This window comes from Oncorhynchus keta, chromosome 18 (genome assembly GCF_023373465.1).
Source record: "Oncorhynchus keta strain PuntledgeMale-10-30-2019 chromosome 18, Oket_V2, whole genome shotgun sequence".
NCBI lineage: Eukaryota > Metazoa > Chordata > Actinopteri > Salmoniformes > Salmonidae > Oncorhynchus > Oncorhynchus keta.
Window position 1 is genome coordinate 48,878,725 of NC_068438.1, and position 72,089 is coordinate 48,950,813.

At 43.6% G+C, this 72,089-nt stretch overlaps 2 protein-coding genes and 2 long non-coding RNA genes across 6 annotated transcripts in view; 3 read left to right on the forward strand and 1 right to left on the reverse strand.

The window, feature by feature from the left end:
* Positions 1–5,906: 5,906 nt before the first annotated feature.
* Positions 5,907–54,086, forward strand: LOC118375164 (SR-related and CTD-associated factor 4-like). The gene is made up of 14 exons (XM_052468680.1): positions 5,907–6,088; positions 7,257–7,340; positions 7,480–7,524; positions 7,699–7,860; positions 8,613–8,936; positions 9,363–9,536; positions 14,784–15,097; positions 16,681–16,874; positions 16,986–17,086; positions 17,302–17,415; positions 25,036–25,192; positions 25,630–25,733; positions 52,215–52,338; positions 52,564–54,086. Exons 1-14 carry the CDS (start codon positions 6,059–6,061, stop codon positions 53,211–53,213), a joined length of 2,577 nt encoding a protein of 858 aa, XP_052324640.1. The 5' UTR covers positions 5,907–6,058; the 3' UTR covers positions 53,214–54,086.
* LOC127908874 (uncharacterized) lies at positions 26,040–30,015 on the reverse strand. Of its 3 annotated transcripts, XR_008068863.1 has the most exons (7): positions 28,833–28,923; positions 28,600–28,659; positions 28,243–28,540; positions 27,654–28,066; positions 27,258–27,476; positions 26,811–27,031; positions 26,040–26,756 (listed from the first exon to the last, which is right to left on the reverse strand). It is a non-coding gene; the product is annotated as an uncharacterized LOC127908874 (long non-coding RNA). The 3 variants fall into 3 exon arrangements; XR_008068862.1 differs by lacking the exon at positions 28,600–28,659 and having other exon boundaries at positions 28,892–30,015; XR_008068861.1 differs by having other exon boundaries at positions 28,243–28,659; positions 28,892–29,008.
* Positions 29,651–30,734, forward strand: LOC127908878 (uncharacterized). Its single transcript, XR_008068870.1, has 3 exons — positions 29,651–29,780; positions 30,160–30,269; positions 30,327–30,734. It is a non-coding gene; the product is annotated as an uncharacterized LOC127908878 (long non-coding RNA).
* Positions 54,087–65,078: 10,992 nt separating the features above from the next.
* The window catches only part of LOC118381030 (rho guanine nucleotide exchange factor TIAM1-like), a 267,860-nt gene continuing 260,849 nt past the window's right edge, over positions 65,079–72,089 (forward strand). Inside the window, 1 exon segment of the mRNA XM_052468677.1 lies at positions 65,079–65,263. The gene's annotated coding sequence lies outside the window, so the exon portion shown is untranslated.

Genomic DNA, 72,089 nt, shown 5'->3' on the forward strand with positions numbered 1-72,089 from the left:
GCACTACTTTTGACCAGGGCCCTATGGCTCCCTATTCCCTTTATAGTGCACTACTTTCTGACCAGGGCCCTATGGCACCCTATTCCCTTTATAGTGCACTACTTTTGACCAGGGCCCTATGGCACCCTATTCCCTTTATAGTGCACTACTTTCTGACCACGGCCCTATGGCACCCTATTCCCTTTATAAGTGCACTACTTCTGACCAGGGCCCTATGGCTCCCTATTCCCTTTATAGTGCACTACTTTTTGACCAGGGCCCTATGGCACCCTAATTCCCTTTTTATAGTGCACTACTTTTTGACCAGGGCCCAATGGGAATAAGGTGCCTGTCACTGCTTTCTTCTGTTGAAGGAGAGGCAGACCAAAACGCAGCGTGGTTATTGTGATACATCTTTAATGAAGATGATAAATGAACAATATACAAAACAAGAAATGTGAACAACCTAAAACAGCCCTATCTGGTGTAACAAACACAAAGACAGGAACAATCACCCACAAAACCCAACACCAAACAGGCTACCTAAATATGGCTCCCAATCAGAGACAAGACTAACACCTGCCTCTGATTGAGAACCATATCAGGCCCAAACACAGAAACAGACAAACAAGACATCCAACATGGAATGCCCACTCAGATCACACCCTGACCAAACAAAACATAGAAACATACAAAGCAAACTATGGTCAGGGTGTGCCAGTGCCATGTGGGACACACTACTGCATCTCTACTAGTCATGTAAAAGTAAAACAATGAGTGGCTCATAATAATGACGACGGAGGAGATGGCTGCCGTTTTACGATCCCCAAACCAATTGTGCTTTCGTGTGTGTTTTTTTTCACGTTATTTGTAACTTATTTTGAGCCACCAGAGGTTCTGGCAGTAGCACTGCATCTAGTAAAAGCTGTGGAAAGTATATCTAGCAATATAGCTCATCCAGCCGCTCCTGCAGTTAGAAATGGCGCCGAAGGAAAAGGCAGTTTTTACGATCCCATAACCAATTTTATGTTTTTTCACGTTATTTGTAACTTATTTTGTACATAATGTTTCTGCCACTGTGTCTTATGACCGAAAAGAGCTTCTAGATATCAGGCCAGCGACTACTCACCCTGTACTGGAGGAATAATTTTTCATCAACAAGTCGGACGAGAAGAATTTACTTCAGATGCCCGACAAGGCCCTCATCCCCGTCATTCGCAGGAGAAAGAGACAGAGGTATCGGGGACAAAGGTGCCTTCTAAGGATCCGACGGCGAGTGGGTAATCTCCCAATACCATCGTTCCTATTAGCCAACGTACAATCAATGGATAATAAAATAGACTAACTACGATCACCTATATCCTACCAACGGGACATTAAAAACTGTAATATCTTATGTTTCACCGAGTCGTGGCTGAACGACGACATGAATAACACACAGCTGGCGGGTTTTATGCTTTTTCGGCAGGAAAGAACAGCAGCCTCTGGTAAGACAAGGAGCGACGGTCTATGTACTGTATATTTGAAAACAACAGCTGGCGCACAAAATCTAAGGACGTCTCGAGCTTTTGCTCACCTGAGATAGAGTATCTCATGATAAGCTGTAGCCCACACTATCTACCGAGAGAGTTTTAATCTATATTCTTCGTAGCTGTCTATTTACCACCACAAACTGATGCTGGCACTAAGACCGCACTCAATGAGCAAACAGAAAAACGCTCATCCAGAGGCGGCGCTCCTAGTGGCCGAGGACATTAATGCAGGGAAACTTAAATCCGTTATACCTCATTTCTACCAGCTTGTTAAATATGCAACCAGAGGTAAAAAAAAAAACACTAGACCACCTTTATTCCACACACAGAGACGAGTACAAAGCTCTCCCTCGCCCTCCATTTACATTTACATTTAAGTCATTTAGCAGACGCTCTTATCCAGAGCGACTTACAAATTGGTGCATTCACCTTATGACATCCAGTGGAACAGCCACTTTACAATAGTGCATCTAAATATTTTAAGGGGGGGTGAGAAGGATTACTTTATCCTATCCTAGGTATTCCTTAAAGAGGTGGGGTTTCAGGTGTCTCCGGAAGGTGGTGATTGACTCCGCTGTCCTGGCGTCGTGAGGGAGTTTGTTCCACCATTGGGGGCCAGAGCAGCGAACAGTTTTGACTGGGCTGAGCGGGAACTGTACTTCCTCAGTGGTAGGGAGGCGAGCAGGCCAGAGGTGGATGAACGCAGTGCCCTTGTTTGGGTGTAGGGCCTGATCAGAGCCTGGAGGTACTGAGGTGCCGTTCCCCTCACAGCTCCGTAGGCAAGCACCATGGTCTTGTAGCGGATGCGAGCTTCAACTGGAAGCCAGTGGAGAGAGCGGAGGAGCGGGGTGACGTGAGAGAACTTGGGAAGGTTGAACACCAGATGGGCTACGGCGTTCTGGATGAGTTGTAGGGGTTTAATGGCACAGGCAGGGAGCCCAGCCAACAGCGAGTTGCAGTAATCCAGACGGGAGATGACAAGTGCCTGGATTAGGACCTGCGCCGCTTCCTGTGTGAGGCAGGGTCGTACTCTGCGGATGTTGTAGAGCATGAACCTACAGGAACGGGCCACCGCCTTGATGTTAGTTGAGAACGACAGGGTGTTGTCCAGGATCACGCCAAGGTTCTTAGCGCTCTGGGAGGAGGACACAATGGAGTTGTCAACCGTGATGAGTAAGAGATCATGGAACGGGCAGTCCTTCCCCGGGAGGAAGAGCAGCTCCGTCTTGCCGAGGTTCAGCTTGAGGTGGTGATCCGTCATCCACACTGATATGTCTGCCAGACATGCAGAGATGCGATTCGCCACCTGGTCATCAGAAGGGGGAAAGGAGAAGATTAATTGTGTGTCGTCTGCATAGCAATGATAGGAGAGACCATGTGAGGTTATGACAGAGCCAAGTGACTTGGTGTATAGCGAGAATAGGAGAGGGCCTAGAACAGAGCCCTGGGGGACACCAGTGGTGAGAGCGCGTGGTGAGGAGACAGATTCTCGCCACGCCACCTGGTAGGAGCGACCTGTCAGGTAGGACGCAATCCAAGCGTGGGCCGCGCCGGAGATGCCCAACTCGGAGAGGGTGGAGAGGAGGATCTGATGGTTCACAGTATCGAAGGCAGCCGATAGGTCTAGAAGGATGAGAGCAGAGGAGAGAGAGTTAGCTTTAGCAGTGCGGAGCGCCTCCGTGATACAGAGAAGAGCAGTCTCAGTTGAGACTGAGCAAATCTGACCATAATTCTATCCTCCTGATTCCTGCTTACAAGCAAAAACTAAAGCAAGAAGCACCAGTGACACGGTCAATAAAAAAGTGGTCAGATGAAGCAGTTGCTGAGCTACAGGACTGTTTTGCTATCACAGACTGGAACATATTCCGGGATTCCTCCGATGGCATTGAGGAGTACACCACATCAGTCACTGGCTTCATCAATAAGTACATCAATGACATCATCCCCACAGTGACCATACGTACAGTATATACCCCAACCAGAAGCCATGGATTACAGACAACATCCGCACTGAGCTAAAGGGTAGAGCTGCCGCTTTCAAGGACTCTAACCCTGAAGCTTATAAGAAATCCTGCTATGCCCTCTGACAAGCGTACAGTCAATAACACAATAGAAAAGTATATATACAGTGTGTGCAAATGAAGTAAGATTAGAGAGGTAAGGCAATAAATAGGCCATAGTGGCGAAATAATTACAATTTAGCAATTAAATACTGGAGTCATAGGTGTGCTGAAGATGAATGTGCAAGTAGAGATACTGGGGTGCAAGGGAGCAAAAAAATAAAATAAAATATGGGGATGAGATAATTGGGTGGGCTATTTAAAGATGGGCTATGTACAGGTGCAATGATCTGTAAACTGCTCTGACAGCTGATGCTTAAAGTTAGTGAGGAAGATATGAGTCTCCAGCTTCAGTGACTTCATTGGCAGCAGAGAACTGGAAGGAAAGGCGGCCAAAGGAGGAATTGGCTTTGGGAGTGACCAGTGAAATATACCTTCTGGAGCGTGTGCTACGGGTGGGTGCTGCTATGGTGACCAGTGACCTGAGATAAGGCGGAGCTTTACCTAGCAAAGACTTATAGATTACTTGGAGCCAGTGGGTTTGGCAATGAATATGAAGCGAGGGCCAGCCAACGAGAGCATACAGGTCGCAGTGGTGGGTAGTATGTGGGGCTTTGGTGACAAAACGGATGGCACTGTGATAGACTGCATCCAATTTGTTGAGTAGAGTGTTGTAGGCTATTTTGTAAATGACATCGCCAAAGTCAAGGATCGGTAGGATGGTCAGTTTTACGGGGGTATGTTTTGGCAGCATGAGTGAAGGATGCTTTGTTGCGAAATAGGAAGCCAATTCTAGATTTAATTTAGGATGGGAGATGCTTAATGTGAGTCTTGAAGGAGAGTTTACAGTCCAACCAGACACCTAGGTATATGTAGTTGTCCACATATTCTAAGTTAAAACCGTCCAGAGTATTGATGCTAGATGGGCGGGCAGGTGCGGGCAGCGATTGGTTGAAGAGCATGCATTTAGTTTTACTTTAATTTAAGAGCAGTTGGAGGCCACGGAAAGAGTGTTGTATGGCATTGAAGCCCTTCTGGAGGTTAGTTAACACCGTGTCCAAAGAAGGGTCAGAAGTATACAGAATGGTGTCGTCTGCGTCGAGGTGGATCAGAGAATCACCAGCAGCAAGAGCGGTATAATTGATCTATACAGAGAAAAGAGTCGGCCCGAGAATTGAACCCGTTGGCACCCCCATAGAGACTGCCAGAGATACGGACAACAGGCCCTCCGATTTGACACACTGAACTCTGTCTGAGAAGGAGTTGGTGAACCAGGTGAGGCAGTCATTTGAGAAACCAAGGCTGTTGAGTCTGCCGATAAGAATACGATGATTGACAGAGTCGAAAGCCTTGGCCAGGTTGATGAATACGGCTGCACAGTATTGTAATTTATTGATGGCGATTATGATATCTTTTAGGATAATTTTAGAAAGAGATGGTCCAGATGATCTAACCCATCTGATTTGTAGGGGTCCAGATTTTGCAGCTTTTTCAGAACATCAGCTGAATTTGGATTTGGGTGAAGGAGAAATGGGGGAGGCTTGGGTAAGTTCCTGTGGGGGGTACAGACCTATTGACCGGGGTAGGGGTAGCCAGGTGGAAAGCATGGCCATCCGTAGAAAAATGCTTATTGAAATTCTCGATTATTGTGGATTTATCGGTGGTGACAGTGTTTCCTTGCCTCAGTGCAGTGGGCAGCTGGGAGGAGGTGTTCTTATTCTCCATGGACTTTACAGTGTCCCAGAACGTTTTTGGAGTTTGTGCTACAGGATGCAAATTTTTACGCTGCTGCTACTCTCTGTTTATTATCTATGCATAGTCACTTTAACTCTACCTACATGTACATATTACCTCAATTACCTCGACTAACCCCCGCACATTGACTCTGTATCAGTACCCCCTGTATATAGCCTTGCTATTGTTAATTTACTGCTGCTGTTTAATTATTTGTTACTTTTATTTTTTACTTATCTATTTTTTTGTTGGTTAATAACGACCTGTTGTATTCGGCGCATGTGATTTGATTTCTATGGGGTGGTTTATCTTGGGTTTGTGAAGTATCACATAATTTTCTTATTTTCTTTTTAACAGCTTTCATGTGTTGTCAGCTACCCTTGCAATCCATTTCGATCTTTATGATGAGCATAATTGAGTTTACTATAAATTATCGATTTATCATCATATCGCCATTCTAAACTTGTGTGAAACACTTGAATTGCAACCTGACTCCACTGCTCACCCCTGTGGCGTGTTGTTGCAGCAACCAGTCCTGGCCTCTTCTCGGTTTTTCTCGCGGGAATTGTGTTCTGTGTTCCCGAGACTTGTTTCCGTCGGAAACGTTTTGGCCACACCTATTATCAACCAGCGGATAGATGGGTTAGCAACGCAGGCCAATGTTTGCGACTACATAAACACAGTCAGCTAAATAAACACGTATTATTCATTTAAAACGGTATATATATTTTGTCGGCATATCAACATATAATTATGGATTCCGTCAACGCTTTCAACTTGGAGGTAAAACATGAAGCTTTCCGTTAGCTAGCTACGCGGCTTTTCTGCTAGCTAATCTAGCTAATGTTAGCTAGTTGTATTTTCGATGTATTGGCTAAATATGTCCTAATTTAGCCAACTTTGTGTCATGTTACTAGAATGATCTAGTCCACCAGAAGGACAATGTGTTTATTAAATGTATTAGCAAATCGGACGTTAGCTAGCTAAGCTACCCACTTTTCGACCTTCCAATCTACAACTCAAAAATGACTACGCAGCTAACGATAACACTCTAAAAGCTATCATGCAAGATGATGGCGAACTTTGCCCTTTTTGTTGACCTAAGACGATGGAGCATCAACCTAAAGAGTTTTCTTACTCAACTGGTCGGCTATTAATGTATAACCCATGCCATTAACCGCTGATTGTGTGAACGCTATTGCACGGCCCGTTTTCTGTTTTGTTGGGCTGATAAGGTCTGCTTGTTATTGACAAATACGCCAATGGTGGCTAATTTAGCTAACTAACCTTCGTTGGGTTTGTTGTAGGAAATGCAGAACCACATGGTTATGTCACTAAAGGTTTGGTAATGTTGGTTGCCCAGTTGTTTCTATGTACTAAGTTAGTAATGTCTTCCTGAATAAAATAACGTTACGTGAATATAACGAGTGTTATTGCGTAACCTTCGCAAGCGTTATTCTAGTTAGATAGCTGTCTTTCTCTTGCAGGTGACTAGCCTGTTTTCATGTTTTGTTGTTGTTGCCTGATCCGAAATAAGGCAGCGTCTCCTTTCTTCGCGTTCTATATGTTGTTCTGTATTAGCACCATGTGTTCCTTCTGTGGCTCAGTTGGTAGAGCATGGCGCTTGTAACGCCAGGGTAGTGGGTTCGATTCCCGGGACCACCCATACGTAGAATGTATGCACACATGACTGTAAGTCGCTTTGGATAAAAGCGTCAGCTAAATGGCATATATTATTATTATTATTATTATATATTATTATATTATTCAGTGTCGAGGCATCGGTGTTTGTTTCCCTATGTGAACATGACCTGTCTACCCTCAATCCCCCCCAATTCTGGTCTTCATGCTTATAAAAACAAATGTGTGTTTGGGATTGATGTGGAGTCTGGATTAGATGACCTCGTTTAGGTGCTAGCTAAAGGTATTCTTCGTTTCCCTCTTTGTCCAGTTATTCTCCATGATTGACATGAAGCCTCCAATATCACGAGCAAAGATGATGTCAGTCACTAAATCAGCAATAAAGGCTATCAAGGTAAGTTTGGCCAACATGTGTGTTTCTCATTGGAAAATGGAAGTATGTAAAAAAAAAATTATGCCAAAATGTGACCTTGTTTAGATTCACACCATGAAACATAATGATCCTGTTTCAACTTCTTGTCCCCTTTTCTCAGCTATACAAGCATGTCGTCCAGATTGTGGAGAAGTTCATCAAGAAGGTATGTCATGGAAACACAACCAAGGAACTATAATCAATAGTGGGGTCACTTTGCTTTGACAATGCCAGTAGCTTTTGAAAGCATATAACAAAAACAAACCCTTATTGTAATTTTGTAGACCAGTGATAATGTGGAAAGACTAGTGATAATAACATCTGTTACTTGTTACTCCAGTGTAAGCCAGAACTGAAGGTTCCTGGTCTATACGTGGTGGATTCCATAGTCCGACAGTCCCGACATCAGTTTGGAGTGGATAAGGACGTCTATGGACCCAGGTTCCAAAAGAACTTCACCCCGACATTCCAGAACCTCTACCTCTGTCCACATGATGACAAGGTGGGTTATTACCGTAGCTGTTTTTTCCAGTGTTCCACCAAGTCAGGGATGCGTAGTTTTTGATTCTAGCGATAACACACTAATCAGTAGTTAAATAGTGGATGATTGTATTCAATTTAATCAGCGGTTAAATTGTGGATGATTGTAGTCAATTTAATCAGCGGTTAAATTGTGGATGATTGTATTCAATTTAATTAGCGGTTAAATTGTGGATGATTGTATTCAATTTAATCAGTAGTTAAATAGTGGATGATTGTATTCAATTTAATCAGCGGTTAAATTGTGGATGATTGTATTCAATTTAATCAGCGGTTAAATTGTGGATGATTGTATTAAATTTAATCAGCGGTTAAATTGTGGATGATTGTATTCAATTTAATCAGCGGTTAAATTGTGGATGATTGTATTCAATTTAATCAGCGGTTAAATTGTGGATGATTGTATTCAATTTAATCAGCGGTTAAATTGTGGATGATTGTAGTCAATTAATCAGCGGTTAAATTGTGGATGATTGTAGTCAATTAATCAGCGGTTAAATTGTGGATGATTGTATTGACTTAATCAGTAGTTTGGTCGGGTGTGGCTGTATTGGGTCGGGTGTGGCTGTATTGAGCTGGTACAAAAATGAAGAGTTGAAACTCTACTCTTTCTGATATTCTTAACGGCCAGCTAAAGCAGAACTTCACTGTAAACTTTTCTCATTACGGGTTCTTATTCCTCCCCTTTGTCTCCCTTTCCCTCTCTCCCTGCAGAGTAAGATCATCCGCGTTCTCAACCTGTGGCAAAAGAATGCTGTATTTGAGATGGACGTCGTCCAGCCCCTGTTGGACATGGCTGCTGGATCCTTAGCCCCTACTCCCTCCCCCCAGGAGGACCTCCAGGCCCAGCCCCAGGTGCCCAGTGCCTCTATAGCATCAGTCCAGACCCCAGTCTCTAGTGCCTCCATAGCAGCAACCCTGCCCCAAGTCTCCAGGGCCTCCATAGCAGCAGCCCTGCCCCAGCTCCCCCCACAGCTCCAGAACCCAGAGGCCCTAGCTGCCGTGGCACAGCTTTTCCAGTCTGGACAGGGACACGAGGTGAGAGCTATATAGAATGAAAGTATGCATCACAATACCAGGTCAGCGATGATGAGTGCACCCATAGAGATCCTAGATGCTGTGTCCTACTTCTATGAGTGTACCCATGAGTTTACCTGTTAAATTGCCATGGTCCAGTGATTATATTCCAGTTATACTCATTCTAAGTATTTTGTTATAGTTACAGTATTAGGCACTACTAGCTCATATACCCCAGAACAACATGACTGTGACAGATATTCACCATTGCTCTTTCTTGACCAATCCAGTTGGCTGTTTCCTGTAAACTATTTAATTATTCTGGGGGGGAGGAGTTCTCTACCAGCTCAATAAAGGATAATTGCATAGTATCTTGCTTGTCACCTAGGTAGTAACTGATTGGGCGGATTAAGTGTAATTCCGTTGTATTCCTTCCTGTCTGTCCAGCTTCAGAAGATCCTCCAGAGGTTCCAGCCAGGGCAACAGACTCCCCCTGTGGTTCCAAACACCATGGCTGACCAGAACCACCCACATGTGGTCCAAGGCCAGCATAATACACACCACCCACCGTTGAACACACACCAGACACATCCTACAGAGCAGAAGAACTCACTAGCTAAGGTAATTTTTTATTTTTTTGTACTTTGGGCATATTTTTGACCAACAAGACAATTTTCAGAGGCCTAATCTTAACAGGACAGCTTTTGATTTCTGATTTTTTAGGATCGCAATTAGCGACAGCTAGTCTTACTGGGGTAAGACTAAAAAAATGTGTACGTCACATATTACATTTATTTCAAGCCCTTTCTTACATTTTACTGATGCCACAAAGTGCTATACAGAAACCCAGCCTAAAACCCCACACCGCAAGCAAGGAAGATGTAGAAACATGGTGGCTAGGAAAAACTCCCTATACAGGCAGGAAGCTAGGAAGAAACCTAGAGAGGAACCAGGCTGAGAAAGGTGGCCAGTCCACTTCTGGCTGTGCCGGGTAGAGAGGAACCAGGCTGAGAAAGGTGGCCAGTCCTCTTCTGGCTGTGCCGGGTAGAGAGGAACCAGGCTGAGAAAGGTGGCCAGTCCACTTCTGGCTGTGCCGGGTAGAGAGGAACCAGGCTGAGAAAGGTGGCCAGTCCTCTGTCTGTCCCGGGTAGAGAGGAACCAGGCTGAGAAAGGTGGCCAGTCCACTTCTGGCTGTGCCGGGTAGAGAGGAACCAGGCTGAGAAAGGTGGCCAGTCCACTTCTGGCTGTGCCGGGTAGAGAGGAACCAGGCTGAGAAAGGTGGCCAGTCCACTTCTGGCTGTGCCGGGTAGAGAGGAACCAGGCTGAGAAAGGTGGCCAGTCCTCTTCTGGCTGTGCCGGGTAGAGAGGAACCAGGCTGAGAAAGGTGGCCAGTCCTCTGTCTGTCCCGGGTAGAGATTATAACAGTACGTGGCCATTTAAGGCCCAATCGTTCTTCAGGATGTTCAAACGTTCATAGATGACCAGCAGGGTCAAATAATAATCACAGTGGTTGTTGAGGGTGCCACATATCAGTACCTCACAAGTAAATGTCAGTTGGCTTTTCATAGCCGAGCATGCAGTGGTCGAGACAGCAGGTGCGCTAGAGAGAGAGTTGAAAACAGCAGGTCCGGGACAAGCTAGCACGTCTGGTGAACATGTCAGGGTTCCATATCAGCAAGCAGAACAGTTGAAACAGGAGCAGCAGTACAGCCGGGTGGGACCGAGTACAGCCGGGTGGGACCGAGGCATGGTCCTAGTGCTTAGGTTCTACTGGGGGGGGGTGTATATATATATTATACCAGACAGGGTATAACCCCACCCACTTTGCTGAAGCACAGCCCCCACACCACTAGAGGGATATCAACAGACAGATATCAACTTACTACCGGAGACACGGCTGAGTATACCCCACAAAGATCTCCACCCTTACAAGCCCGTGCAGGACCAGGCAGGAGATCCTGTCAGCGATTCCACCCATTCAAGTGACGCAGGGACGGCATGGCAGAGCACCAGTAAGCCGGTGACTCAGCCCCTGTAATAGGATCAAAGGCAGAGAGTCCCAGTGGAGAGAGTGGAGCCGGCCAGGCAGAGACGGCAACGGCGGTTCTTCGCTCCAGTGCCTTGCCGTTCAACTTTCACAACCCTGGGCCAGACTACACTCAATCATTGGACCTACTGAAGAGATGAGTCTTCAGTAAAGACTTAAGGTTAAGATGGAGTCTGTGTCTCTCACAGGGATAGGCAGACCATTCCATAAAAATATAGCACTATAGGAGAATGCCCTGCTGTTTGCTTAGAAATTCCAGGGACGGTAAGGAGGCCTGCGTCTTGTGACCGTAGCGTACGTGTAGGTATGTACGGCAGGACCAAATCGGAAAGATGGGTAGTAAGCAAGCCCATGTAATGCTTTGTAGGTTAGCAGTAGAACCTTGAAATCAGCCCTTGCATTAACAGGAAGCCAGTGTAGGGAGGCTAGCACTAGTCAACATTCTAGCAGCCATGTTTAGCACTAACTAGCCGGAGAGTAGAACATTGCAGTAGTCTAATCTAGAAGTGACAAAAGCATGGATTCGTTTTTCTGCATAATTTCTTTGACAAAAAGTTTCAGATTTTTGCAGTTGTTATGAAGATGGAAAAAATTATGTCCTGGCTGTGTTTGTCAAAAGAGAGCGATCAGGGTCCAGATTAACGCGGAGGTCCTTCAGTTTTATTTGAGACGACTGTACAACCATCAAGATTCATTGTCATATCATACAGCAGATCTCTTTGTTTCTTGTTAACCTAGATCAAACTGTTTGGTCTGATTTAAAAAAAAAAATATTTATTTTTTAAGTAAAACATTTGCGTCACTTCACTTCCATATGTCTGAGAAACAGGCTTCCAGGGGTGACAATTTTGGGGCTTCACCGTGTTTCATTGAAATGTAGAGCTGTGTGTCACGTAGAGTAGGCCAGAAGGCTAAACTGGATAACCTAACCTCTATCAAAATAAAAAGATGGCGGAACCGCAAAAGTTCTTCTGTGCAAAGGTGTTTATTTACAAGTGAATTCCGGAACAAAAAACAACAGTACTGCCATCAACGTCTGTCTACCTTATGGGACAGCTTAAAAACAATGCTGCCCCATCCACAGCTCAATCCAAAATAACCTCCACCATGACTGAAAGAGAGGCTCCTTTTGTAGGGCTAGCCCCTCCCCTCAGAACAATTAACCCTAATTAATTAATCAATTAACAATACAAACCTACATTTTCCATGAACTAAACATATTAAAGGATATACATTGCAACACGGTTTTAAACAATATCACAACATAACATTTACAACATTACATCACTACTGACAATATTTTTCAATATGCCCATATGCATTAATGAGCCATTTGGGACAGGCACTATAAAGCCAACCCAATTCCCTTAGCTCGGGTCCTTTTCCAGCATACCCGGAAGCTACAGAGATGGAGAGAGAGGAACAGAACAAACAAACAATGCGCTCATCCACAACATTGATAAGTACAATAATCATTGTATCTCTCAAATATGAACATTGACAAGTGTGAAATGCATGCACCAAGACAGAAGTTAATTTGTGTGTCGACCCACATTGTTAACTTATCTTATAATGGCGCAGGGAGGAGTGATGAATATGTGTGTGCGTTAAAGAACCAAATGCTGCCCGCGGCCAGTGACGGACTTCTACGTCACATCCTCATAGCAGTGAAAGTTAAGTGTTTCCCGAATGACATCGTCAAGAGGTAGAATATATAGTGAAAACAATAGTGGTCCGTAAACGGAACCTTGAGGAACACCAAAACTTAAAAATGTATTTGTCAGAGGACAAATCATCCACAGAGACGAACTGATACCTTTCCGACAGATTAGATATAATCCAGGCCAGAAGTTGTCCATGTAGACCGATTAGGGTTTCCAATCTCTCCAAAGTAATGTGGTGATCGATGGTGTCAAAGGCGGCACTAAGGTCTAGGAGGACAGATGCAGAGGCTTGGTCTGACGCCATGAAAAGGTTATTTGCCACTTCAACTAGTGCAGTCTCAGTGCTATGATGGGGTCTATAACCAGACTGGAGCTTTTCATATGCATTATTTGTCTTCAGGGAGACAGTGAGTTGCTGTACAACACCTTTTTCCCCCCAAAACTGAGAGGAATGGGATATTCAATATAGGCCGATTTTATATATTTAAAAAAAAACATTTTCTGGGTCAAGGTTTGGCTTTTTCAAGAGGGGCTTTAATTACTGCCACTTCTTTAGTGAGTTTGGTACACATCTGGAGGATATGAATATGTTTTTTATGTTCAACAAAGTAGGACCAAATACAGGAAGTAACCGGTTCAGTAGTTGGAGTAGGGTCCCGTATGCAGCTTGACGGTTTTGAGGCCATGAATGTGTCGGGATACAGAATAAATAAAATAAATAAAAAAGCTTGTCTCATTGATCCTCGGTCCTGGTAGTTCTGTGTAGACTCAGGACAACTGAGTTTTGGAGAAATACTCCTCATAGAGGAGTCCGTGACTTCTAATCATCGTTGTCTTTTCGTCGAAGAAGTTGACGAATTCATCACTGCTGAAGTGAAAGCCATCCTCTCTTGGGGAATGCTGCTTTTTTAGTTATCTTTGCGACAGTATCAACAAATGTTCTTATTTTCCTCCATTAGGTTTGGAAAAATAGGTTTTTGATGATCCTTGGTTGGGGGTTGCGATTGCAAACGTAATAAAATGTTGGTCCTATTAGTCTATGATTATGAAGAAAAACATTACGATCCACAATATTTATTCCACGGGACAAAACTAGATACAGTGTGGCTGTGAGTAGTTCCGTGGACATGTTGGACAAAACCCACTGAGTTGAGGATGGCTCTGAAATACTTTTGGAGTGGGTCTGTGGGCTTCTCCATGTGAACATTGATGTCACCAAAAATTATATTATCTGCCGTGATCAAGATCAGACAGGCATTCTGGGAACTCTGTGCCCAGGAGGCCTGTAAATGGCCCAGGAGGCATGTAAATGGCCCAGGAGGCCTGTAAATGGCCCGGCCCAGGAGGCCTGTAAATGGCCCGGCCCAGGAGGCCTGTAAATGGCCCGGCCCAGGAGGCCTGTAAATGGCCCGGCCCAGGAGGCCTGTAAATGGCCCGGCCCAGGAGGCCTGTAAATGGCCCGGCCCAGGAGGCCTGTAAATGGCCCGGCCCAGGAGGCCTGTAAATGGCCCGGCCCAGGAGGCCTGTAAATGGCCCGGCCCTGGAGGCCTGTAAATGTCCCAGGAGGCCTGTAAACACTAGCAATAAAACATGATTAAGTAGGCTGCATATATTTCATGACTAGAAGCTCAAAAGAGGCCGAGAATCTTTTTTTGTCAATTTAAATTTGTCGTGAATATTAGCAACGCCTCCACCTGTGTGGGATGCGTGGGGGATATGGTCACTAGTGTAATCAGGAGGAGTGGCCCTCAGAGGTTCCACCCCCCCCCATCCCTATGGTTCCCAACACCATGGTTACAATTTGCGTACATTTAAAACATTAACATGTCGTGTTTGTGAATCTCAGTTCCACATGTCAGCACATACACACAACAGATAGATCGTGTGGTGGCGAGGCGTTGAGTCGTGGTTTTCTTAAAGCCTCCTGGAGAGGGATGGTCAGTCACAGATATTAAGTCTAGTGTGATTTATTATAGATGTCGAAGTAAATCATTGCACTCTGTTAAGGCTGTGTTGCTAAATTATGCTCTCATTGCTGTGGATGTGGAGCTAAATTATGCGGCTCTTATTGTTGTGTAGCTAAATTATGCGGCTCTTATTATTATGCGTGTGGAGCTAAATTATACTGTGCTCATTGTTATGGATGTCGATCTTCAGAAACTCCTGGACCGTTTTGATTATGACGACGAACCAGAAGAAGTGAAGAGAGAGGAGATGAATCCCCTTGTTCCAGGGAACCAGTACGACGGCCATTTTCCTGGTCCGATGCAGCCCAACATGGAGCAACAGTTTCAGGGCCAGCCTGGGAGACAGCAGACACCTGGTGGAGGATACCCTGGTCTGAACAAGGGCTACAGCCAGAGCCAGCACACTGACCAGGGAAACTCCAGAGAAAGAGAAGATCCGTCTGGGAGGAGGGAGGGGAGGCAGCGGGGTCACGGCAGGAGGTCACGCTCCAGATCTGGATCTCGGTAAGAAGCTGGGCCTATTGTTGATATGAGTTGGTTATGTTTAGGAGACCTCTAATAGAATCCTGTCTTTTCCCACCTTTTAGCTTGGCTTTTAGTCTCCCTATTGCTGTGTTAGCTTGGCTTTTAGTCTCCCTATTGCTGTGTTAGCTTGGCTTTTAGTCCCCCTATTGCTGTGTTAGCTTGGCTTTTAGTCCCCCTATTGCTGTGTTAGCTTGGCTTTTAGTCTCCCTATTGCTGTGTTAGCTTGGCTTTTAGTCTCCCTATTGCTGTGTTAGCTTGGAATTTAGTCTGTCGTATTGCTGTGTTAGCTTGGAATTTAGTCTGTCGTATTGCTGTGTTAGCTTGGGATTTAGTCTCTCGTATTGCTGTGTTAGCTTGGAATTTAGTCTGTCATAATTGCTGTGTTAGCTTGGAATTTAGTCTCTCGTATTGCTGTGTTAGCTTGGAATTCAGTCTCTCGTATTCCTGTGTTAGCTTGGCTTTTCGTCCCCCTATTGCTGTGTTAGCTTGGAATTTAGTCCCCCTATTGCTGTGTTAGCTTGGAATTTAGTCTCTCGTATTGCTGTGTTAGCTTGGAATTTAGTCTCTCGTATTGCTGTGTTAGCTTGGAATTTAGTCCCCGTATTGCTGTGTTAGCTTGGAATTTAGTCCCCGTATTGCTGTGTTAGCTTGGAATTTAGTCCCCGTATTGCTGTGTTAGCTTGGAATTTAGTCCCCGTATTGCTGTGTTAGCTTGGCTTTTAGTCTGCCGTATTGCTGTGTTAGCTTGGAATTTAGTCCCCGTATTGCTGTGTTAGCTTGGAATTTAGTCCCCGTATTGCTGTGTTAGCTTGGCTTTTAGTCTGCCTTATTGCTGTGTTAGCTTGGCTTTTAGTCCCCCTGTTGCTGTGTTAGCTTGGCTTTTAGTCCCCGTACTGCTGTGTTAGCTTGGCTTTTAGTCCCCGTACTGCTGTGTTAGCTTGGCTTTTAGTCCCCGTACTGCTGTGTTTAATTTGATTGTTTTACTTAAGTGCTTTAGTTCTCCTGTTCCTGGAGAGATACCCTCCTGTAGGTTTTAACTCCAACCCTGTTCCTGGAGAGTTACCCTCCTGTAGGTTTTAACTCCAACCCTGTTCCTGGAGAGACACCCTCCTGTAGGTTTTAATTCAACCCGTTTCCTGGAGAGATACCCTCCTGTAGGTTTATACTCCAACCCTGTTCCTTGAGAGACCCTCCTGTAGGTTTTTAATTCCAACCCTGTTACTAGAGAGACCCTCCTGTAAGGTTTTAATTCCAACCCTGTTACTAGAGACACCCTCCTGTAGGTTTTAACTCCAACCCTGTTCCTTGAGAGACCCTCCTGTAGGTTTTTAATTCCAACCCTGTTACTAGAGAGACCCTCCTGTAGGTTTTTAACTCCAACCCCAGTTGTAACTAACCTGATTAATCTTATCAACCATTTAATGATTAGAATCAGGTGTGCTTGATTAGGGTTAAAGTGAAAACCTACAAGGACGGTAGCTCTTCAGGAACAGGGTTGGAGAGCCCTGATTTTAGTACGTTGTGATTTTAAAAGCATTTTAAATAAGGTTTGATTTCTCCAGTTCTCCCAGGAGAAAGAGGTCCCCCGGTTCTCCCTCTCGGAAACCCCGACACTCCTCCCAGCGCTCTGGGTCCCGCTCCAGGGAGAGTCGCTGGAACTCGCCTCGCTCCCGCTCGCAGGAGAGGAAGGAGAGAGAGAAGGACAAAGACCGTAGACAGAAAGGTCTGCCCAGCATCAAGAGCCAGACACTCAGTGGTACGTACTGTCAGATGCACAAGGACTGCGTCCCAAAATGGCTCCCCTTTCCCTACTATATTCGACAATCTGCCCAATGTATTGAATGTTTCCCTCGTCGTTGTTGTCTAGTTTGCACCACGACTCTGTGGGTGGGCCAGCTGGACAAGAAGACTTCTCAGCAGGACGTCATGTGTTTACTAGAGGAGTTTGGGCAGATAGACTCCATCAATGTGAGTATGAAGCGAACACTGATCTTACTCAGTGGCAACTTATTTCCTTTTACTGTGCACTCCTTTTCACTGGAGCCACATAAGAAGTAGTCTAATAAGAGAGTGCTCTATATAGGACACGGGGGGAGATTGACCCTGAAAAATACACTAGGCTGCTTGTGAAAGGGAACCATTTAGGAGCGAACGCCAACCTTCTCCTTCCCGCTCCCCTCCAGATGATACCTCCTCGTGGATGTGCCTACATAGTGATGGTCCACAGGCAGGATGCCTACAGAGCTCTACACAAACTCGGCAGAGGATCCTTCAAGGTCAACCAGAAGGCTATCAAGGTACTTGTTGATTTAAATTTTGTTTTTTAAATCAACTCTTTTTATAATGTGGTAAAAATTATTCTAATCAAAGGAGAGACTTTTAGACTTCCTGAAAACAGTCAAACTTTATTATTTAATTACTGCGGACAGGGAGCTTGTCAACGACACCACCCATAGGTTATTTGTTGAGAACCCAAACAGCAGGAATTAAGCCACACCCCGTTTATAGCCAAGTCCATCCTCCTGGCTGTTGATGACAAATCACAGACGAGAGAATTTATACCAAGGTACATTTTGCTTCTCATTAAACAGACATCAAGATTTACATGGCGCCATATCTCTAGTTTATTTACTGCTTGCTTGTGTAGGAATACTAATGCAACATAGACACTTGGTCCTTTCCTTAAATAAACTGGAGATTGTGTCTCCCTGCTACTGACAGACTGGGACACAGACACTAATCATGAAATGGAATGTTGTCTTGTCACCAAGCCATCGTAAATCTACTGTCAACGTTAAAATTTGAGGCTTCTCTCTTCACACAGACACATGAGTTCTAAACCATGTTCTGTTGCATTCTAAGAAAAACAGTCAGTGTAAGTACTAATATAGGATTACATTCTAATATTTTGGGGCGGCAGGCTGGCCTAGTGGCTTGAGGGGGGCGGCAGGCTGGCTGGCCTAGTGGCTCGAGGGGGGCGGCAGGCTGGCTGGCCTAGTGGCTCGAGGGGGGCGGCAGGCTGGCTGGCCTAGTGGCTCGAGGGGGGCGGCAGGCTGGCCTCTCAAGACAGTCAGGAAGTTAAAACTTGGTCGCAAATGGGTCTTCCAAATGGACAATGACCCCAAGCATACTTCCAAAGATGTGGCAAATTGGCTTAAGGACAACAAAGTCCAGGTATTGGAGTGGCCATCACAAAGCCCCGACTTAAATCCTGCAGAAAATTTGTGGGCAGAAATGAAAAAGCGTGTGCGAGCAAGGAGGCCTACAAACCTGACTCAGTTACACCAGCTCTGTTCGGAGAAATGGGCCTAAATTCACCCAACTTATTGTGGGAAGCTTGTGGAAGTTGAAATGTTAGACCCAAGTTAACCAATGTCCATGTTTTCCGTTGTCTGTACCTTGTGAGGTGTGGAAACACTGTTGCTTTTATGAATTTCGTCTTGTTGCTTTTTGTCCTATGTTGCTCTGCGGGTGCTCATTGATTGTCTGTATTGTAATTGTTTTTAATAATCTGCACAGGGACTGATTTTGAAAATTAGCCGGCTGGCTAAAACCCGGCACTTTTACTGAAACGTTGATTAATGTGCACTGTCCCTGTAAAAATAAAATAAACTCATAAACTCAACGGGTCCCTAACTCAAAGGCAATGCTACCAAATACTAATTGAGTGTATGTAAACTTCTGACCCACTGGGAATGTAATGAAAGAATAGCTGAAATAAATCACTCTACTATTATTCTGAAATTTCACATTCTTAAAATAAAGTGGTGATCCTAACTGACCTAAGACAGGACATTAAATGTCAGGAATTGTGAAAAACTGAGTTTAAATGTAATTGGCCAAGGTGTTTGTAAACTTCTGACTTCAACTGTGTGTGTGTTTGTGTATATAGTGGTCCTTCTGTGGCTCAGTTGGTAGAGCATGGCGCTTGTAACGCCAGGGTAGTGGGTTCAATTCCCGGGACCACCCATACGTAGAATGTATGCACTCATGACTGTAAGTCGCTTTGGATAAAAGCGTCAGCTAAATGGCATTTATTATTATATTATTATTATTATTATTATTATTATATATACACTGCTCAAAAAATAAAGGGAACACTGAAATAACACATCCTAGATCTGAATGAATGAAATATTCTTATTAAATACTTTTTTCTTTACATAGTTGAATGTGCTGACAACAAAATCACACAAATTATCAATGGAAATCAAATTTATCAACCCATGGAGGTCTGGATTTGGAGTCACACTCAAAATTAAAGTGGAAAACCACACTCCAGGCTGATCCAACTTTGATGTAATGTCCTTAAAACAAGTCAAAATGAGGCTCAGTAGTGTATGTGGCCTCCACGTGCCTGTATGACCTCCCTACGACGCCTGGGCATGCTCCTGATGAGGTGGCGGATGGTCTCCTGAGGGATCTCCTCCCAGACCTGGACTAAAGCATCCGCCAACTCCTGGACAGTCTGTGGTGCAACGTGGCGTTGGTGGATGGAGCGAGATATGATATCCCAGATGTGCTCAATTGGATTCAGGTCTGGGGAACGGGCGGGCCAGTCCATAGCATCAATGCCTTCCTCTTGTAGGAACTGCTGACACACTTCAGTCACATGAGGTCTAGCATTGTCTTGCATTAGGAGGAACCCAGGGCCAACCGCACCAGCATATGGTCTCACAAGGGGTCTGAGGATGTCATCTCGGTACCTAATGGCAGTCAGGCTACCTCTGGTGAGCACATGGAGGGCTGTGCGGCCCCCCAAAGAAATGCCACCCCACACCACGACTGACCCACCGCCAAACCGGTCATGCTGGAGGATGTTGCAGGCAGCAGAACGTTCTCCACGGCGTCTCCAGACTCTGTCACGTGTTCTCAGTGTGAACCTGCTTTCATCTGTGAAGAGCACAGTGCGCCAGTGGCGAATTTGCCAATCTTGGTGTTCTCTGACAAATGCCTAACGTCCTGCACGGTGTTGGGCTGTAAGCACAACCCCCACCTGTGGACGTCGGGCCCTCATACCACCCTCATGGAGTCTGTTTCTGACCGTTTGAGCAGACACATGCACATTTGTGGCCTGCCGGAGGTCATTTAGCAGGGCTCGGGCAGTGCTCCTCCTTGCACAAAGGCTGAGGTAGCGGTCCTGCTGCTGGGTTGTTGCCCTCCTACGGCCTCATCCACGTCTCCTGATGTACTGGACTGTCTCCTGGTAGCGCCTCCATGCTCTGGACACTACACTGACAGACACAGCAAACCTTCTTGCCACAGCTCGCATTGATGTTCCATCCTGGATGAGTTGCACTACCTGAGCCACTTGTGTGGGTTGCAGACTCCGTCTCATGCAACCACTAGAGTGAAAACACCGCCAGCATTCAAGTGACCAAAACCAGCCAGGAATCATAGGAACTGAGAAGTGGTCTGTGGTCCCCACCTGCAGAACCATTCCTTTATTGGGGGTGTCTTGCTAATTGCCTGTAATTTCCACCTGTTGTCTATTCCATTTGCACAACAGCATGTGAAATTTATTCTCAATCAGTGTTGCTTCCTAAGTGGACAGTTTGATTTCACAGAAGTGTGATTGACTTGGAGTTACATTGTATTTGTTTAAGTGTTCCCTTTATTTTCTTGAGCTGTGTGTGTGTGTGTGTGTGTGTGTGTGTGTGAATTTACCAGAAGGTATCTGATTTTTTTATATGGCCTTACAACTGTAGACTGACAGATCAAAATGGCTAACAATGAACACCCCTTTTTGAGACAAAGGTAAAAAAATAATAGTAATAGTAATTTCCCTCCAATCAATCAATGTAAATCTGATATTGTCAAGTTAAAAATGTAATTATTTGCGTATGGAAGGTTGTTCATTATAAGAATCTTGATCGGCCTGTTTTCCCAGGACAGTGTTCTTTTCATTCTGGCCAGTTAACACAGACCCAGTTTTGAATGTCAAGGGCGTGCTAATTTAAAAAATAGATATATATTCATTATTCGTGTGTTTCTGTATGGAGTTCAGGTACATTAGGGGACACAGGTCAGGTCATTATCGGTGTGAAAAACATTGGTAAGACCAACTCGTGCTGGCGCCATCAACTGAAAATATATATATTTTGTTTAGTGTATAACTTAATTATATTGTGTTTTGTCGATTGGTCTCTATAGAGCCCTGTTTGTTTAGTGTCTAACCTAAATATATATTGTGTTTATGTAGATTGCGCAGGGTTTGAACACGGTTATAGAGACGACTAGTGTTTGCATAAATACCAGAATTTTGACTTTGATACCAGGTTTAGTATCAAAATGCGCAAAACGATACCACAGCAGCAACAAAAAAAATAAAGCATTATCTAAAGCCACTGGGCTTTTTACATGGAACAATATGTTGATAGTTGATAGTTCGACTAAAACAACGAATTCTTTCAAAAATAAAACGCCCTATTAAATTACAGACTGATCAGAGCACAACGTGGTCAAAAGTATGTGGACATCTGCTCATTGAGCATCTCATTACAATGTCCTAGGTATTAATATGGAGTCCCTCCCCTTTGCTGCTATAACAGCCTCCACTCTTCTGGGAAGGTTTTCCACTAGATGTAGGAACATTGCTGCTATAACAGCCTCCACTCTTCTGGGAAGGCTTTCCACTAGATGTTGGAACATTGCTGCTATAACAGCCTCCACTCTACTGGGAAGGCTTTCCACTAGATGTTGGAACATTGCTGCTATAACAGCCTCCACTCTTCTGGGAAGGCTTTCCACTAGATGTTGGAACATTGCTGCTATAACAGCCTCCACTCTTCTGGGAAGGCTTTCCACTAGATGTTGGAACATTGCTGCTATAACAGCCTCCACTCTACTGGGAAGGCTTTCCACTAGATGTTGGAACATTGCTGCTATAACAGCCTCCACTCTTCTGGGAAGGCTTTCCACTAGATGTTGGAACATTGCCGCTATAACAGCCTCCACTCTTCTGGGAAGGCTTCCCACTAGATGTTGGAACATTGCTGCTATAACAACCTCCACTCTACTGGGAAGGCTTTCCACTAGATGTTGGAACATTGCTGCTATAACAGCCTCCACTCTACTGGGAAGGCTTTCCACTAGATATTGGATGATTGCACTGGGGACTTGCTTCCATTCAACCACAAGAGCATTAGTGAGGTCGGGCGTTCCAATTCACCCCAAAGGTGTTTGATTTGGTTGAGGTCAGGGCTCTGCGCAGGCCAGTCAAGTTCTTTCACCCCGATCTCGACAAAGCTCTTCTGTCTGTATGACCTCGCTTTGTGCACGGGGGCATTGTCATGCTGATGCAGGAAAGGGAAAGCAGGAAAGGGTTGCTACAAAGATGGAAGCACAGAATCATCTAGAATGTTGTTCTATGCTGTATCTCTAAGATTTCCCTTCACTGGAACTAAGGGGCCCGAACCATGAAAAACAGCCCCAGACCATTATTCCTCCTCCACCAAACTTTACGGTTGGCACTATGCATTGGGGCAGGTAGTGTTCTCCTGGCATCTTCCAAACCCAGATTTGTCTGTCGGACTGCCAGATGGAGAACGCGTTTCCACTGCTCCAGAGTCCAATGGTGGCAAGCTTTACACCACTCCAGCCGATGCTTGGTATTGCACATGGTGATGTTAGGCTTGTGTGCTGCTGCTCGGCCATGTAAACCTGTTTCATGAAGCTCCCGACTAACAGTTGTTGTGCTGACGTTGCTTGCAGATGCCGTTTGGAACTCTAGTGAGTGTTGCAACCGGTGACAGACAATTTTTTCCATGCTTCTGAACTCTGTGGTCCTGTTCTATGAGCTTGTGTGGCCTGCCACTTTGCAGCTTAGCCGTTGTTGCTCCTAGACGTTTCCACTTCGCAATAACAGTACTTACAGTCAACCGGGGTAACTCTAGCAGGGCAGAAATTTGACTAACTGACTTGTTTGGAAAGGTGGCATCCTATGACAGTGCCACGTTGAAACTCACTGGGCTCTTTAGTACGGGCCAATGTCAATGGAGATTGCATGGCTGTGTGCTCGATTTCATACACCTGTCAGCAACGGGTGTGGCTGAAAAAGTAGAATCCACTAATTTGAAGGGATGTCCACATACTTTTGGCCATGTAGTGTATCTTTGTTCATTTGCTAAACTTTGGACAAAATATTGGGTCAGATGACATTCATTAGATACATGATTCATTATACATTACAGCTACGTTATTTAATGTATTAAATTAATACTTTACTTCCAAAATGACACAAACACTTTGAAGCTTGTTTCGGAAGCTTCTATATTGCAATAGTCTACACACCATTGAAATAAAAACGGATTTTACACAACATACTGCGATTCCCAGAGTACACGTCACTTCCCATGATGCAATGCTCCACCCAGACGGCTGGCTGGCTACCATTAGCAAGCCCAGTCAAACGCGAAGTAGTGTTACTATTGTCATATATTAAATTGAGTACATTTATCATTTACTTTTGGGTTGTAATCCTATTATAATGCTCACATGAATATCATGCTGAATATATGTTCATGTTATTGTCACTCAAATTACTCAATTTATTGGGGGTGAACTAAAACCTCCCATGCGCTATTTTTACACCTTTTGCTTAGTAGTTTCGGTAGGCTGACCCTCATCTACTCTGTAAGTAAAGTATTCCCATACTTTGCTTCTGGAGCCAGCTGTCAACAAGCTGCGGGTGTGGAGTTATGACGTTTTCCTTCTCAAATGTGGCTCGCGCTGTGTCATCGACATGCACAAGTAACCTGGCTAGTTTACAACTGCCCCCCTAGAGAAGACAAGTAGCCTGGCGAGCTTACAACTGCCCCCCTAGAGAAGACAAGTAGCCTGGCGAGCTTACAACTGCCCCCTAGAGAAGACAAGTAGCCTGGCTAGCTTACTACTGCCCCCTAGAGAAGACAAGTAGCCTAGCTAGCTTACTACTGCCCCCCTTGAGAAGACAAGTAGCCTGGCTAGCTTACTACTGCCCCCTAGAGAAGACAAGTAGCCTAGCTAGCTTACTACTGCCCCCCTTGAGAAGACAAGTAGCCTAGCTAGCTTACTCCTGCCCCCCTTGAGAAGACAAGTAGCCTGGCTAGCTCACTACTGCCCCCTAGAGAAGACAAGTAGCCTGGCTAGCTTACTACTGCCCCTTGAGAACACAAGTAGCCTAGCTAGCTTACTACTGCCCCCTAGAGAAGACAAGTAGCCTAGCTAGCTCACTACTGCCCCCTAGAGAAGACAAGTAGCCTGGCTTGCTTACTACTGCCCCTGGCTAGCTTACTCCTGCCCCCTAGAGAAGACAAGTCGCCTGGCTAGCTTACTACTGCCCCCTAGAGAAGACAAGTAGCTTGGCTAGCTTACTACTGCCTCCCTTGAGAAGACAAGTAGCCTAGCTAGCTTACTCCTGCCCCCCTAGAGAAGACAAGTAGCCTGGCTAACTTACTACTACCCCCCCTAGAGAAGACAAGTAGCCTGGCTAGCTTACTACTGCCCCCTTGAGAAGACAAGTAGCCTAGCTAACTTACTACTACCCCCCCTAGAGAAGACAAGTAGCCTGGCTAGCTTACTACTGCCCCCTTGAGAAGACAAGTAGCCTAGCTAGCTCACTACTGCCCCCTAGAGAAGACAAGTAGCCTGGCTTGCTTACTACTGCCCCCTGGCTAGCTTACTCCTGCCCCCCTAGAGAAGACAAGTCGCCTGGCTAGCTTACTACTGCCCCCTAGAGAAGATTCAGACAAATTGAGACAGACTGGATCCTCTCAATCTGCAAGACACAGAAAGCCCTGAAAGTAACAGAAATAATCTGTTTGTCATGTTGTAGTATTGGAAAGGTACTGCGTTTTCGGTATACCAGGCAGCACACAGTTATTTAAAACAGTTTGTTATTTTTCTTAATAACTTAAGCATATTGTATTTTTGTGTAGATTGCGTGGGCCTTGAACAAGGGTATAAAGGCGACCCATAAGAAGTTCTGGGATGTAGAGCGAGGCGTCACCTACATCCCCTGGAGCAAGGTGAAGATGGAGGAGCTGGAGGGGTCCAGGGAGGGAGGCATGCTGGACGCAGACACACTCTGTCCAGGTAAACATCTGTCTTCCGCAACCTCTACACTGTCTGCTTTGGGTGATTCTCAATTGTCTTCCTTGATTCCTCACCTCCTCTCTCCTCGCCTCCTTCTCAAAATGCATTGGAGAAGAAGATTTCTGGTTCCTCTCCTCAGCCCTCCTCCTCCAATGCACTTTGAAGAAGAATGTGAGTAAACAGGGTTTGAGGGAATCAAGGAACCCTGTTGAGATTCACCCTCTGTTTAGATGTAGAATTATTGTGGCCTGGAGTTTTTCCTGAACTCGCAACCTGGCCTAAAACTTTTCCTAGTTGGGTCAAGTGGTCTGAAGAAATTCCTTTTCGAAGTCAGAAGTATTGGACACAGAGTTAGGTTATATCTATCTCTACATTGCTCGTGTAGCTATTCTGTTTTAAGTGTATAATTATTCCTGATTGGTTGGTCTGTTTGTCAGAGTGGGGAGATGACGTGAAGGAGCTGACTAAACCAGGAGGACTGAACAACGGAGGAGGAGTGGATGCCATGGAAACCGAGGGAGCTGCCACCGCCCATGTACAGGTAACACCCGCTACAGGGGACCCAATGAAACACAGCACAGACAGCAGGGATCCAATGAAACACACTAGTTTGGGTGTTCTGCCTCACCATAGTATCTCACCATCTCTTTTCTTGGGAAACAGAGTTTATCCTGAGATTTTGTTCCTTAGTTGTCAGTTTTCTGTATGTTTTTATTAAAATTGCAGGTTTTTACAAGTGTTGGTATAGAAATGCATACACTTTCCCTCAACACAAATGCAATAATGTGAGAAAGTGGATGAATAAAATCAGATTTACTAGTGTCATGGCATGGGTGACTAGTATTTCACAGGTATTCACTCACCTCAGTACATCACCTATATTAAAAACTAAGGTCCATATTGAAAGGCTGTTGTATAGCTTTCTTCCAGTAGTAAGTCAACCAGTCTGAATGCAATGATCCAGTTTCTGCCTACATGACACAATTACTCCCCAATAAAAGGAAAGGCAACTTTACTCGTGAACACTTGTCTTTTCACTTGTCTAATCACAAAAAAAAGGTGTCTTCCTGATATTAGGTAGGATCTATGGATGTGACAAATGAAACATTTTTGATCATGTTTAAATGGCTTTTTTGGGGTGATACGGTTTAACAACAAAATGCACAACATTTCATGTGAATTCTCAATGCAGCTGCGCTGCTGCCAGCAATGGTTTGAGTCTCACAGTACGCCCCCCCTCCCCTTTTCAGATGGCTAACTATTGCACCTGTACTGCCATTACTGTACCTCAGTTCCACCTTGCAAAAGTTTGGATTTCCTTCTCATGTAACCTCTCATAGTATTGCACCTGTTCTACCATTACTCTACCTCCCTTCTCATGTAACCTCTCATAGTATTGCACCTGTTCTACCATTACTCTACCTCCCTTCTCATGTAACCTCTCATAGTATTGCACCTGTTCTACCATTACTCTACCTCCCTTCTCATGTAACCTCTCATAGTATTGCACCTGTTCTACCATTACTCTACCTCCCTTCTCATGTAACCTCTCATAGTATTGCACCTGTTCTACCATTACTCTACCTCCCTTCTCATGTAACCTCTCAAAGTATTGCACCTGTTCTACCATTACTCTACCTCCCTTCTCATGTAACCTCTCATAGTATTGCACCTGTTCTACCATTACTCTACCTCCCTTCTCATGTAACCTCTCATAGTATTGCACCTGTTCTACCATTACTCTACCTCCCTTCTCATGTAACCTCTCATAGTATTGCACCTGTTCTACCATTACTCTACCTCCATTTCCTTCTCATGTAACCTCTCATAGTATTGCACCTGTTCTACCATTACTCTACCTCCCTTCTCATTTAACCTCTCATAGTATTGCACCTGTTCTACCATTACTCTACCTCCATTTCCTTCTCATGTAACCTCTCATAGTATTGCACCTGTTCTACCATTACTCTACCTCCCTTCTCATGTAACCTCTCATAGTATTGCACCTGTTCTACCATTACTCTACCTCCATTTCCTTCTCATGTAACCTCTCATAGTTTTGCACCTGTTCTACCATTACTCTACCTCCATTTCCTTCTCATGTAACCTCTCATAGTATTGCACCTGTTCTACCATTACTCTACCTCCATTTCCTTCTCATGTAACCTCTCATAGTATTGCACCTGTTCTACCATTACTCTACCTCCATTTCCTTCTCATGTAACCTCTCATAGTATTGCACCTGTTCTACCATTACTCTACCTCCATTTCCTTCTCATGTAACCTCTCATAGTATTGCACCTGTTCTACCATTACTCTACCTCCATTTCCTTCTCATTTAACCTCTCATAGTATTGCACCTGTTCTACCATTACTCTACCTCCATTTCCTTCTCATGTAACCTCTCATAGTATTGCACCTGTTCTACCATTACTCTACCTCCATTTCCTTCTCATTTAACCTCTCATAGTATTGCACCTGTTCTACCATTACTCTACCTCCATTTCCTTCTCATGTAACCTCTCATAGTATTGCACCTGTTCTACCATTACTCTACCTCCATTTCCTTCTCATGTAACCTCTCATAGTATTGCACCTGTTCTACCATTACTCTACCTCCATTTCCTTCTCATGTAACCTCTCATAGTATTGCACCTGTTCTACCATTACTCTACCTCCATTTCCTTCTCATGTAACCTCTCATAGTATTGCACCTGTTCTACCATTACTCTACCTCCATTTCCTTCTCATGTAACCTCTCATAGTATTGCACCTGTTCTACCATTACTCTACCTCCATTTCCTTCTCATGTAACCTCTCATAGTATTGCACCTGTTCTACCATTACTCTACCTCCATTTCCTTCTCATGTAACCTCTCATAGTATTGCACCTGTTCTACCATTACTCTCTCCATTTCCTTCTCATGTAACCTCTCATAGTATTGCACCTGTTCTACCATTACTCTACCTCCATTTCCTTCTCATTGTAACCTCTCATAGTATTGCACCTGTTCTACCATTACTCTACCTCAATTTCCTTCTCATGTAACCTCTCATAGTATTGCACCTGTTCTACCATTACTCTACCTCCATTTCCTTCTCATGTAACCTCTCATAGTATTGCACCTGTTCTACCATTACTCTACCTCCATTTCCTTCTCATTGTAACCTCTCATAGTATTGCACCTGTTCTACCATTACTCTACCTCCATTTCCTTCTCATTGTAACCTCTCATAGTATTGCACCTGTTCTACCATTACTCTACCTCCATTTCCTTCTCATGTAACCTCTCATAGTATTGCACCTGTTCTACCATTACTCTACCTCCATTTCCTTCTCATTGTAACCTCTCATAGTATTGCACCTGTTCTACCATTACTCTACCTCCATTTCCTTCTCATGTAACCTCTCATAGTATTGCACCTGTTCTACCATTACTCTACCTCCATTTCCTTCTCATTGTAACCTCTCATAGTATTGCACCTGTTCTACCATTACTCTACCTCAATTTCCTTCTCATGTAACCTCTCATAGTATTGCACCTGTTCTACCATTACTCTACCTCCATTTCCTTCTCATGTAACCTCTCATAGTATTGCACCTGTTCTACCATTACTCTACCTCCATTTCCTCCATAACCTCTCATAGTATTGCACCTGTTCTACCATTACTCTACCTCCATTTCCTTCTCATGTAACCTCTCATAGTATTGCACCTGTTCTACCATTACTCTACCTCCATTTCCTTCTCATTGTAACCTCTCATAGTATTGCACCTGTTCTACCATTACTCTACCTCCATTTCCTTCTCATTGTAACCTCTCATAGTATTGCACCTGTTCTACCATTACTCTACCTCCATTTCCTTCTCATGTAACCTCTCATAGCGAGCTAGCGAAGGACTGAGCGAGAGGGGACTGGCACAGTCTAGGCAGTTCGGCCACCAGGCAGACAGTCGGAACCGTGCACGAGGCCTATCTATCAGTGTGTTGGTCGGCCACCAGAGTATTTATAGGACTATTATAGGACTATTTCCCTCTATACCATTTGTATTTCATTAACCTTTGACTATTGGATGTTCTTATAGGCACTTTAGTATTGCCTGTGTAACAGTATAGGTTCCGTCCCTCTCCTCGCCCCTACCTGGGCTCGAACCAGGAACACATCGACAACAGCCACACTCGAAGCAGCGTTACCCATCGCTCCACAAAAGCCGCGGCCCTTGCAGAGCAAGGGGAACTACTACTCCAAGTCTCAGAGCGAGTGACGTTTGAAATGCTATTAGCGCACACCCAGCTAACGAGCTAGCAATTTCACATCGTTTACACCAGCCATTAGGGTGATAGGCTTGAAGTCATAAACAGAGCTGTGCTTACTAAGAGCTGCTGGCAGTATGTTGGTCAGCCACCAGGCAGACAGTCAGAACTGTGCACTAGGCCTATCTATCAGTGTGTTGGTCAGACAGTCAGAACTGTGCACTAGGCCTATCTATCAGTGTGTTGGTCAGCCACCAGACAGTCAGAACTGTGCACTAGGCCTATCTATCAGTGTGTTGGTCAGCCACCAGACAGTCAGAACTGTGCACTAGGTCTATCTATCAGTGTGTTGGTCAGCCACCAGACAGTCAGAACTGTGCACTAGGCCTATCTATCAGTGTGTTGGTCAGCCACCAGACAGTCAGAACTGTGCACTAGGCCTATCTATCAGTGTGTTGGTCAGCCACCAGGCAGACAGAACTGTGCACTAGGCCTATCTATCAGTGTGTTGGTCAGCCACCAGACAGACAGTCAGAACCGTGCACTAGGTCTATCAGTGTGTTGGTCAGCCACCAGACAGACAGTCAGAACCGTGCACTAGGTCTATCTATCAGTGTGTTGGTCAGCCACCAGACAGACAGAACTGTGCACTAGGCCTATCTATCAGTGTGTTGGTCAGCCACCAGACAGACAGTCAGAACCGTGCACTAGGTCTATCAGTGTGTTGGTCAGCCACCAGACAGACAGTCAGAACCGTGCACTAGGTCTATCTATCAGTGTATTGGTCAGCCACCAGGCAGACAGTCAGAACTGTGCACTAGGTCTATCTATCAGTGTATTGGTCAGCCACCAGGCAGACAGTCAGAACCGTGCACTAGGCCTATCTATCAGTGTGTTGGTCAGACAGTCAGAACTGTGCACTAGGCCTATCTATCAGTGTGTTGGTCAGACAGTCAGAACTGTGCACTAGGTCTATCTATCAGTGTGTTGGTCAGCCACCAGACAGTCAGAACTGTGCACTAGGCCTATCTATCAGTGTGTTGGTCAGCCACCAGACAGTCAGAACTGTGCACTAGGCCTATCTATCAGTGTGTTGGTCAGCCACCAGGCAGACAGTCAGAACTGTGCACTAGGTCTATCTATCAGTGTGTTGGTCAGCCACCAGACAGTCAGAACTGTGCACTAGGCCTATCTATCAGTGTGTTGGTCAGCCACCAGACAGTCAGAACTGTGCACTAGGCCTATCTATCAGTGTGTTGGTCAGCCACCAGGCAGACAGTCAGAACTGTGCACTAGGTCTATCTATCAGTGTGTTGGTCAGCCACCAGGCAGACAGAACTGTGCACTAGGTCTATCTATCAGCAATCAAAAGCTGTATGTCGCAAAGGAATGCTGTCTCTCTGTTTCTTGCAACTTCAGTAAAGCAGGGTCTATCATTAATGAATAGGCCAAGATGAAATTCAAAACGCAACATACCAAAGACTGAACACACTCTGGCATCGTTAGCAAAGAGAGAGCAGACGAGCCAGCGTGAGGAAGAGAGAGAGAGAGAGAGGGGGAGGGGTCAGGCCGAAAGAACTGTGAACATGCAGTGGGGCAAAAAAGTATTGTCAGCCACCAATTGTGCAAGTTCTCCCACTTAAAAAGATGAGAGGCCTGTAATTTTCATCATAGGTGCACTTCAACTATGACAGACAAAATGATGGGGAAAAATCCAGAAAATCACATTGTAGTATTTTTTTATGAATTTATTTGCAAATTATGGTGGAAAATAAGTATTTGGTCATCAACAAACAAACAAGATTTCTGGCTCTCATAGACCTGTAACTTCTTCTTTAAGAGGCTCCTCTGTCCTCCACTCGTTACCTGTATTAATGGCACCTGTTTGACCTTGTTATCAGTATAAAAGACACCTGTCCACAAACTCAAACAGTCACACTCCAAACTCCACTATGGCCAAGACCAAAGAGCTGTCACTGTATGTAGTCTGCACTGTTGCACTGTCTTACATGCCTCACAAATTCACCAAAGTAGCCTAAACTTTCACCTCTTCCTCTCCTGGTTTTATTTAAATGACAACCCCCCCCTTAGGCCTTTTATAGCCTAACGTCTAGTTGGAAAATCATGTCTTGTGATGACTATTGCACTGTGATGTTAACAGAGTTTTCCAGTTAGGGTCTTTTCATAATGGTTCCAAATGTAGTTTCCTCCATTCATCTTTCCCTTCTAGTAGGGCCGTGTTGGTCATTGATACAGATGAAAACAGTTTAGCATAAAAATTAAACCTTTTATGAGTTTGGAATATGGAATTATTTTTTTTCCCACACTTGTTTTGTTAGTACCACCTCAATGATTGGTTTTTCACCATATCAATATCAACGGCTGTTCAACGTCCTTATGTCTTTTAATTTTTTTTTTTTTCAAGCCAAATATTTTTGACATTCTAATTCGATTGACATTAGTTTGAAACGGAATGTAAATTCTGAGACTCACCTCATATGACTGTGACCATTACGCCATTCTGTGATGGGGCAGATAGGCATGATGTCCACTCCGTGTGAATATACTTACTAGCGTGACGGAGGCAGAATGATCTATGCTATCGTGAAGATCATTGAACCAGCTTAACATTTGACTCCTCACTTAACCCCAAAAACCTACAAAAAAAAGGTACCACCTGTTGCACATTCCTTTAATACAGAGCATTCGGAAAGTATTCAGACCTAAACCTTTTCCACATTTTGTAATGTTACAGCCTCGTTCTACGTGCTCCCCCCCTCTTTCTAAATTCAATTACACTTCTTCAATTGTTGTGCCGATGGGGGCTTCACATTGTGGTCAAATAAAAGTGTGTTCGTCGTGTACACAGTTTAGCACATCAAAGTGCATTTGGAGGTTTACACCAGTGTACACACTACTTATTTTCCCCAATGTAGTGATTTTTATATATAATATATAATACCACATAATGACAAAGCAAATACAGTTTTTTTTTTTAGACATTTTTGCAAGTGTATTAAAAATAACTGAAATGACATCTGTGTAACTATTCAGACCCTTTACTCAGTACTTTGTTGAAGCACCTTTTGGCAGCGAACACAGCCTTGAGTCTTCTGGTGTATGACGCTACAAGCTTGGCACACCTGTATTTGGTGAGTTTCTCCCATTCTTCTCTGCAGATCCTCTCAAGTTTTGTCAGGTTGGATGGGGAGCGTTGCTGCACAGCTATTTTCAGGTCTCTCCAGAGATGTTTATGTCTGGACTCTGGCTGGGCCACTCAAGGACATTCGGAGACTTGTCCCGAAGTCACTCCTGCCATGGTCTTGGCTGTGTGCTTAGGGTCGATGTCCTGTTGGAAGGTGAACCTTCACCATGGTCTGAGGTCTTGAGTGCTCTGGAGCAGGTTTTCATCAAGGATCTCTGCACTTTGCTCCATTTATCTTTCCTTTAACTTGACTAGTGTTCCAGTCCCTGCCACTGAAAAACATCCCCACAGCATGTTGCTGCCTCCATGCTTCACCATAGGGATGGTGCCAGGTTTCCTCCAGATGTGATGCTTGGTATTCAGGCCAAAGAGTTTAATCTTGGTTTCCTCAGACCAGATAATCTTGTTTCTCATTGTATCAGAGACCTTTAGATGCCTTTTGTCTAACTCAAAACGGGCTGTCATGTGCCTTTTTACTGAGGAGTGGCTTCCATCTGGCCACTCTACCATAAAGGCCTGATTGGTGGAGCGCTGCAGAGATGGTTGTCCTTCTGGAAGGTTCACCCATCTCCACAGAGGAACTCTGGGAGCTCTGTTAAGAGTGACCATCGGGTTCTTGGTCACCTCCCTGACCAAGGCCCTTCTCCCCCAATTTTTCAGTTTTGCCTGGCGGGCAAAAGCTCTAGAAAGATTAGGTGGCTCCAAACTTATGTAAATGTGACATTTTCAGTTTTTTTTAAATAAAAAAAATTAACCGTTTCCTTTTGTCATTATGGAGTATTGTGTGTGTAGATTGATCAGTAAAAACTAGTATTTAATCCGTTTTAGAATAAGGCTGTACTGTAACAACATGTGGTCATGGGGAAGGGGTCTTTCTGATTGCACTGTAATGCTCACAACACAAATAATCAAATGATTTATTATTCAAAGGTTTTTAGAAGGTGGCTTCACATCAAGTTTGACCTGTTAGTTTGTGTGTGTGTTATAAACAATTAAATTGTACCAGAGGCTGTTTCTTGGTACAAGGCAGATCAGAGTTTTACAACTACGGACAATTGTGTTTTTAACTGTGATCCTAGTTGTTGCACACAAACAAACATGAACCTGAACGCTGTGGCATGTGGAGCAATCCAACACAACATGAGTTTATGATTGTCTCCAGAAGCAGGCTTGAGATGATAAAATAAAGAATAATAATAATAATAATAATAATTAGGGATTAATGAATACATGCTCACGAGAAGGAAGAGACGATAATCCCGACTAAATGTCATCTTTGCTGTTTAAAAAAAATCTGGAATATTTTATCAACAGAATATATATATATATATATATATATTATATATTAAAAATATGTGTTGTCAAACCTGCCTAAACGTCCTCTATTGCAATCTGTATCTTTTAACATAGAACAGTTGTGAATGCCACATATTGTGGTGCCGCTCACTACGTTTCAAATACTTCATGCCACCTAGTTCAGTATCACGGCAATAGTCTAACCCTGAAACTGACTCCACCCTGAAACTGACTCCACCCTGAAACTGACTCCACCCTGAAACTGACTCCACCCTGAAACTGACTCCACCCTGAAACTGACTCCACCCTGAAACTGACTCCACCCTGAAACTGACTCCACCCTGAAACTGACTCCACCCTGAAACTGACTCCACCCTGAAACTGACTCCACACTGAAACTGACTCCACCCTGAAACTGACTCCACCCTGAAACTGACTCCACCCTGAAACTGACTCCACCCTGAAACTGACTCTCACGCTCCTCAACTGGTCTTATCTGCCAGCCTTTTATTTCAGTCAACCAAACAACTTGAGGTTATCACCCAGGTAGGTGAATGAGGTGAACCTGGAAGATGATACTTTTAGCACCCCGAACAGCTTTCAACAAAAGACACCTGCGGTGGCTACTACTTAAAAAAAAAAAAAAAAGTTTTTTTTTGGTAGTCCCGTTCTGTGGCTCCAAGTGACACTGTGTCAGGATCGTCAGTGTCACGAGGCCTCACGAAGGTGAGTGTTTCTGGACGCGGAATATGGATATCGCAGATCCGTTCCTCGCTGGGACTAATACTGAGGAACCTCTCTCCACAATGGCTGCCAGGTAAAGGTGACGCTCCCTCCCCTGTCGGAATTTACGGGATTGTTCTCGTGACATATTGGGGGGGGGGGGTGAAGTTGCAGAAACAACTGAACGAGCCACAGTTACTCTAATCTATCACAATTCAAGTTGCCACAAATGACCTGAAATTGGCGTCCGAGCAGAACAGCTGTTGTCATAATGCTGTTCCTGCGATATCGGATATCTTTTATTGCTCAATTTACAATATACCGGTGTTTATTTGTGTAGGGCTCTCGTGAGGAGCTCCCTGTGGGCCGAAAGACATGGGGTGAGCTGAAACAATGTTTTTCTAATGTCCAGGACTCCCAGCTGATCACTATGTATAAAAGGAGCATTGCTCTCTCACACTAGCCCTGGGATTTTCAGGCCTTTATCAAACAATATTGATATGGTTACATACTTTGCATAGAGAAAAGTTGAAGAGAAAGATTCCTAAACAAATCAAATTGTATTTGTCACATACACATGGTTAGCAGATGTTAATGCGAGTGTAGCGAAATGCTTTGTGCTTCTAGTTCCGACAATGCAGTTATTCAACAGTAAGGAAACATACAAGATGTTATCTACCTGACAGTGATCTCAAATGTTATACTCAGTTCGGTTACATTTAATCGTCAGGAAGTAGAAACAATAAGACTGTTAACCACCTGTAGGGGGGTGGCACTGGCATTAGAGTTGTGGGTCGAGCAGGAACGAAGGAGGCAGACAGCCTGTGGGCCCCACGGTGGAGCTCCACTGCAGGATCCTCTACCGGTGGAATCTGAGACCTGGGTAAGGATAGATCTCCGCCCACCATCTACCCACGACCTCCCTGCAGTGGCACTATGGCTGTGTGGTTATGTTGGAATTGAATTCAGTTTCATGTCACCAGAAGTGTACATTTTTTATTTGCAAATGCATACGAACACTATATTGAGCACCTAAACATTGCAGCTGCTTTCATTGACGAGGTGAGATCCTTTTTGGATTTGGTGTACAGGACTACAGTTTTCATATGCATTTGCATTTTACTAGATTTTAAGCATACTACATTATTTTTTTACTCCGATAAATAAGCAATAAGGATATGATTGTTACTCTAGTCTGAGAGTGTTATATTTTATGGTGAACTATTCACGAGTTTAAGCTTTTACAATTCAGCATTTCTCTGCCAATTTATTAGTTACATTTTTATTTGGGCTCATAATCCTCAGTTTGTATGTTGCAGCTATAGGAAAGCTTATCTACTAAAATATGGGGGCAGTGCTGGGTGGAAATTGCTTATTGTCACAGATCTAGGATCAGCTTATCTAAAGATGTAAAAACTGATCTTGGATCAGATTTCAGGGGCAACAAAAACAATGTCCTACCCCGGAGGTTGAGTAAATGACATTACTAAGCTGCACCCGGAACGTACTACGCCAGGACATTAACATTTATTTTATCGTAGTCCCATGTGGGTTTTAATGGCATTGTCACGAGCAGCTCTGAACAGTTGGAAACTGGATTTTTTAAAGAGTTGACTGACTCTCTGCTAGACACTAATAAAATACCCATCATATCTGGCTCTGTGCCCTCTCTGAAACGTGACATTGAACACTTGGGCAGAATTATTTCTCTTCACAACTGGCTACGTGATTATTGCAATGCAGTGGATGTAACTTTTGTTGACAATTTCGATACCTTCTGGAAACAAAGCTTGTTTTATAAGGAGGATGGGATCCATCCAAATCATTTGGGTTCCTGGATCCTTTCACAGCATTATAAGGCTGCGTTGAGACAACGACTTATCAATGACCCGAGCCCAGCTCAGTTAATCCCTACCATTGTGTCGCTGAGTCCTCATAATGCTTCAGCAAATGTACATTACCCCAGGGGTGTTGGAAGACACAATGTAAGTAACCTAATTTATGTCACTCTAACTGTCCTGAATGCCTCTGCTGATCATACAGCTGTTGTATGCAGTAATCATGTGCCTATGAACCAGATTGATACTGTTAGCACTGAGGCGTGTGTGCCCGGGGAGGAAGTCCACTGTGTGCAGCTCACCCTGCACAAACATAAATAACATGAGCATGTCTACTTCTGCTAAGCTTCACAGTAAAGCAATGAAAACAAGCAAGCATCACAGAAAAGTGCTAAAAATAGCCCGCGTTAACATATGTATCTTAAGAAGCAAGGTTTGTGAAATCAATAATTTGATAGTAACTATCTGACACTCAGTCAAATCAAATTTTATTGGTCACATACACATGGTTAGCAGATGTTAATGCGAGTGTAGCGAAATGCTTGTGCTTCTAGTTCCAACAGTGCAGTAATATCTAACAATTCCCAACAACTACCTAATACCGTTGATGATAGTGGTAGCAATACAAGGTTATGACATTTACAGAAAAGATAGGAATGCTATTGGTGGAGGTGTTGCTGTTTTATATTCAGAACCACATTCCTGTAAAATTTAGAGAGGATCTCATGTTAAATACTGTTGAAGTAATATGGCCACAGGTTCATCTGCCTCACCTAATGCCCATTCTGGTGGGAAGCTGCTATAGACCACCAAGTGCTAACAGTCAGTATCTGTATAATGTGTGAAATGCTTGATATAATGTATGTGGGTGATTTTAATTATTGACTGGCATTCTTCAGGCTGCCCACTCAAGAGAACGCTTCAAACTGTAACAAATGTCTGCAACCTGGTTCAGGTTATCATTGTTGTCTATCAACAATGTCAAGCCACCGGGGTCTGATAACTTGGATGGAAAATTACTGAGGGTAGTAGCGGACAATATTGCAACTCCTATTTGCCCTCAAGCCTGGAGGGAAGCAAAAGTCATTGTTACTTAATAATAGTAAAAAAAAACTTTACTGGCTCAAATAGTCGACCAATCAGCCTGTTACCAACCCTTAGAAAACTTTTGGAAAAAATTGTGTTTGACCAGATACAATGCTATTTTACAGTAAACAAATTGACAAACTTTCAGCATGCTTCTAGGGAAGGACATTCAACGAGCATAGCACTGACACAAATGACTGATGATTGGCTGAGAGAAATTGACGATAAAAAGATTGGGGGCTGTTGTGTTCGACTTCAGTGCGGCTTTTGACATTTTCTATCATAGTCTGCTGCTGTAAAAACAGACCACAGAGGGTGTTCTTTGATGGAAGCCTCTCTAACATAGTCCACGTAGAATCAGGAATTCCCCAGGGCAGCTGTCTAGGCCCATTTGTACTTTTTTTTCCAATCTTTATTAATGACATGACACTGGCTTTTAATTTAAATTTGTGTATTTTTTTTTATTCAACCAGGTAGGCAACAAGTTCTCATTTACAATTGCGACCTGGCCAAGATAAAGCAAAGCAGTTCGACACATACAACAGTTACACACATGGAGTAAAACAAACATAGTCAATAATACAGTAGAAAAATAAGTCTATATTCAATGTGAGCAAATGAGGTGAGAAGGGAGGTAAAGGCAAAAAAAAGGCCATGGTGGTGAAGTAAATACAATATAGCAAGTAAAACACTGGAATGGTTTGAGGAAAGTGTGTTTATGAATGCGGATGACCCAACACTATACACGTCAAATACCACAGCGACTGAAATGACTGCAACACTTAACAAAGAGTTGCACTTAGTTTCAGAGTGGGGGGCAAGGAATAAGTTAGTCCTAAATATTTAAATTTAAAGCATTATACTTCACTAAACCCTAATTCTCAACTAAATCTTGCAATAAATCATGTGGAAGTTGAGCTAGTTGAGTGAGGTGACCTTGGATTGTAAACTGTCACAGTCAAAACATATTGATACAACAGTAGCTAAGATGGGGAGAAGTCTGTCCATAATAAAGCGCTGCTCTACCTTCTTCACAACACTATCAACAAGGCAGGTCCTATAGGCTCTAGTTTCTACCTTCTTAACAACACTATCAACAAGGCAGGTCCTATAGGCTCTAGTTTCTACCTTCTTAACAACACTATCAACAACAACACTACTGTTCAGTCGTGTGGTCAAGTGCCACAAAAAAGGACTCGGGGAAAATTGCAATTGGCTCAGAACAGGGCAGCACAGCTGGCCCTTGGATGTACACAGAGAGCTAACATGAATTATATGCATGTCAATCTCTCCTGGCTGAAAGTGGAGGAGAGATTGACTTCATCACTATTTGTATTTCTTAGAGGTATTGAAATGTTGAATGCGCCGAGCTGTCTGCTTTGAACTACTGGCGCACAGCTCAGATCCCCATACACACCCCACAAGACACCCCAACCAATCATCTCTTCACAGTCCCCAAGTCCAGAACAGACTATGGGAGGTGAACAGTACTACATAGACCCATGACTACATGGAACTCTATTCCACATCAGGAATAGAGTCAAGATGCAAGCAGTAGAATGGTATTTATTTTTTAAAGATTTAAAAATACACTTTATGGAACAATGGAAGCAACAAAAACAGACACATGCATACACGCGATAGCATATGCACTATACACACACACGCGATAGCATATGCACTATACACACACACGCGATAGCATATGCACTATACACACACACGCGATAGCATATGCACTATACACACACGCGTACACATGGATTTTGTACTGTGGATATGTGGTGAGCAGGGCAGTTGACGTGGAAGATGTGGTTGTGGCAGCCGCCCGTATCTCTCTGATTCAGAGGGGTTGTTTTAAATGCAGGAAGACACATTTCAGTTGAATGCATTCAGTTGTACAACTGACTAGGTATCCCCCTTTCCCTTTCGCGGGGACAGTAGGGGCCTGAAGGCACACAGTGTATTGTGAAATCTGTGAATGTATTGTAATGTTTTAATTTTAAAAAATAAATAAATGGCCTTATTTCTGCCGGTCCTCAGGAAGAGCAGCTGGCAACAGCTAATGGGGATCCATTATAAATACAAACTCTCCTTTTGTAGCAAACCAATGATGTGTACAAACCCTGGATGGCTGACAGGTGTTGCCATATTGAAGCCGCCATGCAGCCATCTTGGTACTCCATTGTGTAAAAAAAAAAAAATGTTTGGGAAGCTATAGAAATAATTTTAATGTCTACATTTACACATTTATTCTAATTACAGACACATTAATGCATACTTTAAATGTACCTTTTATGCGAGCTAAATGAGAAATATAAATATTTTTCCTGTAAATTTTATTTTTTGTTGTTTTTAGAGTATTAATGTTACTGTCCTCACTACAACAGCAACAATAATTTGTCAAAATAACATGTCATTTTGACCTTTTTAATGTTCATTGAAATACTGTAGAATTCCATTCATTTCTCGCATGGAGGATTGCTCCATAGAGAACGATAGAGAGCTCTAGTGACCAAAAGTCTGTTTATCATGTGCAGTGCCATTGAGGGCTTCCGCCATTTTAATGTAGTCTACATGGTGAGACTTCATTGGCTGATCCTCCCAACCAGTCATGTCCAGCTGGGTCATCAGGAGAGATCACCCAATCGCAAAGAAGAAAATTGATTGCCTCAATGGCGCGGCCTATGCCGTCATGGCACAGAAACAAAGATCAGTCCTCTATCTATCTCTATGGACTGCTGCTACTGGTGGCTTCAAAGCCCCTCACTGGCCAATACATAGCATCTGCAATCCAGGGTTTATATGAGTTATTTGGTAGGAACGGGGTAAATTACACATGCCACTTACCACACGTCTAGTGAGGTGGCATGTGACGTCAGGGAAAAGTAAGTCATTTAGTCTCGTCTACTTTGTTTCCTGCAAATACTTTTTTAAAAACTCTTGGTTTTGTAGGTCTAACTCTTCTAATGTAGTCAAGTCGGTAATTTTTGAAGTAGTGGTACTTTCACTTGAGTACAGAGTTTCAGTACTCTACCCAGCCCTGCTAATCAGTTGTCTTTATGGGGCGGCAGCGTAGCCTAGTGGTTAGAGCGTTGGACTAGTAACCAGAAGGTTGCGAGTTCAAACCCCCGAGCTGACAAGGTACAAATCTGTCGTTCTGCCCCTGAACAGGCAGTTAACCCACTGTTCCCAGGCCGTCATTGAAAATAAGAATATGTTCTTTACTGACTTGCCTAGTAAAATAAAGGTAAAATAAAATAAAAAAAATTTAAAGAAGGAGGGGAAATTAGTGGCGATCGGTGATTGCTACATCTATTTTTTAAATCTATATTAATGATATATATACCCATGAATTCTTGACAAATATAACTTAGACAACACCAGATGAGCTTTAGTTCAACTGTCAGAACACAAAATACACAGTACATGTGTTTTTTTACTCCATCGTTTGTAAACAATGTAATTGCAAACTAACACTTATAGCTTTCGAAACGTGGTTAAAACCTATCATTTTGATCTCATGGACGTCCCTTTCATCCAGAGTCCCTTCTATGAATTTGAGAGTGGTTACATTTCTCTCCCCCCCCATTCCTAAGCTGTTTACCTTAAGGTGACGTTATTGTTTCATTTACAGATTTGCCTCCCCCCCTTTAAAAAAAAAAAAAAAAAGAAGCCTTTTATTTGTTTGCCTTTGAACTGCTTAATACTGTCAATGAAGTCGCAGCTCATGTGCAAGTCCCTCTAAGCCTTTCGTATCTGTTGCTGATGAAATTAAATCGCCCCCAATTAAATCCAAGGACAAAGAAGTTATGTGGATACAATGAAACCAAAAGGTAGGTTACTGGTAGTGTGGTACAAGCCACTAATATTTTATATTTTTGTTGACCGTTTCCCTTCAATAATATGGTCAATATGTGTCAACATTAGACATATAGACAATCAATAGAAAACTGCAGAGAACTCCCAAGTTCAGTAAGTAAAAGGGGATGACAATGCTTTAAAAAAAAAAAAAAATGTATATGTATGAATCTCATTTGTTTATGAATCATTCTTAATTGATAGAAATACACTTTTTTTGTGTGAATTTGTGATCAAATGGAGGTATCCTTTTTCTCTTCTTCCCAAAGACGAGTTGATTGAGGGATGTTCACAATATCTGAAGGTATCACGGCATTTCTGAATAGGACCCCTGTACAATAAGTGTTTTTCAAGCCTGTTCCCGTGGACCCACAGGACTGCATATTAGTTCCTGTCCAGCATGACCCCCAGGTGCTTCAATAAGCCCGTGATTAGTTGATTCAGGTGTGTGTGTTCGACCAATCACTTTTGGCACAGACATTTGTATTTATTTTTTAAACTCACACAGCCTACTATGAAACATAATTACCGACGCCAGCGGTAACCGTATCCATAGCTACCTTGCTTTTGAACCGTATTCTACAACTTGAACATAACAGACGTGTTGACCATATATGGCGTTCTACAGGTAACAACTGCTTCTTCTTATTAGTTGGTAGAACGTGTTGATTTGCATCATCGGGGTTGTGGGTTCGATTCCCGCTGGAGCGACCGATATGAAAACTTATACGTTCATTAATGTAAGGCGCTTTGGATAACAGCATCTGCTAATTGGCAATTTTGGCATATATTATGAAAACACAATATCAAGTAAGATACTATTATCATATAACATCTCAATTTGATGTTTTGGAGAGAGAGAGAGAGAGAGAGAGAAAAAAGTCCATGATCAAATGCTTAGTCCACACCTGAGTACATCTGTCAGAACTTATGGTCTGAACTGTTTCCATCCTTCCAGCAGGTCTCCACACCTGCTAATTTTTTGTCCTTGCCTTTTAACCAAGGACTGATTTCTACCTGGGTAAACCAGTACCCCTTTCACACTGTCGTACCTGCTCGAACCAAACTGCTGGCGCCGATACTCAGGCCAGCGGAGTACAACTTGACTCGGTTCAGCTCGGCAGTGGGAGAATGCCTCGGGTGTGGATACTCCAACCAATCAGTGGCATTCATTGATCAAGTAGGTGCCAGGGGAGAAATGTCTAACCAGCAGGGCTGGGTAGAACTCGAGGAGACGAGTTCATTAAACAACCCTGCAACATCTATGACATGAGCTAAGGGTGTGTTATCACCGTTGTGGAACTGCAGCACAACCTAGTCGGCAAAGCCTCTTGATGGGAGAATTACAACTGAAACAGTGAGGACCTATTCTCTCTGGTCACGTCGTCTGGTCGTCCCTTGGCGCTTGTCAGACGGTCACAAATACCTTGCATCTATCTGCATGTCACTGCAGTCTAAATCAAATCAAATGTATTTTTAAAAGTCCTTACATCAGCTGATGTCTCAAAGTGCTGTACATAAACCCAGCCTAAAACCCCCAAACAGCAAGCAATGCAGGTGTAGAAGCACGGTGGCTAGGAAAAAAGTCCCTAGAATGCCAGAGAACCTAGGAAGAAACCTAGAGAGGAACCAGGCTATGAGGGGTGGCCAGTCCTCTTCTGGCTGTGCCGGGTAGAGAGGAACCAGGCTATAAGGGGTGGCCAGTCCTCTTCTGGCTGTGCCAGGTAGATAGGAACCAGGCTCTGAGGGGTGGCCAGTCCTCTTCTGGCTGTGCCAGGTAGAGAGGAACCAGGCTATGCGGGGTGGCCAGTCCTCTTCTGGCTGTGCCAGGTAGATAGGAACCAGGCTATGAGGGGTGGCCAGTCCTCTTCTGGCTGTACCAGGTAGAGAGGAACCAGGCTATGTGGGTTGGCCAGTCCTCTTCTGGCTGTGCCAGGTAGAGAGGAACCAGGCTATGAGGGGTGGCCAGTCCTCTTCTGGCTGTGCCAGGTAGATAGGAACCAGGCTCTGAGGGGTGGCCAGTCCTCTTCTGGCTGTGCCGGATAGATAGGAACCAGGCTCTGAGGGGTGAACCCAGTCCTCTTCTGGCTGTGCCGGGTGGAGAGGAACCAGGCTATGAGGGGTGACCAGTCCTCTTCTGGCTGTGCCGGGTAGAGAGGAACCAACCAGGCGCTGAGGGGTGGCCAGTCCTCTTCTGGCTGCCGGGTGAACCAGGTGAGGGGTGACCAGTCCTCTTCTGGCTGTGCCGGGTGGAGAGGAACCAGGCTATGAGGGGTGGCCAGTCCTCTTCTGGCTGTGCCGGGTGGAGAGGAACCAGGCTATGAGGGGTGGCCAGTCCTCTTCTGGCTGTGCTTCTGGCTGTGGAGAGGAACCAGGCTATGAGGGGTGGCCAGTCGTCTTCTGGCTGTGCCAGGTAGAGAGGAACCAGGCTATGAGGGGTGGCCAGTCCTCTTCTGGCTGTGCCAGGTAGAGAGGAACCAGGCTATGCGTGGTGGCCAGTCCTCTTCTGGCTGTGCCAGGTAGAGAGGAACCAGGCTATGCGTGGTGGCCAGTCCTCTTCTGGCTGTGCCAGGTAGAGATTATAACAGAACATGGCCAAGATCGTCTTCCATCAGTGTCTATACAGAATATTTCTCAATGCACACCATTGCTTATTGCAGTGCACTGACACACTGGGTAACTATAGCTCATTTAACTCTCTGAATCAAGTCCTTAAATACTAGACATGCTCACGACCCCAACTAGAAGAGGAGTGTGTTTTTGTCAGTAGCGATAGCATGGCAAGCGATAGCATGGTAGGAGGAGGACAGGCTCATTGTAATGGAGGCTGGTAGGAGGAGGACATGCTCATTGTAATGGAGGCTGGTAGGAGGAGGACGGGCTCATTGTAATGGAGGCTGGTAGGAGGAGGACATGCTCATTGTAATGGAGGCTGGTAGGAGGAGGACGGGCTCATTGTAATGGAGGCTGGTAGGAGGAGGACGGGCTCATTGTAATGGAGGCTGGTAGGAGGAGGACGGGCTCATTGTAATGGAGGCTGGTAGGAGGAGGACGGGCTCATTGTAATGGAGGCTGGTAGGAGGAGGACGGGCTCATTGTAATGGAGGCTGGTAGGAGGAGGACGGGCTCATTGTAATGGAGGAGGACGGGCTCAATGTAATGGAGGCTGGTAGGAGGAGGACGGGCTCATTGTAATGGAGGCTGGTAGGAGGAGGACGGGCTCATTGTAATGGAGGCTGGTAGGAGGAGGACTGGCTCAATGTAATGGCTGGAATTAATAGAACGGAGTCAAACGTGGTTTCCGTGTGTTTTGATACTGTTTATCCCATTCTAGCCATTACAATGAGCCTGTCCTCCTACAGCTCCTCCCACCAGCCTCCACTGACTCCCTGGTATTAGTATGAGATTCAACCTTTTTTTATTCGCCCATTCTAAAAAAGACAGCCAGGGCATTTGTTGAAATGCCAACATGTTATTACTATGCTTTTGAATCTCGCTCGGGCAGCTTCTGCACCCACATTCCCCCCCCCAATGGGTGTCTATAGTAAAGACATGTAATTTAACTGTTAAAAAAAATCAATGACCTTTTTAATGTGCCATGACCACAACCAGTCACATTTTCATCGGATTGTCAAACAAATCAACTTCAAAAAGTAGGTTACCTTCGTACGTTCATCCAAAAATAATTCCAGCATCCCAACAGTGCACTGTTGTATATTTTTGGGGGGGGATTATTCCCTGTTCACAAGAACCCTTGATGATGTGAGTCCTGAGGCAATTTGCCTCTTCTGCCGAATGGTAAGTACACCACTGTCTGTGTGTCGACTGCAGTTAATCAAGCAGGTGACCAAATTACTTCTGGGATAACAGAGATTACGGTGCTTTCAACTGTTTATACTGAACAATAATATAAACACAACTTGTTAATGTGTTGGTCCCATTTTTCATGTACTGAAATAAAAGTTTACTAGACATTTTCCATATGCACAAAATGCTTTATTTCTCTCAAATTCTGTGCACAAATTTGTTTACATCCCTGTTAGTGAGCATTTCTCCTTTACCAAGAAAATCCATCCACCTGACAGGTGTGGCATATCAAGACGCTGATTAAACACCATTACACAGGTGCACCTTGTGCTGGGGGACAAAAGGCAACTCTAAAGTGTGCAGTTGTGTCACGCAACACAATGTCTCAGGTATTGAGGGAGCATGCATTTGGCATGCTGACTGCAGGAATGTCCACAAGAGCTGTTGCCAGATAATTTAATGTTCATTTCTCTACCCTAAATTGCCTCCAATGTCATTTTAGTGAATTTGGCAGTGTAACCACGCCAGCCCAGGACTTCCACATTCGTCTTCTTCACCTGCGGGATTGTCTGAGACCAGCCACCTGGACAGCTGTTGAAACTGTATTTGCACAAGCCAAAGAATTTCTGCGCCAACTGTCAGAAACCGTCTGTGAACCTTGCTCGTCGTCCTCATCAGGGTCTTGACTGCAGTTCGGCGTCGTAACCGACTTCAGTGGGCAAATACTCACCTTTAATGGCCGCTGGCACGCTGGAGAAGTGTGCTCTTCACGGATGAATCACAGTTTCAACTGTACCGGACAGATGGCAGACCAGGTGTATGGCGACGTGTGTGTGTGTGGGCGAGAGGTTTGCTGATGTCAATGTTGTGAACAGAGTGCCCCATGGTGGGGTTATGGTATGGGCAGGCATAAGCTATGGACAATGAATACAAATTGCATTTTTATCGATTAGCGATTTGAATGCACAGAGATACTGTGACGAGATCCTGAGGCCCATTGTCGTGCCATTCATCCGCCACCATCACCTCATGTTTCAGCATGATAATGCACATCTTTACACAATTCCTGGAAGCTGATAATGTCCCAGTTATTCTATGGGCAAAATACTCACCAGGCATGTCGCCCATGGATCGATGTGTATGACAGTGTAACCGATGTGAAATGGCTAGCTAGTTAGGCGGTGGTGCGCGCTATTAGCGTTTCCAATCGGTGACGTCACTCGCTCTGAGACCTTGAATAAGTGGTTCCCCTTGCTCTGCAGGGGCCGCGATCTTTTGTGGAGCGATGGGTAACGATGCTTCGTGGGTGACTTGTCTGTGTGCGGAGGGGAGGGTCCCTGGGTCGAGCCCAGGTAGGGGGGCGAGGAGACAGACTAAAGTTATACTGTTACAATCTGGCAACTTCACACAGCCATTAAAGAAGACTGGGGAAACATTCCACAGGCCACAATCAACAGCCTGATCAACTCTATGTGCAGGAGATGTGGTCGTGCTGAATGAGGTAAATGGTGGTGACACCAGATACTGACTGGTTTTCTGATCCACGCCCCCCTACTTCTTTAAGGTATCTATGATCAACAGATGCATATCTGTATTCCCAGTCGTGTGAATTCCATATATTAGGGCCTCGTGAATCTATTTCAATAGAGCGATTTTCCTCATATGAACTGTAACTCAGTACAACCTTTGTATCTTTCTTGCATTTATATTTTTTGTTCAGTGTAAAAAGCACAACCGAATTCCAACTGGAAAAACAATGTCAGATTTGTGTCATTGTCATGTAAATGTGTTATCACTGCACAGCCATTTTAAAAGCACAACAAAGTTAAAAATGGGAACACAATGTCAGATATTTTGTATTTAATACATCAACTCAATGCGTTACCACTGTGCTTCATCTAATAGCACAACCCAATAACCTGGATTGCAGTTGAGAATGAGATGACATTAAAGTACATGGTGTGACCGTGATCAACGCTGTTCAATATTCTACACAGATTATTACAGATCATCGCAACAATTGTGAAGATCTCCACCGACCTGCGACCTTTGCACGCTATCTTGATACGTGCACGTTTTCTATTATTGCATAAGGACACATTTATAGTTACAATAACCTCAGTCGTCATGGATGTGTTTTGTTTTTAAAAACATTAAAGGTTGAATAAATACGGTTCCATTAGTTTGTTAGAACCTTAGCCTAAAGTTATCTACTATATTTGGTTGTTCATTTTAAAAGGACAAGTGTCTTCGGTGCCACTAACTTTATGAATTCATAATTTATTATGTTGAATTCACATCTCCATCTCCATCTCAACCAAAAAAAAATCTAAGATAAAGAATTGGACTAAATCAAATCTTTATTTAAAGTGCTTTTAAAAAAGGTGAACAATGCAGAAATCGCTCTCTGCCATTTCCTGTTTGCTAATATTAGAAAAGTTTGCCTGATTTCAGTTTATAGGACAAAGACAAGCAAGTATAGTGTAGAGATGTATTGTACCATCTAAACCGCTGTGAAATATATTTTCCTTAACCCCCCAAAATATTGTATTTTCAGCTGTTTTTAAAGCTGGTGTACAAAAAACGAAAGTAAAAGACGCAAAAACGAAACGCAAGACCGGGAAACATAGAAATAGAGCATATAGATATATATATAGAACATAGAAATAGAGTACATACTGTAGATATATTTATATTTACATTTACATTTAAGTCATTAGCAGACGCTCTTATCCAGAGCGACTTACAAATATAGAACATATCTACCACTTCTTAGACTGGCTTTCAATGAAATTGACAGATCTATAGCTGAATTTGGCCGGGTCAAAAGGTTACAAACTGCAGCTTTAAAGTATGATTGGATTTATTCTTTAACTTAGATTTTTTTTTTGGAGGAGATGAATCCAACATATCAATTATTACATTTGTAGATAGTCTGGATTTAATTACAGTTTTTAAGTCAGTAGCACAGATGGAATTATACAAGCAGAAGATACATCTTCAAATGTTAATATTTGGTTGCGTTGACAAACAAACACAATTCAATATCCAGTGTGTCTTGTGAATCCAACAGGAATTATACATTCACATCTCCATCTCAACCAACAAAAATCTCATGTTGTAGAATGTGACCAAATCAAACTTTAAAATGCACTTTAAATTACATTTTTGATTTGATTTAGTCTTATTCTTTAACTAAAATGTTGGTTTAGATGCAGACGTAAATCTAAAATATGAATTTTTATCTGGTAGATTCAATTTTTAATCAACCAGAGTTTGAATCCCGAGGTATTGTCTATTTTTTTTGTTTAACCCTGAGTTGAATTGAAGCAATAGCGGTTGATGCTACACAGGGCCGAAATAGATGATGATATTATGGTATGTATAAGGTTGAAGCTCAATGTCAAATACAAATCTTCCTATTATCATATGTAAGCCAATATGACACCAATGTCAATGAAAATTGGCAAATCAACTTGGGAGGTACACATCATACCCCCAGCTTCTCATCGTGAGGTACACATCACCCCCCCCACCCCCCGCTTCTCATGGTGAGCCGTCCAGCAGTTACCGAGAAACACATGCCAGATTTTTTTTAACAGGGTCGTTAGCAATTGAGTTTTCAGAGTTTACCGAGCTCAAATTCTAGACGTCAGATTAAAACTAAACTATAGCGTCCATAAAGTGACCATTGGACTTAAAATGTAGTTCTGACCAAGTTTGTAGGTGCAACAGATTTTATAAGATGTATCAATTTATCTCACAACCTCATTTCTCTCTATTTAAGAACAAACGATGTGCTACCTTTTTGTAGCATTTCTGACAACGCTAACATCTTTTCAGCTGAACCTTAAGAGTTTTTTAAAAACAGAACCAGCACTTGTTTGCCTGCGCAAAATCCGCAACTAGCTAGTAGCAGGCTAGCAGTTGTAGCTAGATGGCTAACACCAGTCGGATGAGAAGGAAGCTGCAAGCAAAGGAAGCTCGCTAGCTTGGTATATTTTTGCTATGGAAGGTTTTTCATATGGCTGATGTAATCTGTGTGAACTAAATCAGAGCACAAACAAATAAGCGAGCAAATGTCCTTGGCTGCTATTATAGCCAGTTAGCTAGCCAACTAGTCCGTAGTAGTTACAAGCCAACGAGCCTGCACCATAGCTTTATAGGTCATCCACCACAAATCAATGTTGACAATGTACCCTAGCTAGCTACATTCTTCTAATAAGCATAGCTAGCTAGCTAAGTAAAGTTCATCGTCAACACCAAACATTGGGAAACTGCCACGCTGCTAACTTATAATACAGGCAATGGACATTGCTCATCTAGCTACTCCGGTATGATATAGTCAAACTGGCTAGATAGCTACGTATGCAGCCAGATGTCAGTTTCAGCACAAACACTGCTAGTAGTGCTCAGCATATGTGGGAACTCCAAGACTGTTGGGAAAGCATTCCAGGTGAAGCTGGTTGAGAGAATGCCAAGAGTGTGCAAATCTGTCATCAAGACAAAGGGTGGCTAGTTTGAAGAATCTCATATATAAAATATATTAACATTTTTGTAACATTATTTTGGTTACTATAGTTTTTATGTCTTTGCTATTATTCTACAATGTAGAAAATAGTAAAAAAATAAAGAAAAACCTTTGAATGAGTAGCTGTGGCCAAAGTATGTGGACACCCCTTCAAAGGAGTGGATTAGGTTATTTCAGCCACAGCCGTGGCTAACAGGTGTATAAAATCAAGCACACAGCCATGCAATCTCCATAGACAAACATTAGCAGTTGAATGTCCTTACTGAAGAGCTCAGTGACTTTCAACGTGGCACCGTCATATTCTGTCATATTCTTGAGTTTATGTCAATGTCAATCAGGAATGGAGACGGGCTCTATAGACCTCAAAATATGAGTGACTGAGCCAAAACACACCTGTTATGTTGAGCACCAACAGACAAAAAAAAACATGCTATGAAATACACACTCAGTGTACAAAATATTAGGAACACCTGCTCTTTCCAGGACATAGACTGACCAGGTGAATCCAGGTGAAAGATACGATCCCTTCTTGATGTCACCTGTTAAATCCACTCCAATCAGTGTCTATGAAGGGGAGGAGACGAGTTAAAGAAGGATTTTTAACCCTCGAGACAAGTGTCTGTGTGCCATTCAGAGGATGAATGGGCAAGTCAAAATATCGAAGTGTCTTTGAACGGGGGGTATGGTAGTAGGTGCCAGGCGCACCGGTTTGAGTGTGTCAAGAACTGCAACGCTGCTGGGTTTTTCACGCTCAACAGTTTCCTGTGTGTATCAAGAAGGTTCCACCAACCAAAGGACATCCAGACAACCTGACACAACTGTGGGAAGCATTGGACTCAACATGGGCCAGCATCCCTGTGGAACGCTTTCAACACCTTGTAGAGTCAACATGGGCCAGCATCCCTGTGGAACGCTTTCAACACCTTGTAGAGTCAACATGGGCCAGCATCCCTGTGGAACGCTTTCAACACCTTGTAGAGTCAACATGGGCCAGCATCCCTGTGGAACGCTTTCAACACCTAGTAGAGTCAACATGGGCCAGCATCCCTGTGGAACGCTTTCAACACCTTGTAGAGTCAACATGGGCCAGCAGCCCCGTGGAACGCTTTCCACACCTTGTAGAGTCAACATGGACCAGCAGCCCTGTGGAACGCTTTCAACACCTTGTAGAGTCAACATGGGCCAGCATCCCTGTGGAACGCTTTCAACACCTTGTAGAGTCCATGACCCCGACGAAATGAGGCCGTTCTGAGGACAAAGTTATTGAGCTGCAACCCAATTGCAACCCAATATTAAGAAGGTGATCCTAATGTTTTACACTCCGTGTATATTTAAGCAATAAGGCACGAGGGGGTTTGGTATATTGCCAATATACCACGGCTTAGGATCTTCTTAGGCAAAACGCCAGCATTCCTTGGCCCCTGTGTTCATTGGGTCATTTTAGAGAGCATTCCTTGGCCCCTGTGTTCATTGGGTAATTTTAAGAGCATTCCTTGTTTTACCCCTGTGTTCATTGGGTCATTTTAAGAGCATTCCTTGGCCCCTGTGTTCATTGGGTCATTTTAAGAGCATTCCTTGGCCCCTGTGTTCATTGGGTCATTTTAAGAGCATTCCTTGGCCCCTGTGTTCATTGGGTCATTTTAAGAGCATTCCTTGGCCCCTGTGTTCATTGGGTCATTTTAAGAGCATTCCTTGGCCCCTGTGGGGCTGGGTCATTTTAAGAGCATTCCTTAGCCCCTGTGTTCATTGGGTCATTTTAAGAGCATTCCTTGGCCCCTGTGTTCATTGGGTCATTTTAAGAGCATTCCTTGGCCCCTGTGTTCATTGGGTCATTTTAAGAGCATTCCTTGGCCCCTGTGTTCATTGGGTCATTTTAAGAGCATTCCTTGGCCCCTGTGTTCATTGGGTCATTTTAAGAGCATTCCTTGGCCCCTGTGTTCATTGGGTCATTTTAAGAGCATTCCTTGGCCCCTGTGTTCATTGGGTCATTTTAAGAGCATTCCTTGGCCCCTGTGTTCATTGGGTCATTTTAAGAGCATTCCTTGGCCCCTGTGTTCATTGGGTCATTTTAAGAGCATTCCTTGGCCCCTGTGTTCATTGGGTCATTTTAAGAGCATTCCTTGGCCCCTGTGTTCATTGGGTCATTTTAAGAGCATTCCTTGGCCCCTGTGTTATTGACAATGATGGTTCAGGTGTTCAAGCCTTAATTGCTTAATTATGTGCGTTGTGCAACATGTTGGGGTGTACTGTGTAACATTTATAATGTTTGTTATGCACTCCACATGCACCGAGTGAACAAAACATTAAGAACACCTTCCTAATATTGAAGTCCCCCCCTCCTTTGCACTCAGAACAGTTGAAACGGAGAAAGTTGATCTCGTCTTAACAGGGATATTCTTGTGTTTCCGTGTGTCTCCAGGTGCCTCCAGTCCAGCCAATAGGGTCTGTGGGTGGTCCCCCTGGCCCCCCAACCCCCTCTCTCACCCCCAGTGGACCCCCTTCCTTCCTGCCCGCTGACTTCAACCCCACACAGATGCCTCCAGGTAACACTTGGTGCAACAGCATGGAACTGAATCAAATAACCAGAGGATCACAAACAAACATGGTCATTGTAGAATTAAAACATATTTGTTATGAAATATACAAGAGGTCCAAACGAACCTTTTTATAATCATGAATGCTTTTTAAAGATATGTTGTCAGTCCATTTGTTTGATCTGAACTTTTCTAACCCTAATCTAATGTTTTATGTCTCTGCTCTGTCTGCAGGTTTCCCTCCGCCAGTGGTGGGAGGACCAAGGAGCACCAAAGATGACTCGGGGTCTAAAGACAAGGCTGGAGGGAGTGGTGGCCTCTCTGGCCCCTCAGACGCTCCAGACAGCCAGCTGGGAGCTCCAGGGCCAGGGGCCGTGATGAGTCCTCCAGGTTCAGCAGTGTTACTGGGTCCCAGGATGGCCATGATGACCATGCAGCCTCGTTCAGGACTACCACCCCCTCAACTCCAGCCCCCTTTTGCCCCTCACCTCCCTCCCCCCAACATGCCCCCAATGATGATGGGCTCCAGGGGCCCCAACCCCATGTTTCCCCCCAGGGGGGGCCCTCCAGGTGGGTTCAGGATGCCCATGGGCCACCAGTCCATGGAGGACTTTCCTCACGGACCCCCCAGACATCCCTTCCAGCCTGGACCCCCCAGACATCCCTTCCAGCCCGGACCCCCCGGGGAAGAAGGTGGCAACTGGGAGGGCGGGAGACACTTCAGGGGCGAGAGGCCAGGGTTCGGGGGACATGACAGGGATTGGGGGAGGTTTGGGGAGCAGGTGAGAGGGTTTCCGAGAGGAGGAAGAGGAGGGGGTTGGTCCAGAGGTGGGCCTGAGGGGAGAGACCACTTCATGAATCGACAGGATAGATTTGAACGGTGATGACAGGGGGTTTGGGGGGGGGGGGAGGGGAGCTGAAGAGACGGGGATCAACATCCAGGGTCCTGTCGGGGAAAAACCCTTTTGGAACAGGAATGAATGACCTGAACTCGTCCAATAAAAACACAAGAGTTTAGTTTTTTTCTACAGTGCGTGTAACTGTACACCACCCAGATTATCTGGCCTCAAGAGAACCACTTGGAGACTGGGCACATTTTGAGTCGGGGACACAAACATTGAAATGTACAGCCTGTCCCTGATTAATTTCTCCACCGTTCCAAAGACATTAAGACTAAACATTATGGTCTGGTTACCCAGAAACAGAATAGACCTAGTCCGTGAATAAAACGCATGTTCAATGGAGGATCTCTGTTAGAAGGACTTCTTTAGTCCAGGACTAGGTTTAATCTGTGTCTGAGAAACCAACTCGATGACAATATCACAGTTTCAACCGACGGAAGTCTAATTTTGCAGTCAGTTCATGTGAGTAACTTTGTCCTATTTTTGAGCTGGTATATTCTGACAGAAAACCACAGGGAGAAGAATACTGCTTGGTATATATATTGTATGTGCTGATGGCCAATATCTTGTTTTGTATATTTTGAGTGAATGTTTTGTTAATTCTCAAGTAAGTCTGTCACTAGGCCAGTTAGAAAAAAACAAACTGTTGATTTGTTGTCAGTTTTACGGTTGGATCTGAAAACACAATGATCTTTGTATTGATTGGGGGCGCTTCAGAACACCAAAATATTTTGCTTCAGAATTTGTATCATTAGCTGTTTTGTTTTTAGTAAACTATTTTTGTACTAAGCAAGTGTCCCTTGTAAATTCTTCATGGGAGGCAAATTTTAAATGCAATGTTTTTTTTTCACTCACTGACACCAGGAAAACTGTTGGCGGTTCCATCGTCTACCACTAGAGGGCAATGTAGCACTTTTTTTTTTTACCTGGGTTTGTAGCCAGGGTCTCACTTTTACACGTCAATCAGATCAAACTTTATTTGCCACATGCGTCAAATACAACAAGTGTAGACTTTACCGTGAAATGCTGAATACAACAAGTGTAGACTTTACCGTGAAATGCTGAATACAACAAGTGTAGACTTTACCGTGAAATGCTGAATACAACAAGTGTAGACTTTACCGTGAAATGCTGAATACAACAAGTGTAGACTTTACTGTGAAATGCTGAATACAACAAGTGTAGACTTTACCGTGAAATGCTGAATACAACAAGTGTAGACTTTACCGTGAAATGCTGAATACAACAAGTGTAGACTTTACTGTGAAATGCTGAATACAACAAGTGTAGACTTTACCGTGAAATGCTGAACTTTACAGTGAAATGCTGAAAGTGTAGACTTTACTTGTGAAATGCTGAATACAACAAGTGTAGACTTTACCGTGAAATGCTGAATACAACAAGTGTAGACTTTACTGTGAAATGCTGAATACAACAAGTGTAGACTTTACCGTGAAATGCTGAATACAACAAGTGTAGACTTTACCGTGAAATGCTGAATACAACAAGTGTAGACCGTGAAATGCTGAATACAACAAGTGTAGACTTTACCGTGAAATGCTGAAAACAACAAGTGTAGACTTTACCGTGAAATGCTGAATACAACAAGTGTAGACTTTACCGTGAAATGCTGAATACAACAAGTGTAGACTTTACCGTGAAATGCTGAATACAACAAGTGTAGACTTTACCGTGAAATGCTTTACTTTACAACCCCCTAAACCAACAGCGCAGTTCAAGAAGAAGAAAATATTTATCAAGTAGACTAAAATAAAAAGTAACAGAATAACAATAATGAGGCTTTATACAGGGGGCACCGGTACAGAGTCAATGTGGAGGTTATATACAGGGGGCACCGGTACCGAGTCCATGTGGAGGTTATATACAGGGGGCACCGGTACCGAGTCCATGTGGAGGTTATATACAGGGGGCACCGGTACCGAGTCCATGTGGAGGTTATATACAGGGGGTACCGGTACCGAGTCCATGTGGAGGTTATATACAGGGGGTACCGGTACCGAGTCCATGTGGAGGTTATATACAGGGGGTACCGGTACCGAGTCCATGTGGAGGTTATATACAGGGGGTACCGGTACCGAGTCCATGTGGAGGTTATATACAGGGGGCACCGGTACCGAGTCCATGTGGAGGTTATATACAGGGGGCACCGGTACCGAGTCCATGTGGAGGTTATATACAGGGGGAGTCCATGTCCATGGAGGTTATATACAGGGGGCACTGGTACCGAGTCCATGTGGAGACTATATACAGGGGTACCGGTACCAGAGTCCATGTGGAGGTTATATACAGGGGGGGTCCATGTGGACCACCGGACCGAGTCCATGTGGAGGTTATATACAGGGGGAGTCAGTCCATGTGGAGGTTATATACAGGGGTACCGGTACAGAGTCCATGTGGAGGTTATATACAGGGGGCACCGGTACCGAGTCCATGTGGAGGTTATATACAGGGGGCACCGGTACAGAGTCAGTGTGGAGGTTATATACAGGGGGTACCAGTACCGAGTCCATGTGGAGGTTATATACAGGGGGCACTGGTACCGAGTCCATGTGGAGGTTATATACAGGGGGCACCGGTACCGAGTCCATGTGGAGGTTATATACAGGGGGCACCGGTACCGAGTCCATGTGGAGGCTATATACAGGGGGCACCGGTACCGAGTCCATGTGGAGGTTATATACAGGGGGTACCGGTACCGAGTCCATGTGGAGGTTATATACAGGGGGTACCGGTACAGAGTCTGTGTGGAGGTTATATACAGGGGGCACCGGTACCGAGTCTGTGTGGAGGTTATATACAGGGGGCATCGGTACTGAGTCCATGTGGAGGCTATATACAGGGGGTACCAGTACAGAGTCAGTGTGGAGGTTATATACAGGGGGTACCGGTACAGAGTCAATGTGGAGGCTATATACAGGGGGCATCGGTACTGAGTCCATGTGGAGGCTATATACAGGGGGCACCGGTACCGAGTCCATGTGGAGGCTATATACAGGGGGTACCGGTACAGAGTCAGTGTGGAGGTTATATACAGGGGGTACCGGTACAGAGTCAATGTGGAGGCTATATACAGGGGGCACCGGTACTGAGTCCATGTGGAGGTTATATACAGGGGGTACCGGTACAGAGTCAGTGTGGAGGTTATATACAGGGGGTACCAGTACCGAGTCAGTGTGGAGGTTATATGCAGGGGGCACTGGTACCGAGTCCATGTGGAGGTTATATACAGGGGGTACCGGTACCGAGTCCATGTGGAGGTTATATACAGGGGGCACCGGTACCGAGTCCATGTGGAGGCTATATACAGGGGGCACCGGTACTGAGTCCATGTGGAGGCTATATACAGGGGGTACCGAGTCTGTGTGGAGGTTATATACAGGGGGTACCGGTACAGAGTCTGTGTGGAGGTTATATACTGGGGGCACCGGTACCGAGTCTGTGTGGAGGTTATATACAGGGGGCACCGGTACCGAGTCTATGTGGAGGCTATATACAGGGGGCACTGGTACTGAGTCCATGTGGAGGTTATATACAGGGGGCTCCGGTACCGCTTGCCGTGCGGTAGCAGAGAAAACAGTCTAACTTGGATGACTGGAGTCTATGACAATTTTATGGGCTTTCCTCTAACACCGCCTAGTATATAGGACCTGGATGGCAGGAAGCTTGGTCCCAGTGATGTACTGGGCCTTACCTACTACCCTCTGTAGCGCTTTACGGTCAGATGCCGAGCAGTTGCCATACCAGGCGGTGATGCAACCGGTCAGGATGCTCTCGATGCTCTGTGTGCGGAGTAAAGGTGGTCTAGAGTTTTGTTTTTCCTGGTTGCACATGTGACATACTGGTAAAAACAGTGTAAAACTGATTTAAGTTTGCCTGCAGTGTGAGTCATTTATCAGATACTCTTATCCAGAGTGACTGAGCCCTCTCCTGTTACTCCCTGTTCACCCACGACTGCGTGGCCATGCACGCCTCCAACTCAATCATCAAGTTTGCAGACGACACGACAGTGGTAGGCTTGATTACCAACAACGACGAGACGGCCTACAGGGAGGAGGTGAGGGCCCTCGGAGTGTGGTGTCAGGAAAATAACCTCACACTCAACGTCAACAAAGGAGATGATTGTGGACTTCAGGAAACAGCAGAGGGAGCACCCCCCTATCCACATCGATGGGACAGTAGTGGAGAGGGTAGTAGTTTTAAGTTCCTCGGCGTACACATCACAGACAAACTGAATTGGTCCACCCACACAGACAGCGTGGTGAAGAAGGCGCAGCAGGTCCTCTTCAACCTCAGGAGGCTTAAGAAATTCGGCTTGTCACCAAAAGCACTCACAAACTTCTACAGATGCACAATCGAGAGCATCCTGTCAGGCTGTATCACCGCCTGGTTATATACAGGGGGCAACTGCTCCGCCCTCAACCGTAAGGCTCTCCAGAGGGTAGTGAGGTCTGCACAACGCATCACCGGGGGCAAACTACCTGCCCTCCAGGACACCTACACCACCCGATGTCACAGGAAGGCCATAAAGATCATCAAGGACAACAACCACCCGAGCCACTGCCTGTTCACCCCGCTATCATCCAGAAGGCGAGGTCAGTACAGGCGCATCAAAGCTGGGACCGAGAGACTGAAAAACAGCTTCTATCTCAAGGCCATCAGACTGTTAAACAGCCACCACTAACATTGAGTGGCTGCTGCCAACATACTGACTCAACTCCAGCCACTTTAATAATGGGAATTGATGTAAAATATATCACTAGCCACTTTAAACAATGCCACTTAATATAATGTTTACATACCCTACATTACTCATCTCAAATGTATATACTGTACTCGATACCATCTACTGCATCTTGCCTATGCCGTTCTGTACCATCACTCACTCATATATCTTTATGTACATATTCTTTATCCCTTTACACTTGTGTGTATAAGGTAGTAGTTTTGGAATTGTTAGTTAGATTACTTGTTGGTTATTACTGCATTGTCGGAACTAGAAGCACAAGCATTTCGCTACACTCGCGTTAACATCTGCTAACCATGTGTATGTAACCACTAACATCTGCTAACCATGTGTATGTGACCATTAACATCTGCTAACCATGTGTATATGACCAATAACATCTGCTAACCATGTGACCAATAACATCTGCTAACCATGTGTATGTGATCATTAACATCTGCTAACCATGTGTATGTGACCATTAACATCTGCTAACCATGTGTATATGACCAATAACATCTGCTAACCATGTGACCAATAACATCTGCTAACCATGTGTATGTGACCAGTAACATCTGCTAACCATGTGTATGTGACCAATAACATCTGCTAACCATGTGTATGTGACCAATAACATCTGCTAACCATGTGTATGTGACCAATAACATCTGCTAACCATGTGTATGTGACCAATAACATCTGCTAACCATGTGACCAATAACATCTGCTAACCATGTGCATGTGACCATTAACATCTGCTAACCATGTGTATGTGACCAATAACATCTGCTAACCATGTGTATGTGACCAATAACATCTGCTAACCATGTGACCAATAACATCTGCTAACCATGTGTATGTGACCATTAACATCTGCTAACCATGTGTATGTGATCATTAACATCTGCTAACCATGTGTATGTGACCAATAACATCTACTAACCATGTGTATATGACCAATAACATCTGCTAACCATGTGTATGTGACCAATAACATCTGCTAACCATGTGTATGTGACCAATAACATCTGCTAACCATGTGACCAATAACATCTGCTAACCATGTGTATGTGACCAATAACATCTACTAACCATGTGTATGTGACCAATAACATCTGCTAACCATGTGTATGTGACCAATAACATCTGCTAACCATGTGTATGTGACCAATAACATCTACTAACCATGTGTATGTGACCAATAACATCTGCTAACCATGTGACCAATAACATCTACTAACCATGTGTATGTGACCATTAACATCTGCTAACCATGTGTATGTGACCAATAACATCTGCTAACCATGTGACCAATAACATCTGCTAACCATGTGTATGTGACCAATAACATCTGCTAACCATGTGTATGTGACCAATAACATCTGCTAACCATGTGTATGTGACCAATACCATCTGCTAACCATGTGTATGTGACCAATAACATCTGCTAACCATGTGGCCAATAACATCTGCTAACCATGTGACCAATAACATCTGCTAACCATGTGTATGTGACCAATAACATCTGCTAACCATGTGTATGTGACCAATAACATCTGCTAACCATGTGGCCAATAACATCTGCTAACCATGTGTATGTGACCAATACATTTGATTTGATTTACAGTTAGTGCATTCATTTTAAGATGGCGAGACAACCTCATATCACAGTCAGAGTAAGTCAATGAAGTAGCTATCAGCAAGTCAGAACTAATAGGGGGAAAGTCAAGTGTGAGTGTTAGTTCGTGAAAGGCAAGTCGTTTTTTGAGTGTTGGGGAGGAGGAGGGGGGGGTTACTGTGCCACGCTATTCCCAATATATTACACGGTTTTAGGTCTCTGGTCAGAAGTAATGCACTATATAGGGGATAGAATAGGGTGCTAATTGTGATGCACCGGTTGTCTCTGCAGCCGTCTTCAGTTTTGTCTATGCTCAGCTCGTCACCTGTCTGTGGGCTCCTCCAGACGGTGTCCATTTTGTACATCTGTTTACATTATCTGACCACAACAGGTATATTATTCACACCTGGTTTGTTATCTTACAGTACCGTCAGAAGGTTTTCACACCCCTTGACTTATTCCACATTTTGTTGTGTTACAAATGGATTAATTATCTCACCAATCTGCACACAAATACCCCATAATCGTTACTGATGACACATTTTGTACGGGTAACTTGTAACCGTAACCTACCCAACCCCGTGTAGGAAAACCCCTGGTCTTTGTGGTGGAATCTGTGTTTGAAATGCACTGCTCGACTGAGGGACAGATGTGTGTGTGTGTATATATATATATATATATATATATATATATATGATGTACAGGTAAGTCATTCAACGATCAAAGCTAAAACACTTACTGCACACAGTCCATGCAACTTATTGTGACTTGTTAAGCACCGTTTTTACCCCTGAACTTATTTAGGCATCGCCATAAACAAACAGGTTGAATACTTATTCACTCAAGACATTAAAGCTTTTCATTTTTAATTTCTTTCAAATAATTTCGGGGAAGAAAAAAAACGTTTGACATTATGCAGTATTGTGTGTAGGCCAGTGACAATTGAATCATTTTTTAAAATTCAGACTAACACAACAAAATGTGTACAAAAGTCAAAGGGTGTGAATACTTTCTGAAGGGCGCTGCACATGTTAAGGGCGACTGTTTCTTAACCCCACAACAACAGCCTCTGTTCAGCTGACATGTGAGTCCATTGCTACCGGCCGCTTGACTCTACATGATACAATGTTGTCTTTGACGTTTTCTCGAAGCCTGCATCTTACGATCCCCCCGATAGCCCGAGGTTATTACTGCTGGAGAGTGAGACAAAGCTTCAACTGTTTGTTCCTGTAATATTGGAAACTGAAAAGTTGAAACTCTTCAGAAGTTATAAACTCAGTTATTATGAACTCTTTTTTTTTATTTTTGTCTTGGTCACATCTCTGAAAGTGTGTTCCCTTCACACACCTAATACCTCTGGTTCTGGCTTGGCGATGGTCTTTCATAACCTCAGTTTTATATTTGTAGGAAATGAGAGTGTCAGAGCCGGTGTAGTAGGATACAGGATTAAGTAGGATGTGGCAGGGCTTGAAAACTACTACAGACTACAAAGGGAAACCCAGACACGAGCTGCCCAGTGACGCGAGCCTACCAGACTAGCTAAATGCCTTTTGTGTTTGCTTCGAGGCAAGCGACACTGAAGCATGTATGAGAGCACCAGCTGTTCTGGATGACTGTGCGATAACGCCCTCAGTAGTCTATGTGAGCAAGACCTTTAAACAGGTCAACATTCACAAAGCCGCGGAGCCAGGTGGATTACCAGGACGTGTACTCAGAGCATGCGCGAACCAACTGGCAAGTGTCTTCACTGACATTTTCAACCTCTCCCTGACCAAGTAATACCTACATGTTTCAAGCGGCGAAGGTAACCTGCCTAAATGACTAGCGCCCCATAGCACTCACGTCGGTAGCCATGAAGTGCTTTGAAAGGCTGGTCATGGCTCACATCAACAGCATCGTCCCAGATATCCTATACCAGGGCTGCCCAACCCTCTTCCTGGAGATCTACTGTCCTGTAGGTTTTCAGCCCAACCTTCTTCCTGGAGATCTACTGTCCTGTAGGTTTTCAGTCCAACCCTCTTCCTGGAGATCTACTGTCCTGTAGGTTTTCAGTTCAAACCTAATTTAACACACCCGATTCTACTTATTATCTGCTCAACAAGACCTTAACTAGCTGAATCAGATATGCTAAATTAGGGTTGGACTGAAAACCTATAGGACAGTAGATCTTCAGGAAGAGGATTGGGCAGCTCTGCCCTAGACCCAAGTCAATTTACACCCCCCCCCTAACAGATCCACATATAACACAATCTAAATCGCACTCCACACATGCCCTTTCCCACCTGGACAAAAGGAACACCTGTGTGAGAATGCTGTTCATTGACTACAGCGCAGCGTTCAACACCATAGTGCCAACGAAGCTCATCACTAAGCTAAGGACTCTGGGACTGAACACCTCCCTCTGCAACTGGATGCTGGACTTCCTGACGGCCCGCCCCCAGGTGGTAAGGGAGGGCAACAACAGGTCTGCCACTGTGTGCCACCAACTACTGCTACAACTACTAATACAACTAATGAAACCTACTGCTACAACTACTAATACAACTAATGAAACCTACTGATACAACTAATAAAACCAACTACTGCTACAACTACTAATACAACTAATGAAACCTACTGCTACAAACTACTGCTAGAACTAATAAAACCTACTGCTACAAGCTACAACTTATAAACCTACTGCTGCAACTACTAAAAACCTACTGCTACAACTACTAATAAAAATAATGCTACAAATACTAATAAAACTACTGCTTCAACTACTAATAAAACCTACTGCTACAACTACAACTTATAAAAATACTGCTACAACTACTAATAAAAATACTGCTACAACTACCAATAAAACTACTGCTTCAACTACTAATAAAAATACTGCTACAAGCTACAACTACAATTTATAAAATTACTGATACAACTACTAATAAAACTTCTGCTCCAACTACTAAAAACCTACTGCTACAACTACTAACACAACCACAACTACTGCTCCAACTACTAAAAACCTACTGCTAAAACTACAACAAATACAAACTACAACTACTAACACAACTAATACAACTACTGCTACAAGCTACTGCTACAAGCTACTGCTACAAGCTACTAACACAACTAATACAACTACTGCTACAAGCTACTGCTACAAGCTACTGCTACAACTACTAACACAACTAATACAACTTCTGCTACAAGCTACTAGTACAACTACTAAAACCTACTGCTACAACTACTAACACAACTACAACTACTAACACAACTAATACAACTACTGCTACAACCTACTGCTAAAACATACTGCTACAACTAATACAACTACTGCTACAACTACTAACACAACTACAACTTATAAAAATACCGCTACAACTACTAATAAAACTACTAATACAACTAACACAACTAATACAACTACAACTAATAAAACAAATACAACCTACTGCTACAACTACTGCTACAACTACTACTGCTACAACTACTACTGCTACAACTACTGCTACAACTACTACAACTACTGCTACAACTACTGATACAACTACTACTGCTACAACTACTGATACAACTACTACAACTACTACTGCTACAACTACTACTGCTACAACTACTGATACAACTACTACTGCTACAACTACTGATACAACTACTACTGATACAACTACTGATACAACTACTACTGATACAACTACTAATAAAACTACAACTACTGATACAACTACTACTGCCACAACTACTGATACAACTACTAATACAACTAACACAACTAATACAACTACTGCTACAACTACTGATACAACTACTAATACAACTAACACAACTAATACAACTACAACTACTGATACAACTACTAATACAACTAACACTACTACTGCTACAACTACTGATACAACTACTAATACAACTAACACAACTAATACAACTACTGCTACAACTACTACTGCTACAACTACTGATACAACTACTACTGCTACAACTACTGATACAACTACTACTGCTACAACTACTGATACAACTACTAATACAACTACTAATAAAACTACAACTACTAATACAACTACTACTGCTACAACTACTGATACAACTACTACTGCTACAACTACTGATACAACTACTACAACTACTGATACAACTACTACTGCTACAACTACTGCTACAACTACTGCTACAACTACTGATACAACTACTGATACAACTACTACTGCTACAACTACTGATACAACTACTGATACAACTACTACTGATACAACTACTACAACTACTGATACAACTACTACTGCTACAACTACTGCTACAACTACTGCTGCTGCTACAACTACTATTGCTACAACTACTGATACTACAACTACTGATACAACTACTACTGCTACAACTACTACTACTGCTACAACTACTGATACAACTACTACTGCTACAACTACTGATACAACTACTGATACAACTACTACTGCTACAACTACTGATACAACTACTACAACTACTGATACAACTACTACTGCTACAACTACTGATACAACTACTGCTGCTGCTACAACTACTATTGCTACAACTACTGATACAACTACTACTGCTGCTACAACTACTACTGCTACAACTACTGATACAACTACTACAACTACTGATACAACTACTACTGATACAACTACTGCTACAACTACTGATACAACTACTACTGATACAACTACTGCTACAACTACTGATACAACTACTACAACTACTGATACAACTACTACTGCTACAACTACTGATACAACTACTACTGCTACAACTACTGATACAACTACTACTGCTACAACTACTGATACAACTACTAATAAAACTACAACTACTGATACAACTACTACTGCTACAACTACTGATACAACTACTACTGATACAACTACTAATAAAACTACAACTACTAATACAACTAATAGTCCTGTTCTGTGAGCCCATGAGGCCTATCACTTCTTGGCTGAGCCGTTGTTCATCCTTGACGTTTCAACTTCACAGGAACAGCACTTACAGTTGAAGGGGCAGCTCTAGCTTGGCAGACATTTGACAAACTGACTTGTTGACTATGACGGTGCCACGTTGAAAGTCACTGAGCTCTTCAGTAAGGACATTCATCTGCCAATGTTTGTCTATGGAGATTGCATGGCCGTGCGGTCCACTTTATACACCTGTCAGCAACAGGTGTGGCTGAAAAAGCCGAATCCACTAATTTGAAGGGACGTCCACATACTTTGGATATTAGTATATTTTAACTAATAAACGTTCAAAAGGACCATCTCGGGTTAAATCTTCATTGACATTAATTTATCACGGACATAGGTTGCTACTCCCCCCCACATAGAGTGCACCTAAACAACCTGACCATTACGACATGTCTATTCGATCAAATAAACCTCACGTAACAAATGAGCAATACATAAAAAAAAAAAAAAAAAATTGACACGCTCTCATTGACCTGCATACAAAAATTCCTCACTTCGTGGGTTTATTTCCGTGGACAGATTTTGGGCGGAGTAAAACCTCTCGCTTCGCCTCTTCCTCTCTGTAGTGGCGTAGAAACAACATGGTAGCGGCAACAGACGGAGCTTTCCGCGGCACAGACTAGCGATGCCATATTCTACACAGCGCGTCCAATTCACCGCATACACTGGACGACAACCACAATAGTCAACAGCGAGTAATGAACAGGTATGTTTTGATGCATAATGTTTGTTTTCTTCTCATGTGGTGGGGATAAATTAGCCTGATGTTTGACGCCGAGATATCTCCCCCCCCTAGGTCCTAGAGACCGGGGCCAATAACCGTGACCGTGTCAATAACAAGGCATAACGCAGATTTATCTTTCATAGATAGGCTACCGTTTGTCTAATTGTTTAAGACAGGCTAAACTCACAGGTAGGATGTCTGGCGTTTGTCAAATCCAGCCATCAAAGCTGAAATGACTGCATACGCCATGTAGCCGACACTTGGTTTACCATAAATAATGGATACATGCATGTGCGCGCCCATTCAATGCCCTAGCATCATGTTCAATGCCTCCGTCACATGAAGGGCACCTATAGCATTTATAATGTATAGGCTACATTGAGCAATAGTTAACATCCCAATATGTTCCAGTCCCCGCCCCGGTGAGAGGTAAACCCCTCCCCAGTGTGATGTCTCTGTTGTATCTTCGTCACTGACCAGAGAAGCCCAGGGTGACTCTGACAAAGAGACACAGACTATTCATCACATGCATGCCTTGGTACAGGTTTCCCCCCAATTAAACTTGACACCAGTCTATTGTAAGCTATTGATTAAACCAAATACACACGCAGGACATAAAAGACAACCTGTAGAATAATAAGCATTGATTGTGTTGATTTTGACAATGTAGTTGGAGACCAGCTGTAGTACTCATGGTCATATCATGAACGAATGGTCTCAGAATGACTTGTGTGTGTGTGGTAGAAGGAGGATGGACTAAATATCCTGCAGATTAGATTAGATTTGGAACACTGTTAGATCCTTGTCTGTCTTGTCTACCACTGATGTTTTGGGGACAAGTCCTCAGCATATCATCACCAACAACCCTGGTACAAAAAAACTGAGTTAGTCATTCGTTACATCCCAAATGGCACCCTATATAGTACACTACTTTTGACCAGAGGTCTATATAGGGAATAGGGTGCCATTTGGGACTGCACCTTTGACTAATTTGTGCAGCAGCATTTAACATGGTGACCTTGTTGGAGGATGTAGGCTAACAGAATTATCACTCTCTGTATCTGAGAACATGGGCAATTCCACGGTAACAGAATCATCACTCTCTGTATCTGAGAACATGGGCAATTCCACGGTAACAGAATCATCACTCTCTGTATCTGAGAACATGGGCAATTCCACGGTAACAGAATCATCACCCTCTGTATCTGAGAACATGGGCAATTCCACGGTAACAGAATCATCACTCTCTGTATCTGAGAATATGGGCAATTCCACAGTAACAGAACGATACTCCGACTCGGATTGTATATCAGAAAAATGTATTAACGAAGATTTTAAAGTTAAACAAACCATACAACTCTATATCTTAGGACAATTTATAAAAATAATTTCCATGGATAATTTTACAGAAGCACATTTTACTTAAAGAACAGTGCAGATTTTTATGTATTTATTTAATTTAACCTTTATCTAACAAGGCAAGTCAGTTAAGAACAAATTCTTAATTACAATGACGACCTACCAAAAGGCAAAGGCCTACTGCGGGAACGGGGCCTGGGATTTAAAATAAAATTATACAATATAAATATAGGACAATTGACTTTTGTGGAGCGATGGGTAACGATGCTTCGAGGGTGGCTGTTGTCGATGTGTTCCTGGTTCGAGCCCAGGTAGGGGCGAGGAGAGGGACAGAAGCTATACTGTTGCACTGGCAATACTAAAGTGCCTATAAGAACATCCAATAGTCAAAGGTTAATGAAATACAAATGGTATAGAGGGAAATAGTCCTATAATTCCTATAATAACTACAACCTAAAACTTCTTACCTGGGAATATTGATAACTCGTGTTAAAAGGAACCACCAGCTTTCATATGTTCTGAGCAAGGAACTGAAACGTTAGCTTTCTTACATAGCACATATTGCACTTTTACTTTCTTATCCCAACACTTTTGTTTTTGCATTATTTAAACCAAATTGAACATGTTTCATTATTTATTTGAGGCTAAATTGATTTTATTGATATTAAGTTAACTTAATATCACTTTTTTTTTAAAAATAAGTGTTCATTCAGTATTGTTGTAATTGTCATTATTACATTAATCGGTATCTGCTTTTTTGGTCCTCCAATAATCTGTATTGGCGTTGAAAAATCATAATTGGTCGACCTCTACTACATAGACCTAAGCCAACAACATAGCAACACAACATAGTATCATCACATAGTAGTATCACAAAACATGGTATAAACATTATTGAGCACAGTCAACACCAAAACAGGCAAGAAGGTAGAGACAACAATACATAACGCGAAGCAGCCACAATTGTCAGTAAGTGTGCCCGTGATTGAGTCTTTGAATGAAGAGATGGAGATAAAACTGTCCAGTTTGAGTTTTTGTTGCAGCACGTTCCAGTCGCTAGCTGCAGCGAACTGAAAAGAGGAGCGACCCAGGGATGTGTGTGCTTTAGGGACCTTTAACAGAATGTGACTGGCAGAACGGGTGTTGTATGTGGAGGATGAGGGCTGCAGAAGGCATCTCGGATAGGGGGGAGTGGGTCCTAAGATGGTTTTATAAATAAGCATCAACCAGTGGGTATTGCGACGGGTTTACAGAGATGACCAGTTTACAGAGGAATACAGAGTGTCCTATAAGGAGCATTGGTGGCAAATTTGATTGCCGAATGGTAGAGAGCACCCTTACCTGCCGATCTATAAATGATGTCTCTGTAATCTAGCATGGGTAGGATGGTCATCTGAATCAGGTTTAGTTTGGCAGCTGCGATAGAGGAAACCAAGTCTAGATGTAACTTTAGCCTGCAGCTTTGATATGTGCTGAGAGAAGGACAGTGCACCGTCTAGTCATACTCTCAAGTACTTGTATGAGGAGACTACCTCAAGCTCTAAACCCTCAGAGGCAGTAACAACACCTGTGGGAAGAGGAGCATTCTTCTTACCAAACCACATTACCTTTGTTTTGGAGGTGTTCAAAACAAGGTTAAGGGTAGAGAAAGCTTGTTGGACACTAAGAAAGCTTTGTTGTAGAGCATTTAACACAACATTCGGGGAGGGGCCAGCTGAGTATAAGACTGTATAAATGGGTGAGAGCACTTCCTACTGCCTGAACTATGTTGTTGATGTAAATTGAGAAGAGCATGGGGCAGAGGATTGAGCCTTGGGGTACTCCCTTGGTGACAGGCAGTGGCTGAGACAGCATATTTTCTGACTTTATACACTGCACTCTTGGAGAGTAGTAGTTAGCAAACCAGGCCAAAGACCCCTCAGCGACACCAATAATCTGTCCCACAAGAATGGAATAGTCTACTGCATCAAAAGCTTTGGCCCAGTCAATAAAAATAGCAGCACAACATTGCATAGAATCAAGGGCAATGGTTACATCCTTAAGGACCTTTAAAGTTTCAATGCCACATACAAAACCTGAGCGGAAACCAGATTGCGTACCCGAGAGAATACTATAGACATCAAGAAAGCCAGTCAGTTAGTTATTGACAAGTTTTTCCAACACTTTTGTCAGTTAATAAACAGGACAAAAATAGAAATAGCACTATAAGTTAGGATCAGCTTGTTCTCCCCCTTTAAATAAAGAATGAACCAAGTAATGGGAACCTCCCTAGAAAGGAGAGACAGGCTTGGCAATGATAGGGGCAGCAACCTTAAAGAAGAAAGGGTCTAAACCATCTGACCCAGATGGGGGTCAAGTTTAACTTCGGGCTAGGGGTCCCGCTAGCGTGAAACTGGGGGGCACACAATTCAAATAAATAATCATAAATATTAAGGATTTTAAACATGTATGTACATATAAGTGTCTTATATAGTCTGAAATCTTAATTTCTTGTTTAATCTAACTGCACTGTCTGATTTACATTAGTTTATACAGCGAAAACATGCCATGCGATTGTTTGAGGATGGCGTCCCACATCAAAATATTTTTCCACTGGCAAAGGTTTCATACATAAACCATATATAAAGATAAAATATTCGCTCACTTTTTGAAAATCTTCCTCTGATTTGTCATCCCAACTATAACATGTAGTGTCGTTTTGTTAGATAAAATCCTTCTTTATATCCCAAAAAGTCAGTTTAGTTGGCGCCATCGATTTGAGTAATCCACTTGTTCAACTTGCAGAGAAAGGAATCTGAAAATCTACCCCTAAACTTTGTTTCAACAAGTCAAAATACGTTTCTATTAACTCCTCAGACGCCCTAAAATGTAATCAAACTATAATATTTATTTCGGAAAGAAGTATGTTCAATAGGAAAACGATTTTAGCAGGTGCGTAATGTCTTCATGGCACGTGCAAACACGAATTTCCAAGACTGTGTCCCTCCACTATAATGTTTATTTCCTATTCATTTTGGAAGTTACAAGCTTGAAACCTGGAACATAGACTGCTGACACCCTGTGGAAGCCATAGGAATTGCATCCAGGGAGCTAATTTTCAATATGAGCTTTCTCTTGCATTTCTAAGAGGATGGTCTCTCTCAACAACAAAAAACTTCCGGTTGGTTTTTCTTTGTTTTTTTTCCTACCATATCTATTGTGTTATATTCACCTACATTATTTTAACATTTCTACAAACGTCAAGGTGTTTTCTTTCCAACGGTACCAACTATATGCATATCCTGGCTTCAGGGCCTAAGCAACAGGCTGTTTACTTTGGGCACATCAGTCAGGCAGGAAGTGGAGAGAAAAAAGGGGCCTAGCCCTAAGAAGCCCGTTTAGCACCTCGGACTCAGTGACTGCCTGGAGGGAGAAACTTTGTACAGGGGCAGGGGAAAAAGAGGGAGAAGCATCAGGGATAGTCGCACTGGAAGAAAAATGGATGCAAAGTTCGATAACAGAACGATGTCACAAACAGCACGAACAGTCATTCTGTCATTTTTTGTGGGAATTGTTATAAGTAGTCCGTTGTGCATGGTTTGTTTAACTTTGGTTTTGGTTTGACATACATTTTTAAAGTGAGAAATGTGAGTGTCAGCATCATTCTGTTACCGTGGAATCGCCCATATAGGGACCTTTAATGACTGTGACCTTCCAGGCTAGCTAGCTGCATCAGGATCTCATCCCCTACTGCTCTCTCAACAGTCCAGACATTATTGCAGCAATGCTATCCAGACCCAAATGGTTGGCCCTGCCCTGGCCCTGTCTTGGCCTTGTCTTGGCCTTGTCTTGGCCTTATCCTGGCCCTGTCCTGGCCCTGTCCTGGCCCTGTCCTGGCCTTATCCTGGCCCTGTCCTGGCCTTATCTTGGCCCTGTCCTGGCCTTATCCTGGCCCTGGCCTTGTCCTGGCCTTGTCCTGGCCTTGTCCTGGCCTTGTCCTGGCCTTGTCCTGGCCCTGTCCTGGCCTTGTCCTGGCCCTGTCCTGGCCCTGTCCTGGCCCTGTCCTGGCCTTGTCCTGGCCCTGTCCTGGCCTTATCTTGGCCCTGTCCTGGCCTTATCCTGGCCTTATCCTGGCCCTGTCCTGGCCTTATCTTGGCCCTGTCCTGGCCCTGTCCTGTCCTGGCCTTGTCCTGGCCTTATCTTGGCCTTATCTTGGCCCTGTCCTGGCCCTGTCCTGGCCTTATCCTGGCCCTGTCCTGGCCTTATCCTGCCCCTATTGCTTTGTAATTGCATAGTAACATTACTGTACACAATTATCGTGAAGCGTTACCGACAGTGCCTTCAGAAAGTATTCATTTCCTTTGACTTCCATGTTTTATGTTACAGACTGAATTCAAAATGGATGACATTTATTTTCTCATCCATCGACACACAATACTCCATAATGACAAAGTAAAAACATGTTTTTAGGAATCTTTGCAATGTATTGAAAATGTAAATACAGAAATTAGAATCACCTTTGATTTACAACTGTGAGTCTTTCTGGGTAAGTCTCTAAGAGCTTTGCACACCTGGATTGTACAACATTATTCTTAAAAAAAAAAATCAAGCCCTGTTAACTTGGTTGTTGGTCATTGCTAGACAAATATTTTCAAGTCTTGCCATAGATTTTCAAGCAGATTTAAGTCAAAACTGTAACTCGACCACTCAGGAACATTCACTGTTCTTGGTAAGCCACTCCAGTGTAGATTTGGCCTCGGGTTTTAGGCTATTGTCCTGCATAGCTCTACTCCCTTTCTTTTTATCCTGAAAAACTCCCAAGTCCTTAATGATTACAAGCATACCCATAACATGATGCAGCCACGATTATGCTTGAAAATATGGAGAGTGGTTCTCCGTAATTAAACAACACTTTCTATTCAAGACAAAAATGTTGTTGCTACGTTACAGTATTATTGCAGGATTACTTTACTGTCTTGTTGCAAACAGGATGCATGTTTTGGAATATTTTTATTCTATACAGGCTTCTTTCTTTTCACTCTGTCATTTAGGTTAGTATTGTGGAGTAACTACAATGTTGATCCATCCTCAGTTTTGTCCTATCACAACCATGAAACTCGAACTGTTTTAAAGTCACCATTGGCCTCATGGTGAAAATCCCTGAGCGGTTTCCTTCCTCTCCGGCAACTGAGTTAGGAAGGACGCCTGTATCTTTGTAGTGACTGGATGTATTGATACACCATCCAAAGTGTAATTAATAACTTCACCATGCTCAAAGGGATATTCAATATCTGCTTTAAAAAAAAACACATCTACCAATAGGTGGCCTTCTTTGAGAGGCATTGGAAAACCTCCCTGGTCTTTGTGTTTGAATCTGTGTTTGAAATTCACTGCTCGACTGAGACTTTATTGACAATTGTATGTGTGGGGGTACAGAGATGAGGTAGTCATTACATAATCATGTTAAACA

Bases quoted from the DNA above. Each gene is read 5' to 3' on its own strand.
- LOC118375164 (XM_052468680.1), top strand. From the start codon at position 6,059: ATGGATTCCGTCAACGCTTTCAACTTGGAG. The intron at 7,341-7,479 runs GTAAGTTTGGCC...CCCTTTTCTCAG, and splicing joins CAGCAATAAAGGCTATCAAG to CTATACAAGCATGTCGTCCA. The intron at 7,861-8,612 runs GTGGGTTATTAC...CTCTCCCTGCAG, and splicing joins TCTGTCCACATGATGACAAG to AGTAAGATCATCCGCGTTCT.